Here is a 61,940-nt window from a genome sequence, read left to right on the forward strand (position 1 = left end):
TCAACTGGCATTTGAATTTAGTGGGTTGGAGGGGGGCAGTCTTGTAGGACAGAATCTTTAACCCGTGGAATCTGATGCTAACTCTGGATAGATAGTCAGAATTGAGTCACATTGAAGGACACCTAGCTAGTGTCTGAAGCATTGTTTGTTGTCTGTATGGGGACCCCCACAATTGGAAATTGGTAGCAGAATTCTATTAACTATACAGCCGTAGTAATCAAGATAGTGTTATATTGGCACAAAGACAGGCATATAAAGCAATGGAACAGAGTTGAGGATCTAGAAATGCATTCTCATATTTATGGTTAGTTCGTTTTCAAGGTGTTGAAGGAGAGTAAGTCTCTTCAACTAATAGTGCTTGGACATTTCGATATCTGCATGCATTGTATAAATTTTGACCCTTACCACACATCAAACACAAAAATTAACTCGAAATGGATCATAGACCTAAATGTAAGGTCCAAATGTAAGGAAAATAAAAAAACAAGCCACTAACTGGAATAAATTATTTACAGGCCATACATCTGGTAAAGAACTAGTATCCAGAATATATAAAGAACTATTAGTCAATAATAATATAAATAAGCTGATTAAAAATTGAACACCCAAAGAATACAAAAACACTAATTCAAAGGAATACATGCATCCCTATGCATAAACATTATACAACAGTGTTATTTACAATAGCCAAGATACAGAGGCAGCCCAAAGGTCCATCCATTGATGAATGGGTAATGAAGATGTGAGATACACATACATATTAGTGGATATATATATGTATATATAATGGGATATTATTAAGTCATGAAAAAGAATGAAATCTTGGCATTTGTAACAATATGGATGGAGCCAGAAAATATGCTAAATGAAATAAGTCAGTCAGAGAAAGAGAGATAGCATATGATTTCACTCATAGGTGAAATTTAAGAACAAAAAAAATGAGCATAGGAGGAAAAAACAGAGACAAGTCAATAAACAGACTCTTAATTATAGAGAACAAGCCGATATTTACCAGAGGAGAGGATAGGTGATAGATTAAGAAGTGCACTTGTGATGAGCACCAGGTGATGTATGTAAGTGTTGAATCACTATATTGTACACTGAAACTAATATTACACTGTATGTTAACCAACTGGAATTAAAATAAAAAATGGACAAAAGATTTGAATCACCATTTTACCAAAGAAGATATATGAATGCCTATTATGCTTATGAAAAGATTAGTATTTCAACAATTTAGTCATCAGGTGGAAAACTACAACCAAATGAGATTCCACACTGAGATACAATTATAGCATGGCTACTATAAGAAAAAACATTGTATAAAGAGAAGAGCATTGTCAAGGAGAAACTAGAACCCTCATACATACTTTGGAAGACAATTTGACACTCTCTTATAAATCATTAAACATAAATTTAAAATAGAGTTTAGCCATCCCACTCCTGTGAATCTACCCAAGATGAAGAAAAACACAAGTTCACACAAAGACATATAAATGACTGTTCATGGCTTCAATATTTATAATAGCCTCCAAACTGGAAAGAACATAAATGTCTACCAACTGATGGTGGGAAAAACAAACTTTGGTAATCTATACTATGGAGTACTTACTATTCAGCAATTACAAGGAACAAACAACTGATACATGCTATCACATGGATGAACACCAAAGGCATTATGCTAAGTTAATGAAATCAGACACAAAAGACCGTGTAATGTACAATTTCATTTATATGATACACCTAGGGGTGCCTGGGTGGCTCAGTCGGTTGGGCGTCCGACTTCGGCTCAGGTCGTGATCTCGCGGTCTGTGAGTTTGAGCCCTGGTTGGTCTCTGTGCTGATGGATCAGGGCCTGGAGCCTGTTTCAGATTCTGTGTCTCCCTCTCTCTCTGACCCTCCCCTGTTCGTGCTCTGTCTCTCTCTGTCTCAAAAATAAATAAACATTAAAAAAAATTTTTATATGATACATCTAAAAAGGGCTAAAAATAACTGATCAGTGGATGGCTAGAACTAGGGCTGGGAGTGGAGATTAGAACAAGGAAAATTTTGGAATAATGGAAATGTCCTAAAACTTAATTTTGGTGATAGTTGCACAACTCCATAATCTTACTAAAATCGTTGAACTATTGAATTGTATATGTAATAAAGTGGGTGAGGAATGGTGAAGGTAAAGATTTAGGTTGTCAAAATGTTCCTTCTGAGAAAGCAGTTGCATTACCACCATTCTCTTATGCTTCCTATCATTAAAAACAGTAGGTTTTTTGAGGGTGGTGGTGGTGGTGGTTAAAGTAATTCTGGGCACAGAAATGAGTAGATAGAATCCTTGAGGATATATAATTTCCTCAGAGTACTAATGGTACCTCACAACCTCCTTTGTCTCCAACAGGAGCCCTCCTGCTCCCTGCTGCATTTTCCAGGATCCTATAACTAGTTTGACATGGGACTTTTCAAGACTATGTCCAATTTTTCAGATCTTGTCTTCTCTATTTAGAAGGGGATGGGCAGCATACTACAGACCTAATTCATTCTTGGTCATCAGATAGGGGATTTAGAGATTGTACACCCTTATACTTGTCAAGAACATTGAGATGACTCAGTCTGAGTCCTTCACTTTTTGGAGGCGTGAACTAGGGTCTGAAACTGATGACTGCTTTAACCAAAGCCTGGTAGAGAATTAGAGGCAGTGTTAGAACCCAGAACTCCTGAATATGAGGCCAGGGTGCTGTGTGCTGCAGAGCACTTGAGTTTGTAGCAGCCAATAGAGAAATGAGGCTCAGAGTCTTTGCCACAATGAGCAAGTGATTCTGAGGCTGATGGTTCTGGTGAAATTTGTAGACCTTCAGGATCCAGAGCCCAGCTCCATTACTGCATTACCGGGGAATGAGAATGAAGGTGGGGTAGGAGTGTGGTTAAGAGGATGTGTGTGTGTGTGTGTGTGTGTGTGTGTGTGTGTGTGTAATCACAAGATCTAGCCTTGCTTTGTGGTAGTAAGATCCATCCACTCTCATCTGTTCAAACTTTGCAGATGCAGGGTCTCAATAGAGATGAGGAAACTGAGGATAGGAAGGTTTAGGTATTCAGTGGGGTCATGGAGCTAGTACTTGGTTGTATTTGCAAAGGCAAGTACTAGGTCTCACTGTGTTTTGTATGACACCTCCTCTTTTTTTTTTTCTTGAAAGGGTTTGATCTCTTGTTCTTTTCTTTTTTAATATTATGAGATATAAAATATATGCAGAAAAGTACTGAAACCACATGTAGAGTTAACTAGTGATTATGATCATGTAAGCAACATGCAGGCCAAGAAGCAGTTGGGGTCAGAACCCCACAACTGTGCACTTCTCACATTATTATACCCTTTCTCAGCGCCCCTAGTAATTACTCATCTGACTTGTGATAATAATCTCTTCCTCATCTGTGTTTGCAACTGCTGTGATAAAAGGATTGCTTCTCAATTCTGGTCTCATCTTCCCTCTTGAGGCCATGTTTCTGAGACCCTCTCTGCCAGTGCAGGCCACAGACCTTGGTGGCTTCTGGTCCCTGTGGGAGTTCTTGGAGCTGATTCTGTCTGGCTGTACCAATGAGCTCTTCTTGTTTGCTCACACATTTGCTCTATGAACATTCATGCACACTTGTGTGTGTGTGTGTGTGTGTGTGTGTGTGTAAATTTAAGATTACATTTCTCTGGGATAAATGTCTAAATAGTGAATTGCATGTTAATTAAACAAACAAAAAAGACTGCCATACTTGTTTTCCAAAGTAGCTATACTATTTTACATTCCCACCAGCAATGATTGAATTCAGTTTCTCTGCATCCTCACCAGCATTTGGTGTTAATCACTATTACTTATTTTATCCATTCTGATTTTGGTTTTAATATGCATTTTCCTAGCGGCCAAAGCTGTTAATCATCCTTTCATGTCTTTATTTGCCATCTGCATGTTCTCTTTAAGGAAATGTCTGTTCATGTCTTTTGTTCATCTTCCTATTGTATTGGTTGTTTTTTTAACTGTTGAATTTTTAGATTTTTAAAAAATGTATTCAAGATATAAGTCCTTGGTTGGACATGTGGTTTGCAGTGGTAAACTTCTGAGGTCATGCATATGGGATTTTCTTCCTCTTTTTCAGGGGCAGATTCTGGAGTCAAGGCTAGCTGTGGCTGGGAAAGCTGAGTCTTGGCAGTCGCAGGGTGCCCAGGCTCAGGGGACCTATTCCCCCCTTTCTCGCACCTCCTCCCCAGCCCAAAGGGTGCAGGGGAAAGTTAGTGCCATTTCTATCCCTATTTCTGAAAACAAGATGCAGAATATAATGTCCTGGACTGGGGTCTCTGACTCTTGGGGGTCTTGGGAGATGGCCTCCATCACAGAGAAGCCTGGATTCTAGTCTACCTGAGGGGTTCTGTGTTCTGGCCAGCCTCTCCGCCTGCACCTCACTTTCCTTCCCCAGGCACAGGGTGATCAGACAGCCTGCCTGTCATAGCTGAGGAGAGGAAATCTCTTGGGAAAGTATTCTGTAACCAGAGAGCATGCTGTCAATGGTAATGCCTGAGAGGGCAGCTCCTAGGATCTCTCCAAAACCCTAACTGGAACGCCTGATGCCACCCTCGTTTCACTCCCTGAATTCTCTGAGGGGAAGGATGGTTGAGGGGTTGCAGCCTGAGGGGCAGGAGGAGGGGGGAGAAGCTGGCAGCGTTGGAAGAAATAAGAGAGATGAACAGGGCGGGAAGGAGCGGTGACTTGCAAGCGCTGGGCCAAGACCCCCTTGCGGAGCCCACACATGGTGGGTCTCATCCCAGCGCCCTGGGTCCCGCTGCTGCGTTGTATGAAACAGGATAAAACGTACCCCACACAGCTGGTTCCCAGCCTGGTGCCCCTAACCCCGCCTCTCTTTGATCCGTTTGTGCTTCGCTGTACCCCACCCCCATCCCTCATTCTCATCCTACTCGGACTGGGCAGCCAGTTCCTCAGCTCGGTTCTTGGCTTCTAAAGCCACGAGTCACTAAATCACTTGTGGCGTTTTCACAAGGAGGTCTGAGGTTCCCAAGTCACCATTCCTTGGCTCCTGCCTGGAGGGCCTTTCACTGGCAGAATCCACGGCCTCAATAAGCTCCCTAAAGGGCTCTGCTGTCCTGGTGCGACACCGGGAAGGCCTTTTCTGCTCTAGGACAGGCTTTGGGGGACTGGCAGGACGGTCAGCACGCCAGCCCCCCTGCTGAGCTTCACTAGTCTCCAATGTGTCACCTACTGTGGGCACTTTGGCCCCCTTGGAGACGGTTGTCTTGGCGTCCGGTGGTCGGCCTCAGGGAGGGGATAGTCTGCAGGGTCTCAGTTATCCGGAGAGCGGAGGGGACACCAGGCCTGAGGGACAAGCTGCACAAAAGCCAGGAGGCCCATCGTCCTCCACTAACTCGTTTCCTGGCACCGGTTTATTGGCATGCTGACCTCGGTAGGGGCCAGCAGGAGAACGTGTCTTTTTCTTGGTATACTTCTCTCCAAAAACAGCATCAGCCCTCAGCTTCCTGGGCCTCAAGGGAGGCCTCTCCTTTGGGGAAGCTAAAAAGCCTCTTGGGCTCTGTCCTCAGCTGAAGCTGCTGAGACCCCTGTCTGGTGGAGCTGTGGTTACCTGGAGGTCAGAAATGGGGGGCGGAGTTAGGGGTGGGGGCAGAAAAAGAAAGGAAAACAAACACCCCCCAAACAAACAAAACCCTCAATTCCCCAAATCCCTGCTCCTCCAATTCCATTTATATAACCCATCTTTTAGCAATTGATAAAACAACTAAACAAAATATCAATAAAGACAGAGAACCTGAAAAAAACCCAATAACAAACTATCAACCACCTTGATCTAATTGTCATTTATAGACCATTACCTCACAGCAATTGAAGAATAAAACTTTTCAAGTGCATGCAGTAGATAGGTAATATACTGTGCTAGAAAACAAGTCTCAATAAATTAAAAAGGATAGAGATCATACAGAATGTATTCTCTGAATATAATGTAATTAAATTAGAAATTAATACCAATCGAATATATAGGAAGGCCCAAATATCTGGAAATCAACACACCTCTATATAGTTCATAGGTTGAAGACAAAATTACAAGGGAAATATAAAAATATTTAGAATTAAAAATTTCAACAATACAACTTATTAACATTTGTAGAATGCAGTTAAAAGAGTCACTTGAGGAAAACTTAAAGCTTTGGATGTTTAGATTAGAAAAGAAGAAAGACCTCGGGGCACCTGGGTGGCTCAGTCAGTTGAGTATCTGACTTCGGTTCAGGTCATGGTCTCACGGTTCATAGCTTGGAGCCCCAAGTAGGGCTTTGTACTAACAGTGTGGAGCCTGCTTCAGATTCTCTGTGACCCCCTCTCCCTGGCCCTTCCCTGTGGGTGTTCTCTCTCTCTCTCTCTCAAAAATAAATAAACATTAAAAAATACTAAAAAAAAAAAAAGAAAACCCTAAAAGCAGTAACATGAATTTCACCTTAAGAAACTAGAAAGAGTAAAATTAATCCAAAGGATGAAAGGAAGGAAATAACAAAAAAAAATCAACTAAATAAAAAACAGACAGCAACAGTGACAATTAACAAAGGCAAAACTTTGTTCTTTGTTGACTTGACAAACCTTTAGGTAGACTAATCAAGAAAAAAAAGTGGGGTTCTGGGTGGCTCAGTCGGTTAAGCTTTTGACTCTTGATTTCCCCCCAGGTCATGGATTCTGAGTCCGTCTCCCTGGGCTGGCTCTGTGCTAACAGCACAGAGCCTGCTTGGGATTTTCTCTCTTGCTCTCTCTCTGCCTCTTCCAGCCTCTCAAAATAAATAAATAAACATATAAAAAAGACTCAACATTGTAAAGATGACAGTTCTCCCCAAATTGATCTATAGATTGAACAAAATCCCAAAACAAAATTTGAGGATAACTTTTGGTAAACATTGGTTAGCTGATTTTAAAATTTATATGAAAACATTAAAGACCCAGAACAACTAAAGCAATTCTTAAAAAGGCAAATAAAGTTAGAGAACTTATTTTCAGCTAAAAAAGCTGAGATGATTTGTTGTGTTTATGACCACTTCTATACAGTTATACATACTATCTACTTGTACAATTTCTGTTGATTTTCTTCCTGTTATCCATCAAAGAAATGCATATGTAACCACTTTGGGAAAGGACAGGAGAATGGGTGAGGGAAACTAGAAAATCAACTAGCCTCTGCAAGGCACAGAAGGAAATGCTATTTTAGAGCAGATTCTAGGCTAAAGCTGAGACCACACAGAGATGGAGGCCTCAGGCCAGCAGAAGAGGAACTGTGGCTCCATCGGAGATAAATGTAGAATCAGACTGAGCAGCAGGCCTTGGAAAGTGGTTTAGGGCAAAGTCTAAGGGAAAGAAATCCAAGCAAAGCTGGGTCTCCAAGATCAGTTTCAAAGAGAAATTGCCTTTCAATTATTTCTGGAGGTCTTTCTCCCTACCTTCATTCCCCAAAACCTCTTATTCCAAAATGATCCAGAAAGCAGTGGCCCTGGATGAGGGTAAACTGTCCTAGAGACCCAGACAAATTCAACCTCTCCATCAGAACCCCTTAAACTGTATGAAAGGTTCTCTGATCCCTGCCTTGTTCCCATTCTTAGGGACAGCGCTACAGACACTGTCCCAGTCAAAAAGGAGGTCCAGGGAGGCTGCTCCGTGGTCCCCAGGTACCTAGGTGAAGAAGCATGCCCTCCTGGTTCTCCAGGGATCTATGTGGGGGATCCAGGCAGTACCCTTCAGGTAGGTCTAGAAGCGCACCACCGAGCAGGCTGCCTTCCCTTTCGAGTAGTCCAGCCTCTACTCCAGAGCTCAGGTCCCTGTTGAGGAAGATGCAATGTGCATAGGGGTAGGAGGCAGCTCACAACTGCGCAAAGGCTTCGGTTGGGGCATGCACAGGACGGTATGAGACCCTGGCCCCAGCCCCGCAGCATCCCCTTTCCAAGACAGTAGTTAGCCAGATCAGGGGTCATTCACAGTTCTCTTCTATGTGGGGCCAGTGGTGTCCCAGGAATACAACTGTGTGCATTATCCATGCCTTTGAAGTACCCAGGCTTTGCGAATCTGGGCTGGGGATAGGGTGGTGTCGAAGTACCTCAAGAAGTGGGACCCTCTGAGGTAGGCAGGTCTCGTGTGTGTGTGTGTGTGTGTGTGTGTGTGTGTGTGTTGGGGTGGTAGGGAAGGTGACGAGGATCAGAGAAGGCAGGTGAGCAAGGGGGCAGGAAGGAGAAGAGATCCAAAGGGATATACCTTTTTTCCTTCCTCCTCAAAGGCAGTTTCACTCCAGATCCCACACTCACTCTCCTGGGTCTCTGTCGGAATTAGCATCCCTGAGAGGAACAGGTGGAGATTTTGGACCACAGTGATCTGGTGCCTCAGGACTTCGGAGTCGGGGAACTCTGGCTACCTGTCTGCTCCTCTGTAAAAATAAACTCCATCTAGTTGGCTTCTCTAGAACAGGATACCCAGTGGAAACAGATATTGACAAGTGTCATGGGTCTCCAGGCATGAAAGAGGTTGTGAAATTGAAAAGTGAAACTTCTGAAAAAAACAAACATAAAACTAACCCTTGTGTGAATGGGGATTCCCAGATGCCTCCTTCCACATTTGGCCACACTACACCACCACAGTTATTTTCTGCATCCCAGAGGTTACCCTCAGTGCTGGACCCCTGAGATCAAAGTTGCAGACATTGGTACCTTTCTCTGAGCCCTCTTCTCTGCGACATAGGGAACCCTTGCCCATTGTCTCAAGACCAAGTCCTGCCCCGAAACACTCAGAAGGAGGAAGAAAGAAGACATAGTGATATTAGCTTGACTCTCAGCTTACTTTTCTTCTTCATTTTCTAGAATCTCTGCCCTGAACTGGGCAGGGAAAAGGACTCAGAGACTCTTGACTCAAGATTCTCCTCAGTCTTTCCTATTCCCTTCTGGAAAAATATCTTTCTTCAAAGAGCTCAAGGACAGATAATAAGCACCTCTGGACAATGGAAGGTGGCAGGATGGAGGCTCTCTCTTTAGTTCAGGAGACAACCGATGGCTGCATCGGGTCAGATAGTGATTCTCTTACAGTTTTTGTTGTTGTTTGTTAACTTCTGTTTTGAGAACTATACCCCGCAAAGAGCCAGGAGCCCAAGGTAGTTTCCATGAGGATTTTGGCCACTTCTCATATGCCAAAGTGTCCTGCAAGCTTCGCATAATGCACCTGAGTTCACTCCATCAAGGAATATATTTGTGTGACTTTGGGATTGAAGTGGATTACAATTGTTTGTATATCATATCCAGGGATAATAGCACAATGTGGATCATATGTGTATCAGTCAATGTAGACAGTCCCTCAGGAAGCAGAATTTATTTACAAAGTTTAACAAGCAGTGTGTGGGGCGCCTGGGTGGCTCGGTCGGTTAAGCGTCCGACTTCGGCTCAGGTCATGATCTCATGGTCCGTGAGTTTGAGCTCCGCGTTGGGCTCTGTGCTGACTGCTCAGAGCCTGGAGCCTGTTTCAGATTCTGTGTCTCCCTCTCTCTCTGCCCCTCCCCTGTTCATGCTCTGTCTCTGTCTGTCTCAAAAATAAATAAACGTTTAAAAAAAATTAAAAAAAAAACAAGCAGTGTGTACAAATATTAATCAATACATGTTTTAATCTATGTTACAAATGTTTAAAAATGCCTTAACTAGTTTCAATGTATCGTCTTTACAGATATGTGTTTTTATAATATATTTATTGATATATAACTCACATACCATACAATTTTTCCACCTAAATCATACAATTAAATCGTTTTTAGTACATTCATAACATTTTAATATTTATTTATTTGTTTAAAAGTTTATTTTTGAGACAGAGAGAGAGCATGAGCGGGGGGGGCTGCTGCAGAGAGAGAGGGAGAGAGAGAATCCTAAGATTCTCTGACAGAATAGAGCCCAGTGCAGTGTTCCATCACATGAACTGTGAGTTCATGACCTGTGCTGAAACCAAGAGTTGGACGCTTAACCAATTGAGCCATCCAGGCACCCCAATATTTATTATTTTAAGACAAGCTCTATGCTGAATGTGGGGCTTGAACTCATGACCCTGAGATCAAAAGTCACACGCTCTACTGCCTGAGTCAGCCAGGGACCCCTGTTCATTGCGTTTTGCAATCATCGCTACCATCAATTTAGAACATTTTCATCAGCCCCAAAGAAACCCCTGTATACATTAGCAGTCACTTCTCTCTCCCATTTAGCCCCAAATCTCCCAGCCCTAAGTAACCAATAGTCTATTTTCTGTCTCTATGTATTTAACTATTTTGGATATTTCACATAAATGGAATCATGCAATGATTTGTTTATTTTATTCATTTGATGGACAACTGGGTTATTTCTACCATTTGTCTATTAAGGAATAATGCTGTTGTGAATATTTGTGCACAAGTTTTTGTGTGGATGTATGTGTTTACTTCTCTCAGATATATACCTGTGAATGGAATTGCTTGGTCATATTACTCTGTTTAAAGTTTTTTAAAAAAAATATTTTTTCTGGGGCACCTGGGTGGCTCAGTCGGTTAAATGACTTCAGCTCAGGTCATTATCTCGCAGTTCACGAGTTTGAGCTCCACGTTGGGCTCTGTGCTGACAGCTCAGAGCCTGGAGCCTGCTTCGGATTCTGTGTTTCTCTCTCTCTGCCCCTTCCCTGCTTGTGCTCTGTCTCTGTCTCTTTCTCTCTCAGAAATAAGTAAATATTGAAAAACATTTTTTTTCTGATTTAAAATATGTGGTAAGATACAGATGACATAAATTTACCATTTTAAGTGAAAATTCAGTAGTATTAAATACATTCATAATGTGCAACCATCACCATCATTGATCTCCATAACTCATTTTATTATGTAAAACTGAAACTCTTTACTCATCAAACAGTAATTCCCCATTCCCCCATCCCCTGGCAACCACCATTCTACTTTCTATGATTTTGACTACTTTATGTACCTCATATTAAGTGGAATCATAGAATATTTGTCCTTTTGTGGGTTGCCTTATTTCACTTAGCATAATATGCTCAATGTTCATTTATGTTACAGCACATGTCATAATTTCCTTCCTTTCTAAGGCTGAATATCCTTTTGTATGTAGATTGCATTTTGCCTATCCATTCATCTGTCAATGGATACTAGGATTGCTTCCATGTTTTAGCTGTAATGCTGAATAATGCTGCTGTGAACATTGGTGTACAAATATCTGTCTTTGAGACTCTGGTTTTAGTTCTTTTGGTATATACCCAGAAGTGGAATTACTGTATCATATTCTACCTTTAATTTTTCAAGGAAACACCATACCACTGTTTCCCACAGTGGCTGTTCCATTTTACATTCTCACCAGTAGTGATCAAGGGTTCTAATTTCTCCACATCCTGGCCAGAACTCTTTTTTTGTTTGTTTTGTGTGTTTTTTTTTTTTTTTTTTACAATAAATATTATTTATTTATTTTTTTGTTTTTTGTTTTTTTTTTTGGTTTTATTTTTTTTTTTATATGAAGTTTATTGACAAATTGGTTTCCATACAACACCCAGTGCTCATCCCAAAAGGTGCCAACTCATCTTTGACAAAGCAGGAAAGAACATCCAATGGAAAAAAGACAGCCTCTTTAACAAATGGTGCTGGGAGAACTGGACAGCAACATGCAGAAGGTTGAAACTAGACCACTTTCTCACACCATTTACAAAAATAAACTCAAAATGGATAAAGGACCTAAATGTGAGACAGGAAACCATCAGAACCTTAGAGGAGAAAGCAGGAAAAGACCTCTCTGACCTCAGCCGTAGCAATCTCTTACTCGACACATCCCCAAAGGCAAGGGAATTAAAAGCAAAAGTGAATTACTGGGACCTTATGAAGATAAAAAGCTTCTGCACAGCAAAGGAAACAACCAACAAAACTAAAAGGCAACCAACGGAATGGGAAAAGATATTTGCAAATGACATATCGGACAAAGGGCTAGTATCTAAAATCTATAAAGAGCTCACCAAACTCCACACCCGAAAAACAAATAACCCAGTGAAGAAATGGGCAGAAAACATGTTTTGTGTTTTTTAATAGCAACCACCCTAATAGGTGTGAAGTGAGATCTCATTGTAGTTTTTTTTTTTTTTTTAATTTTTTTTTCAACGTTTATTTATTTTTGGGACAGAGAGAGACGGAGCATGAACGGGGGAGGGGCAGAGAGAGAGGGAGACACAGAATCCGAAACAGGCTCCAGGCTCTGAGCCGTCAGCACAGAGCCCGACGCGGGGCTCGAACTCCCGGACCGCGAGATCGTGACCTGGCTGAAGTCGGACGCTTAACCGACTGCGCCACCCAGGCGCCCCTCATTGTAGTTTTGATTTGCACTGCCCTAGTGAATAGTGACATTGAACATCTTTTCATGTGCTTGTTGGTTATTTGTATATCTTTTCCAGAGAAATGTCTTTTCAAGTACTTTGACCATTTTTGAATTGGGTTTTTGTTTTTCTTGTGGTTGTTGTTGTTGTTGATGTTGAGTTTTAGGAGTTCTTTATATATTCTGGATATATCCTGGATATCTGTTATCAGATATATTATTTGCAAATATTTTCTCCCCTCTCTGTGGGTTCCCTTTTTACTCTGTTGCTACTGTCTTTCAATGTACAAAATTATCATGAAGTATGATTTAACTATTTTTTTCTTTTGTTGCCTATGCATTTGGTGTCAAATATAAGATGTCATTGCCAAATCCAATGTTGTGAAGCTTTTGCCCTGGGTTTCTTTTAGGAGTTTTATAGTTTTAAGTCTCTGACCTATTTTGAGTTATTTTTTCTGTTTGATGTTAGATGTAAGGGTACAATTTCATTCTTTTGTATGTGGATATCAAGTTTTTTCCAGCACCATGTAGTTGGAAAAGTTCCTTTCCCCATTGAATGGTCTTTGCACCTCTGTCAAAAATCACTTGACCAAACATTTGAGGATTTTTTTTTGGGGGGGGGTATCTATTCTACTCCATTAGTCTATATGTCTGTCCTTGTGCCAGTACCACAGTGTTTTTATCACTGAAGATTTGTAATATGTTTTGAAATCGGGAAATGCATGATCTCCAACTCTGTTCTTATTTCAAGATTGTTTTGGCTCTGGGTTCCCTTGTGATTCCATATGAATTTTGGGATGTTTCTGCAAAAAATGCCATTGTCATTTTGAATTAAATTGCATTAAATCTGTAGATCTCTTGGGTAGTATTGATATGTTAACAATATTAAGCCTTTCAAAACATGAACATGAGATGTGTTTCCATTTACTAGTTCTTTCAGCAACATTTTGTAATCTTTCATTCATTGGCTAAGTTTATTTCTAATTATTTTATTCTTCTTGATGCTATTGTAATTGGAATTGTTTTCTTAATTTCCTTTTCTGATAGTTCATTGTTACTGTATAGAAATGCAACTGATATGTATGTGTTGATTTTTATCCTATAGTTTTGCTGATTTCATTTATTGGTTCTAATAGTTTGTGTGTGTGTATAATCTTTAAGTTTTTTTTTTTATTAAACTATTGCTTTAGTGGGTCTCAAATTCTGTGACAGATTTTTGGTTAAGTTTTTTCCATTAAAAAGTACTGATTTTAGGGCTTGCTTTGGAAGTATATATGAAAGTTGGAGCGATGCAGAGAAGATCAGCATGGCCCCATGTGCAAGGATGATATGCCAAAAGTACTGATTTTAAAAACTAGTAACTTAAAGATAACACACACACACACACACACACACACACACACAAACACAACCCAAGTGGTCCACAAAACATTCTCCTATCCATCTGAAGGTTTTACAGTGCATTGTTATCATTAACCAGTCCTTTACTATTATTATTATTTTTTATATGACCTGACTTGAGTTTTTATTTATTTATTTTTCAATATATGAAATTTATTGTCAAATTGGTTTCCATACAACACCCAGTGCTCATCCCAAAAGGTGCCCTCCTCAATACCCATCACCCACCCTCCCCTCCCTCCCACCCCCCATCAACCCTCAGTTTGTTCTCAGTTTTTAAGAGTCTCTTATGCTTTGGCTCTCTCCCACTCTAACCTCTTTTTTTTTTTCTTCCCCTCCCCCATGGGTTTCTGTTAAGTTTCTCAGGATCCACATAAGAGTGAAAACATATGGTATCTTTCTCTGTATGGCTTATTTCACTTAGCATCACACTCTCCAGTTCCATCCACGTTGCTACAAAGGGCCATATTTCATTCTTTCTCATTGCCATGTAGTACTCCATTGTGTATATAAACCACAATTTCTTTATCCATTCATCAGTTGATGGACATTTAGGCTCTTTCCATAATTTGGCTATTGATGAGAGTGCTGCTATGAACATTGGGGTACAAGTGCCCCTATGCATCAATACTCCTGTATCCCTTGGGTAAATTCCTAGCAGTGCTACTGCTGGGTCATAGGGTAGGTCTATTTTTAATTTTCTGAGGAAGCTCCACACTGTTTTCCAGAGTGGCTGCACCAGTTTGCATTCCCACCAACAGTGCAAAAGGGTTCCCGTTTCTCCACATCCTCGCCAGCATCTATAGTCTCCTGATTTGTTCATTTTGGCCACTCTGACTGGCGTGAGGTGATATCTGAGTGTGGTTTTGATTTGTATTTCCCTGATAAGGAGCGACGTTGAGCATCTTTTCATGTGCCTGTTGGCCATCCAGGTGTCTTCTTTAGAGAAGTGTCTATTCATGTTTTCTGCCCATTTCTTCACTGGGCTATTTGATTTTCGGGTGTGGAGTTTGGTGAGCTCTTTATAGATTTTGGATACTAGCCATTTATCCGATATGTCATTTGCAAATATCTTTTCCCATTCTGTTGGTTGCCTTTTAGTTTTGTTGGTTTCCTTTGCTGTGCAGAAGTTATCTTCATAAGGTCCCAGTAATTCATTTTTGCTTTTAATTCCCTTGTCTTTGGGGATGTGTCGAGTAAGAGATTGCTATGGCTGAGGTCAGAGAGGTCTTTTCCTGCTTTCTCCTCTAGGGTTTTGATGGTTTCCTGTCTCACATTCAGGTCCTTTATCCATTTTGAGTTTATTTTTATGAATGGTGTGAGAAAGTGGTCTAGTTTCAACCTTCTGCATGTTGCTGTCCAGTTCTCCCAGCACCATTTGTTAAAGAGACTGTCTTTTTTCCATTGAATGTTCTTTCCTGCTTTGTCAAAGATTAGTTGGCCATACATTTGTGGGTCTAGTTCTGGGGTTTCTATTCTATTCCATTGGTCTGTGTGTCTGTTTTTGTGCCACAGTCCTTTACTATTAAACTGAAATTGCCAATTGATGCAAACTGTTCTGAGACCATTCTTCCACCACTAATTAAGACTGGGGTGGCAGGTATTGGGGATAATATTCATTTAGCCTTCTGAGCTTCCTGGACATACCTGGTGACCTTGCCAGCTCCAGCTATCTTATTGTCCACTGCTTTGATGACACCTACAGCAATCGTCTGTCTCATGTCACAAACAGCAAAATGGCCCAGAAGAGGGTAGTCAGAGATGCTCTCAACACACATAGGCTTGCCAGGAACCATACAAACAATGGCAGCGTCATCAGATTTCAGTAACCTGGGGCCATCTTCCAGCTTTTTTCCAGAATGATGATCAATCTTCTCCAGCTCAGCAACTTACAAGTAGTGTAAGCTGTGTGAAAATCCAGCACAGTTGTATATCCAGCACTGATTTGGCCTGGATGGTTCAGGTGATTATCCTGGAAGCTAGCTGCTTCCATTGATGGGTCATTTTTGCTATCATCAGCCACATTGCCATGATGAACATATTTGACAGATATGTTCTTCACATTGAAGTCTATATTTTCCCCAGGAAGAGTCTCACTCAAAGTCTCATGGTGCATGTCAACAAACTTTACCTCAGTTCTAACATTCAGTAGAGCAGAAGTGACCACCATAGCAGGTTTAAGAACACTAGTCTCCACTTGGCCCACAGGGACAGTACCAATACAATCAATTTTGTAGATGTCCTGGTGGGACAGACACAAGGGCTTGTTAGTGGGACAAGTTGGTGGCAGAATGCAATCCAGAGCTTCAAGCAGCATGGTTCCACTGGAATTGCCATCTTTATAGGTGAGTTTCCATCCTTTGAAAGAAGGCATGTTAGCACTTTGCTGGAGCATGTTGTCACCATTCCAACCAAAAATTGGCACAAATGCTACTGGGATGGTAGCCAATTTTCTTAATGTAGGTGATGACTTTCTTAACCATTTCCTCATATCTCTTCCAGCTGTAGGGTGGCTCAGTGGAATCCATTTTGTTAACACCAACAAATGGTTGTTTCACACCCAGTGTGTAAGCCAGAAGGGCATGCTCATGGGTCTGCCATTCATGATACCAGCTTCAAATTCACCAACAGCAGCAACAATTAGGACAGTACAGTTGGCTTGAGATTTTTTTTAATAAAGTCTGTGCCCTGTGGCATCGATGATGGTCACATAACACTTGCTGGTCTTGAATTTCCACAGGGAGATATTAATGGTGATACCACATTCACCATTGCTTTCAGTTTACTCAAGACCCAGGCATACTTAAAGAAGCCCATTCTCATCTTGAATGCCCCCTTATCAAATTTTTCAATAGTTCTTTTGTTGATTCTACCACGTTTAGATCAGATGACCAGGAGTGGTAGACTTGCCTGAATCTACATATTCAATAACTATGATGTTGATATTAGTCTTCCTTTCCCATTTTGGCTTAGGTTTAGTGGTGGTTTTCATGACACCTGTGTTCTGGTGACAAATCTGTTGTAAAAAAGTTTAAGTTTTTCTACATATGAAATTGGGCCATGTGTGACAAATAATTTTATTTAAAAAATATTTTTAAAATTTATTTTTAAGTTTACATCTAAGTTAGTTAACATATAGTGCTATAATGATTTCAGGAGTCGATTCCAGTGATTCATCCCATAGTATAACACCCAGTGCTCATCCCAACAAGTGTCTTCCCTAATGCCCCTTACCCATTTAGCCCATCCCCCCCACAACTCCTCCAGCAACCCTCAGTTTGTTCCCTGTATTTAAGAGTCTTTTATGTTTTGTTCCCCTCCTTGTTTTTATATTATTTTTGCTTCCCTTCCCTTATGTTCATCTGTTTTGTATCTTAAATTCCTCATATGAGTGAAGTCACATGATATTTGTCTTTCTCTGACTGACTAATTTTGCTTAGGATTGTTTGTTCTAGCTCTGTAAAGAATGCTGGCATAATTTTGATAGGGATTGCACTGAATGTGTAGATTGCTTTGGGTAGTATTGACATTTTAACAATATTTGTTTTTCCAATCCATGAGCATGGGATGTTTTTCCATTTCTTTATATCTTCAGTTTCTTTCATAAGCTTTCTATGGTTTTTAGTGTACAGATCTTTTACTTCCTTGATTAGGTTTATTCCTGAATATCTTATAGTTTTTGGTGCTATTGTCAATGGGATTGGTTCCTTGATTTTTCTTTATTGCTGCCTTATTATTGGTGTATAGAAATGTAACTTATTTATGTACGTTGATTTTACATCCTGTGACTTTGCTGAATTCACGTATTAGTTCTAATGTTTTTTTGGTGGACTCTTTTCTATGTAGAGTTTTCTATGTAGAGTATCATGTCATCTGTGAACAGTGAAAGTTTGACTTCTTTACCAGTTTGTATACCTTTTATTTCTTTTTTTTGTCTGATTGCTGAGGCTAGGACTTCCAGTACTATGTTCAATGACAGGGTGAGAGTGGACATGCCTGTCATGTTCCTGACCCTAGGGAGAAAGCTCTCAGTTTTTACCCATTGAGGATGATATTAGCTGTAGGCCTTTCATATATGGCTTTTATGATGTTGAGGCATGTTCCTTCTACCCCTACTTTCTTAAGGGTTTTTATCAAGAAAGGATAATGTATTTTGTCAAATGCCTTTTCTGCATCTATTGAAAAAATCATATGGTTCTTATGCTTTCTTTTAATAATGTGGTATATCACATTGATTTGTGAATATTGAACCAGCTCTGCAACCCAGGAATAAATGCCACTTGATCATGGTGGAAGACTTTTGATGACCAACTCAATTTCTTTGCTGCTTATGGGCCTGTTCAAGTTTCTATTTCTTCCTGTTTGAATTTTGGTAGTGTGTGGGTATCTAGGAATTTGTCCATTTCTTCCAGATTGTCCAGTTTTTTGGCATATAATTTTTCATAGTATTTTCTTATAATTGTTTGTATTTCTGTGGTGTTGGTTGTGATCTTTCCTCTTGCATTCATGATTTTATCTATTTGGGTCCCCTCTCTCTTCTTTTTGAGAAGTCTGGCTGAGGGTTTATAAATTTTATTTATTCTTTTGAAAAACCAACTCTTAGATTTATTGATCTGTTCTACCGTGTTTTTGTTCTTGTTGTTGTTGTTGTTGTTTTGGATTCTATATTGTTAATTTCTGCTCTAATCTTTATTATTTATCTTCTTCTTCTGGCTTTGGGTTTCTTTGCTGCTCTGTTTCTAGTTCCTTTAGGTGTGAGGTTAGATTCTGTATTTGGGATTTTTCTTGCTTCATAGGCCTAGATTGCAATGTATTTTCCTGTTAGGACTGCCTTTGCTGCATCCCAAATGGTTTGGACTGTCGTGTTTTCGTTTTCATTTTCTTCCAAATATTTTTTAAGTTCTTCTTTAATTTCCTGGTTGGCTTATTCATTCTTTAGTAGGATGTTCCTTAACCTTCATGAACTTGGAGGCTTTCTAAATTTTTTCTTGTGGTTGATTTCAAGTTTCAAAGCATTGTGATCTGAAGATATGCTTGGTATGATCTCAATCCTTTTATATTTGTTGAGGGCTATTTTGTGGTCAGTATGTGATATATTTTGGAGAATGTTCCATGTGCACTTGAGAAGAATGTGTATTCTGTTGCTCTTGGATGAAAAGATCTGAATATATCTGTTAAGTCCATCTGGTCCAATGCGTAATTCAGAGCCATTGTTTCCTTACTGATTTTCTGCCTAGATTATCTGTCCATTGTTGTAAGTGGACTATTAAAGTCCCCTACAATCACAGTATTGTTGTCTACACATTTATTTATGTTTGCCACTAATTGATTCATATATTTTGATATTTTCACGTTGGGGGCATAAACATTTACAATTGTTAGCTGTTCTTGATGGATACACCCTCTAATTATAATATAATGCCCTTCTTCATCTCTTATTACAGTCATTGTTTTAAAACTAGTTTGTCTGATATAAGTATGGCTACTCTGGCTTTCTTTTGACATTCAATAGCATAATAGATGGTTCTCCATCCCTTCACTTCCAATCTGCAGGTGTCCTCAGGTCTAAAATGAGTCTCTTGTAGGCAGCATATAGATGGATCTTGTTTTTTTATACATTCTGATATCCAATGTCTTTTAAATGGGGCATTTAGGGGCGCCTGGGTGGCGCAGTCGGTTAAGCGTCCGACTTCAGCCAGGTCACGATCTTGCGGTCCGTGAGTTCGAGCCCCGCGTCGGGCTCTGTGCTGACGGCTCGGAGCCTGGAGCCTGTTTCCGATTCTGTGTCTCCCTCTCTCTCTGCCCCTCCCCCGTTCATGCTCTGTCTCTCTCTGTCCCAAAAATAAATAAACGTTGAAAAAAAAATAATAAATGGGGCATTTAGTCCATTTACATACAGAGTGATTATTGAAAGATGTGGCTTTAGTGTCATTATGTTATCTGCAGGTTTTGTGCTTGTGGTGTTGTCTCTGGTCCTTTGTAGATTTTGCTGCTTTCCACATGCAGAGTCCCCCTTAGGATCTCCTGCAGGGCTCATTTAGTGGTTATGAACTCTTTTAGTTTTTGTCTGGGAAAGCCTTTATCTCTCCTTCTATTCTAAATGACAACCTTGCTGGATAGAGGACTCTTGGCTGCATATTTTTCCTATTCAGCACATTGAATATTTCCTGCCACTCTTTTCTGGCCTGTCAATTTTCAGTGGACAGGTCTGCTACTTCTCTTATATGTCTACGCTTGTAGATTAAGGCCCGATTTGCCCCTAGCTGCTTTCAGAATTCTCTCTTTATCTTTGTATTTTGCCAGTTTCACTATGATATGGCATGGTGTGGACCTGTTTTTGTTGATTCTGAAGGGAGTTCTCTGTGCTTCCTGGACTTGGATGCCTGTTTCTTTCCCCAGGTTGGGAAAGTTCTCAGCTATAATTTGTTCAAATAAACCTTCTGCCTCTTTCTCTTTCTCTTCCTCTTCTGAAACTCCTATGATACAAATATAATTAATTTTATTGAATCACTTAGGTCTCTAATTCTCCCTCGTGGTCTAGTAATTTCCTTTTTTTCCTTTTCTCAGCTTCATCATTTTCCATAATTTTATCTTCTATTTCACCTATTCTTTTCTCTGCTTCTTCCATCCTTGCTGTCGCTGCATCTAGTTTATTTTAACCTATTTACAACATTTCTTAATTCATCGTGACTATTTCTTATTTCCTTGATCTGTGCAGCAATAGATTCTTGCTGTCTTCTATGCTTTTTTTCAAGCCCAGTTGGGGTGCCTGGGTGGCTCAGTTGGTTAAGCATCTGAGTTTGGCTCAGGTCATGATCTCACCATTCATGCTGACAGCTCAGAGCTTGGAGCCTACTTTGGATTCTGTGTCTCCCACTCTCTCTGCCCCTCCCCTGCTCATGCTCTGTCTCTCAAAAATAAATACATATTAAAAAAAAGAGGGAGGAAAATAAAGAAGGAGTACAGAAAAGGTATAAAAAGAACATAGCAATAAATGCCTGATTAAACAAACAACCAGAAAAGAGGGAAGAAAAAGAGAAAAAATATATAATAAGAATCAACCAAAAATCAAATCAGAAACTATAAGGTTCTCCAGGGAGAGAAAAAAAATAGGAGAGTAGAAAGATAAGGCAGGGAAAAAAGAAGAGAAGGAAATAAAAGAAAAACAACAAAAACATCAGACTAACATACAAAACCACAAGACAATTGTCCATTGGTGCCTTGGAACCAGTGACCGTGCTGGTCTGGAGGAGGAGCCAAGTAGTTCAGTGAGTGTCAATCTCACTTCGGTAGATAAGTAGTTACCAGGCTCTTAGGGGCGAGGTTTGGTATTAAGTGGTCCTGCCTCCACTGGGTGCCACTGTCCTGCTCCCTGAAGCCCCACCGTGTTGGTAATGGGGAGGAAAATGGCAACACCCCAATCTCTCCTCCCCAGACTGGGTGTCTCAAACCACACTGTTCAGGCAGCCCTCACAGAGTAGTGGAGGAGGTGGGGGGCAACTTGCTTTGCTCCTTCCCCTGTGCCTCCCAGGCGCTCAACTGGGACTCAAAACCCGATGTCTTAAAGGATCCGCTCCATGTGGATGGGTTCTGGAATAGTGTCACTCTGTCCTACTGACAAAGGGCCTCTGGCTTGTGCCTGCAGGGTCTTTTGTCCTGGGGGTGCAATATACCCTCTTCTCACAGTACTCGAGTGAGGGCACTGTTTTCTCCCAGTGCGCTCCTGAGATCATTACTTAGCCTGGGGTTAGCTTTCCTTCCCTCCAGGCATGCACACTGGCAGCTCTGGTCCAGAGAAAGTCCTGCAACCCCGAAAACTCCAACCTTTACTCCTAAGACTGTTTGCAAAGTAGAGCCTGGCTCTCTTCAAATTTTTCATTCCCCGACCATGATATGGAGAGTTTTTTCCTTATCCAGATGTAACACCACACTTCCACAGTCTCTCTTTCTCTTCCTTTTGTTTATCCACCAAAAGGGTTCCCCCCCTCTTCTGTGCCTACGCTGCCACCTGTTTTATCTCTCCCAATTCACAAACATGCACCTCTGAACGCCAAGCTGTCTCCATACTCCCCTGGAGAGGTTTATGTCAGACTGTAGTCGGGATTCCTGGAATTCCAAGTGTTCTGACCTCAATACTGCTGTGTTTGAGGGATAAGGGAAATTCTGGTATCACTAATTCTCAGCCATGTTGATTTCTCCCTCTGATCATGGTGAATAATTTCTTTAATATACTGTTGGATTCAAATTGCTAGTATCTTGTTGAGAATTTTTGCATTCAGTTTCATCAGGGACATTGGCCTGTAATTCTTCATTTAGTGGGGTCTTTGTCTGGTTTTGGAATCAAGATAATGCTGGCATCATACAATGAGTTTGGAAGCTTTCCTTCCATTTCTATTTTTTTTTTTTTTGAAAAGTTTGAGAAAAATAACCCCTCTTTAAATGTCTGGTAGAATTCCCCTGGGAAACCATCTGGCCCAGGACTCTCATTTTTTGGGAGATTTTTTTTTTAAATTTTTTTTTCAACGTTTTTTATTTATTTTTGGGACAGAGAGAGACAGAGCATGAACGGGGGAGGGGCAGAGAGAGAGGGAGACACAGAATCGGAAACAGGCTCCAGGCTCTGAGCCATCAGCCCAGAGCCCGACGCGGGGCTCGAACTCACGGACCGCGAGATCGTGACCTGGCTGAAGTCGGACGCGTAACCGACTGCGCCACCCAGGCGCCCCATTTTTTGGGAGATTTTTGATAACTGATTTAATTTCTTTACTGGTTATAGGCCTGTTTGTCCTATTTCTTCCCATTTGAGTTTTGGTAGTGTGTGGGTGTCTAGGAATTTGTCCATTTCTTCCAGATTGTCCAGTTTGTTGACATATAATTTTTCATAGTATTCTCTTGTGATTTTTTTGTATTTCTGTGTTGTTGTGAATCCTCCTCTTTCACTGGTGATTTTATCTATTTGGGCCCTTTCTTCTTTTTGAGAAATCTGGCTAGGGGTTTATCAATTTTGTTTATTCTTTCAAAAAACAAACTTTTGATATCATTGATCTATACTACTTTTTTCCCCCCCGTATCATGTATTTCTGCTCTAATCTTTATTATTTCCCTTCTTTTGCTGGCTTTTGGCTTTATTTGCTGCTTCTTTACTATCTCTTTTAGTGTATGGTTAGGTTGTATATTTGGGATATTTCTTGCTTCTTGAGATAAGCCTGAATTGCAATGTATTTTCCTCTTAGGACTGCCATTGCTGCATCCCAAAAGGTTTGGACTGTCATGTTTTCATTTTCATTTGTTTCCATGTATTTTTTTTATTTATTCTTGAATTTCCTGGCTAACCCATTCCTTCTTAGTAGGATGTTCTCTAACCTCCATGGCTTTCCAAATTTTTTCTCATGGTTGATTTCAAATTTCAAATTTCATAGCGTTGTGATCTGAAAATATGCATGCTATGATCTCCATCTTTTTAAATTTGTTGAGGACTGATTTGTGACTCAGTATGTGATCTATTCTGAAGGATGTTCCTTGTGCACTCAAGAAAAATGTGTATTCTACTGCTTTAGGGTGAAATGTTCTGAGTCTATCTGTTAAGTCATCTAGCCCATTTTGACATTCCAAGCTGATGTTTCCTTATTGATTTTCTGCTTAGTTGATCTGCCCATTGTTGTAGGTGGCGTATTAAGTCTCCTACTATAAATGGTATTATTAGCAAGGAGTTTGTTTATGTTTGTGTTTAATTTATTTATACATTTGTGTTCCTCCAAGTTAGGGACACAAATATTTACAATGGATAGATCCTAATGGATAGACCCCTTAACTGTGATAGAATGCTTTTCTTCATCTCTTGTTATAGTCTTTGTTTTAAAATCTAGTTTGTCTGATATAAGTATGGCTACTCTTGCTTTCATTTGACATTCAGTAGCATGATAGATGGTTCTCCATCCCTTCACTTTCAATCTGCAGGTGTCCTCAGATCTAAAATGAATCTCTTGTAGGCAGCATATAGATGGATCTTGTTTTTTTAATCCATTCTGTGACCCTATGTCTTTTGATTGGGGCTTTTAGTCCATTTACATTCAGAGTGTTTACTGAATGTTATGAATTTAGTGCCATTTTGTTATCTGTAGATTTGGTGTATCTAGTGATGTTCTCTGGTCCTTTATAGTCTCTACTGCTTTCCATTCAGAGCGTCCTCTTCAAAATTTCTTGCAGGGCTGGTTTAGTGGTCATGGACTCCTTTAGTTTTTGTTTATCTGGGAAAGTCTATCTCTCTTTCTTTTTTATTTTAATGTTTATTTATTTTTGGGAGACAGAGAGACAGAGTGGGGAGGGGCATAGAGACACAGAATGTGAAGCAGGCTCCAGGCTCTGAGCTGTCAGCACAGAGCCTGACATGGGACTCGAACCCACAAAGTGCAGGATCATGACCTGGGCCAAAGTCAGACACTCAACCGAGCCACCCAGGCGCCCCTCTATCTCTCCTTCTATTCTGAAAGACAGCCTTTCTGGATACAGGATTCTTGGCTGCATATTTTTCCTATTCATCACATTGGATATTTCCTGCCACTCCCATCTGGCCTGAGAAGTTTCAGTGGACAGGTCTGCTACTAACATTATGTGTCTATCCTTGTAGGCTAATGGCCTCTTATCCATAGCTGCTTTCAGAATTCTCTTTATCTTTGTATTTTGCCAGTTTCACTATGATATGTCATGGTGTTGACCTGTTTTATTGAGTTTGAAGGGAGTTCTCTGTGCCTCTTGGGCTTGGATGCTTGTTTCTTTCCCCAGATTAGGGATGTTCTCAGCTATAATTTCTTCAAATAAATTTTGTGCCCCTTTTTCTTGCTCTTCTTCTTCTGGGACTCATATGATGTGGGTATTGTTTCATTTTATTGGAATCACTTAGTTCTGTAAGTCTCACCTCATGATCTAGTAATTTCCTTTCTCTCTCTTTTTTAATCTTCATTATTTTTATAATTTTATCCTCTATTTCACCTATTCTCTCCTCTGCTTCTTCAATCCTTGCTGTCACTATATCTAGCTTATTTTGCATCTTCAGTTTTGGCATTTTGACATTCACCCCAACTAGTTCTTAACTCTTTGATCTCTGCAGCAAGGGTTTCTTTGGTGTCTTCTATGTTGTTTTCAAACCCAGCTATTAGTCTTATGGCTGTTATTCTAAATTCTTATTCAGATGTATTGTTTATATCTGTTTTAAGCAAGTCCCTTGCTGTGATTTCTTCTTGACCTTTCTTTTGGGGAGAATTCCTCCATCATTTTGGCTAAATTTCTGTCTTTTGCGTGTTTTATTTATTTTTTTCAACGTTTATTTATTTTTGGGACAGAGAGACAGAGCATGAACGGGGGAGGGGCAGAGAGAGAGGGAGACACAGAATCGGAAACAAGCTCCAGGCCCTGAGCCATCAGCCCAGAGCCTGACACGGGGCTCGAACTCAGGGACCGTGAGATCGTGACCCGGCTGAAGTCGGACGCTTAACCGACTGCACCACCCAGGCGCCCCCTTTTGCGTGTTTTAAAAGCTTGTTATGTTTCCTGCACCTGAGTGTACTACTATATTAAAAAGGGGTCATACACTGTCCAGGGCCTGGCATTTCAGAAAGTATTTTTGATGTACAATGTATGCACTCTGCTGTTGCATTTTGGCTGCTCTATCTCATGGGTCAGTTCTCTGCAGAGTTCCTCCTTGCTGGCAGTGGTGGAGTGTTTGGATCTTTAACTAGGTGTGCTTTGATTTTTTTGTTGAAGTAACCCTGGAAAAAAGGAAAAGGGGGAGGGAGCCTGATTGCATACAAAGAAAGATGGAAAGAGAACAAAAGAAAAACAAACAGAAAATCATTAAATTATAAGGCTTATTCCAAAGAAAAAGAAAGGAGAAAACAGAAAAAAAAGCAGAAGAAAAGAGATAAGAAGGAAAAAGAACATAAGAAAGCCTGATAAAAAAAGAAAAAAGATAAAACGAAATGAGAAAAAACAAATCAGAAATGAACATGATTCTACAAGAAAAAAAGAAAGAGGGAAAGAGGTTAAAAAGAAGAAAAAAGAGTTATCTGTTGGTGCCTGGGGTGGTAGATATACTGGTCTGGAAAAGAGGCTGGCTGCATATGCTCAGAGTCAATCTTGCCCCAGTAAATAAACATACCAAGCATGGAGGAACGGGGTTTGGTGTAGCAAGTCCAAGGTTCACTGGAGGCTGCTGTATTGCTCTCTGAAGTCCCACTGTGTTGGTGTTGGGCGGGGGGGGGGAAGAGTGTTACCCCAATCTCCTGTCCCTGGACCTGGGATCTCAACCCCAGTTGTTCAGGCAGCCTTCACAGAATACTGAGGGCCCTCAGCTTACACTAGGCCATAACTTTTCTGTGCCTTTTCCTTGGTGCACACAGCTAGGATTCAACATCCAAGGTCTTAAAGAACCCAGCACTTGGCATGCAGCTGGTATGACCCAGTATGGTGCTTATCTGCTCCTCTCTTCTGGAGTAGAGATTCTCCACCCTCCTGATAAAAGGCTTTTGGCTTATTTTCCTTGGAGAGGCAATAAACACTCTTCCAAAAGTATTCCAGGAAGGGGAATGTTCTCTTCCAATGTGCCCCAGAAATCATTATGCCATGCTATGCACTCCCTCCTTCTCCCCAAGAGTGTGCTCTGCAGCTTTGCTCCGGAGAAAGTCATGCACTTCCAGAACCTCTGAGTTTGAGCTCCACATGCTGTTTGCAAGAACTCAGACACTCAGTACTTCTTGCTCCCCACGTTACAGGTGGGTGGGAGAGACACTGGTCCTTATCTCATGGAGTCAAAGAATGAATCTCGAAGACAGCAGAGAGTGAACAAAGCAATAAAGTTTATTGAGCAAAAGTACAAAGCTCTCAAGAGTGAGGGGGTCCCAACTGGATTGGCACCAAGGATTTTATTGAGACATTATCAGAAAGTTTGTGAGACTTCATTCATGGCACCTTGCCCAGGCAGGTTTGGAATGCATTTATTCCCGCTCCCCCTTTTTTTCCAAACCCCACAGCAGCTTCAGCCTCCCACTTGCAGCTGAAGCCTACCTCCCTGAGGGTCCTTTATCTATCCCTGCTTAATATTAACCCTTTCCCTACTCATTCCTCCCCCCTGGAATAGGGCCCCTAACTGCTGTTAGGGAACAGGGATGATGACTGTTTTGGCTTTTTCAAGTTGACAAGGGATGGTGTGGGGTATGGCAGTCAGTCTACCCAAGGGTCAGTCAAGTGGTCCACAGTATGGTTCCACAGGAAAGCTGGCAGGCATGAGGTGGCACTAACATTGGCAGACACAAAGAGAAAAACACAAACTAAAGATTATGCTGACGAACAAGATGGCATCTCTAAGATAATGTCTCTAGTTTCTATACTGAACAATCTAGGAGAGATCCTGAGTTTGTCCAATTGTGCCTGAATGTCATCGATTTGTCGTGAGACTTTATGAGAATTATTGGTTATATTGAACAACACATGTGAGGGAATCTCTCACAACCCAGGTGATGGAGGAGCAGTAAGTAACCAGTGGTGGCTCAATTTTCCAACAGCCCAGCCCTAACTTCCCTTAATTCTTTATTTAAAGCATCTAATGTTTATCAGGTGTTATTTAGAGTTACTCTGCTGAGTAAGACAGTTTGCTTTATTTCACAATGCAAAACTTTTCCAAGGACGAGTCCTACCAGAGAAAGAGCCACAACAGCCATTTACCATTATTACTTTACAAATTTTTGGGTAAGTTGAACCTGGGTATTATTTTATAAAGCAGAGCTTTTATTACTTCTTGTGTCTTTTCCATTTTGCAGGGGAAGGCCTCTACCCAATTAGTAAAAGTACCAACCTATACCAACAGATGTTGGAATCCCTTTGACATTGGCATATGAGGGAAATCTAATTGCCAGTCTTCCCCTGCATAGCTTCCAGTACTTTGCCTTGGAGAGCAATTTTGTGGTTGAGAGGATTGTTTGTAAGGTAAATTTTACAGGCTGATACTACTTGCTGAACTGTCCTTGACAATTTTTTTCTGATAAATATCTTTTGGACCATTTGATAAGTTTTATCCCTCCCTAAATGAAAGGCCTCAAGGCAGTGCTTTAATGATCTCCCAACTCTGTGAGCTAGATAATAGAAATTGCCCCTGCTCTGTTTGTAACCATCCTGAGCACTGGAGACAGTGTCTATGAATCAGACCCCAGTTCATTTCCTTGGGAGAGTAGGTGGATCTAAATTGAGCAAGGGAGTTATCCCAAATAAGAGAAGCCTCAATAACTTTTATTAAGGGAAGGCATAAACATTTCCCTGGGGCTAGCAATGCAGTAGTCTTCATCTGGGCTAATATATCTCTTCCCAACAAGGGAGTGGGACTTGTAGGCATGATTGATAAAGAACGAGAAAAAATTAGGTTTCTCCATATACATCCCAGGGGCTGAGAGAAAAATTTAGTCATAAGTTTTCCAGAGATGCCTCTAATCATTACACTGCATTTGGATAGTTGGCCAGGAGTAGAAAGGAGGACAGAAAATGTGGATCCAGCAAGAAGAAAATAAACTGGCTTTTCAGTTACCTGAGTTTTCCAAAGTTGCCCAAGGCTCTGGACTTCCAATAGATAATTGGTGCTGGGGAACCCCTGTGAAGAGCCCCAGGGCCCATCAGTCCCTTTCAGGGACACTGGTTATCTGAGTCCTCACAGATAGAGGTCTCTGAGGGCATTCAGACTTCTAGTGATCGTCTCCACATAAGGGGCATGGCTTGCAGGGCTTTGACTTCTTTTGTCCCTTCTAAGGATTGTCTTCTCTGTGCTGGCAGCTCGGAGTCTGGAGCCTGCTTCAGATTCTGTGTGTGTGTGTGTGTGTGTGTGTCTCTCTCTCTGCCCCTTCTCCGCTCACACTCTCACACTCTGTCTCTCTCTCTCTCTCTTTCAAAAATAAACATAAAAAAAAATTTAAGGGCAGTCTTATTTCCAGTGCTCTGAACAGCCACACAAGTGGCCTCTGGAAGGCTGGTCTGAGTATGTTAGGCCACAACTAAGGCCTCAGATTTTTTCTAAAGTCTCCATTTCTGTTCCTTAGTTTCCTCTTGATCTCAGTTGTAATACACCCGATTGGCAGCTCCTAAGAGCTCCAATTCCTTCCCGGCTAACAGCCAATTTTTGCAGCTTCCTTTGAATATCTGGGGCTGACTGAGTGACAAATTTGTCCTTTAAAATAGTCTCAGCCATGGGGCACCTGGATGGCTCAGTTGGTTGAGCATCTGACTTCGGCTCAGGTCATGATCTCCTGACTCGTGGGTTCGAGCCCCATATCGGGCTCTGTGCTGACAGCTTAGGGCCTGGAGCCTGCTTCAGATTCTGTGTCTCCCTCTATCTGTCCCTCCCCTGCTCATGCTCTGTCTCTCTTTCTCTCAAAAATGAATAAACATTAAAAAAAACTTAAAATAGTCTCAGCCTCAGGAGTATCAGGGGAGATAGCTATATTTTTAAAGTTTATATATTTTTGAGAGAGAGAGAGAGAGCACAAGTCCGAGAGGGGCAAAGAGAGAGAGAGAGAGGAGACAAAGAATCCCAAGCAGGCTTCATGCTGTCAGTTCAGAGCCTGATGCAGAGCTCAGAACTCATGAATCTGAGCCAAAATCAAGAGTTGGACACTTAGCTGACTGAGCAACCCAGGTGTCCCAAGATAACCATATATTTAATGAGAGCCTCCTTCAACCTCTCCAGGAAGGCCACTGGGCTCTTACTCTGTGTTTGTAAAATAGTGGCTAATTTTGTATAATTTAAGGGCTTAATCCTTTTAAAATACAGGCTTGTAATAATCTTTTAAAATACAGGCTTGGAAATGGTGGTGATACACTAGGCTAACCTCATTCAGACTTGGGACTGAGCCCCATTAGGAAACTGGAAGTCGCCTATAGGACCTTTAGTCCCATGATAATTAAGAAGTTGTTCATCCCCATATCTCTCAGCTACTGCCAGAACTCCATGTTTTTCTGTTTTATTAAGAGTCTGATTTAACAAAAGCATTATATTATTCCAACTAAAATTTTTCTTAAAGCTTTCCCTTTACAAGCCTTCTACAACTTTCTTTTGCTTTTGTTATTTATTTATTTATTAAAAAAATTTTAATGTTTATTTATTTATTTTTTTTATATATATATATATTTTTTCAACGTTTATTTATTTTTGGGACAGAGAGAGACAGAGCATGAACGGGGGAGGGGCAGAGAGAGAGGGAGACACAGAATCGGAAACGGGCTCCAGGCTCTGAGCCATCAGCCCAGAGCCCGACGCGGGGCTTGAACTCACGGTCCGCGAGATCGTGACCTGGCTGAAGTCGGACGCTTAACCGACTGCACCACCCAGGCGCCCCTTAATGTTTATTTTTGAGAGGGAGAGACACACAGAATGTGAGTGGGGGAGGGGCAGAGAGACACAGAATCTAAAGCAAGCTCCAAGCTCTAAGCTGTCAGCATAGAGCTTGACCTGGGGTTTAAACTCACAAACTGCGAGATCATGCCCTGAGCCAAAGTCAGACACTTAACTGACTGAGCCACCCAAGTGCCCCTATTTATTTATTTATTTATTTATTTTTAAACATGAAAGAGTATCAGTGGCTATACTTTATAACCAAATATTTGCAATCGAATGGACAACTTTATTGCCAGTCTTCATTTTATGAAAAACAATCCTTATTTATTGGTTCCATGTGAAGTCATGACTATTGCTTTGACTGAGAATGAATCCCTACTGCAACTAAGTATAAAAAATATCTTCCATAATTAGAGTGTTGCCTGTATTATTTATTTATTTTTAATATTTATTTTTGACAGGCAGTGCACTCATGCATGTGGGGGAGGGGCATGGGGGGCAGAGGATCTGAAGCAGGCTCTGTGCTGACAGCAGAAAGCTCCATGCAGGGCTCGAATCCACAAATGAACGAGATCATGACCTGAGCTGAAGTCCGATGCTTAACTGAGCCACTCAGGCGCCCCTCTTTTGCTTTAGATTTTGACCTAAGCCCTTTTTCTCCAACCAGTCTCATTTAGGACAAAATTACTTTCTTTTACCCTCAACAAAAATGTATTCTCATTTCTTAGATACTTCTTATATATCTCCTGCTTTACTGTGTATAGAATTGCTTTCGTTAAAAAATTTTTTAAATGTTTTATTTATATTTGAGAGAGAGCATGAATGGGGAAGGGGCAGAGAGAGACAGAGACAGAATCTGAAGCAGGCTCCAAGCTCTGAGCTGTCAGCACAAATCCCAGTGTGGGGCTTGAACTCGTGAACCACGAGATCATGACCTGAGGTGAAGTCAGGCACTTAACTGAGCCACCCAGGCGCCCCTAGAGTTGCTTTCCTTATTTCCACCAGTCTTAATTACATTCGGCAGAATTTTAACTCTTAGAAACCTTAGTCTCCAGTGAAAACTAGTAATCAATTGTGAACTGTTACACCAGAATTTTTTAGATGGCAAACTTATGAATCAATTAAGCACAAACCATCTTTTTAAAACAGATTTAAATATCTTAGTTTTTCTGCAATAAGCCAAAAGCACAAGGTTATGTTTAGTAAGCACTGCTTCAGCATTTCACCCAATTTGGAAAAGGCTTAAATATGTAATGAATTCAATCCAGTTTATCATCTAAGCAAAACCTTCAAGTTTCAGGTTTCCAAAGACCCTGAAAGGTATCTTAACAATTACCCATGAAAACTTTAAGACAGACAAAATTAACCATCATTTTAAGCATCTTTTGCTGACAAACTGCAACAAAGATATTTATGAGCTTATCTGACCTTCAGTAAACCTAGGTAGAAAAAGTTTCATGTATTTAATGTTGATAACTCTAAAGATGTGTCTATCTTAATCAAACCAACAAACTTAAATTAGTTTAAATACAGAGTGTATATATATATAATTTATTATCAAATTGGCTCACATACAGTGTGTAAAGTGTGCTCTTGGTTTTTGGGGTAGATTTTCATGCTTCATCGCTTACATACAACCCCCAGTGCTCATCGTAACAAGTGCCCTCCTCAATGCCCATCACCCATTTTCCCCTCTCCCGTACTCCCCCATCAACCCTCAGTTTGTTCTCTGTATTTAAGAGTCTCTTATGGTTTGCCTCCCTCCCTCTCTGTTTGTAACTACTTTTTCCCCTTCCCTTCCCCCATGGTCTTCTGTTAAGTTTCTCAAGATCCACATGAGTGAAAACATATGATATCTTTCTCTGACTTATTTCACTCAGCATACCTTCCAGTTCCATCCACGTTGCTGCAAATGGCATGATTTCATTCTTTCTCATTTCCAAGTAGTATTCCATTCTATATATAAACCACATCTTCTTTATCCATTCATCGGTTGATGGATATTTTAGCTCTTCCTATAATTTGGCTACTGTTGAAAGTGGTCCTATATACACTGGGGTACGTGTGCCCCTATGAATCAGCACTCCTGTTTCCTTTGGATAAATTTCTAGTAGTGCTATTGCTGGGTCATAGGGTAGTTCTATTTTTAATTTTTTGAGGAATCTCCACATTGTTTTCCAGAGTGGCTGCACGAGTTTGCATTCCCACCAACAGTGCAAGAGAGTTCCCGTTTCTCCACCTCCTCACCAGTGTCTTTTGCTTCCTGAGTTGTTAATTTTAGCCACTCTGACCAGTGTGAGGTGGTATCTCAGTGTGGTTTTGATTTGTATTTCCCTGATGATGAGTAATGTTGAGCATCTTTTCATGTGGAGCACTTCTATATATTGATTAGGGGTGTCTGCAAATTTGCCCAGATCCTTTTTTATTTGTCTAAAATCTTGCAAGGAAAATAGAATATGGACCTTCAAAGGGCGAAATTCACCATGAGGTACTTCAGTCAATGAATGTGCCTTCCTTTCAGGGGGAAAATTTCTCATCCCTTGGAATCCTGGATAAGAAGGACATGAAAGTCTAGTAGGTGGCTTTTCCTGAGAAGAGGCCTCAGGGGGTGAGTCTGCAAGTACTGGCCCTTCTGGATCTCTTGAAGGGGCTGGGAGGCTGACACCTCACTTACAGGTCTTACATAAGTCTGCCTGGGCCTGTAAAACAAAGAAGACTTGCACATAAGGAACTTCTGACCATTTATCCTCTCTTTTACAATATAGATATAATTGTAAGATAGTATTGTACTGACTACTTCCCTCAGGAGGCCAGGATTCTCCCTCCTCCAGGCGATACTGAAGCCAAGCCTGGGAGCAAAAAAACTTCATGCACTTTTTTTTTTTTTTTGAGGATTTGTGGATCAAATCTTTCCCAGATTTTTAGGACACATTCCAGAGGAGTCCCCGTGGAGAAAGGTTTGTTTCCCATCTCATGATTCCTGTAGGAGTCTGTACCTATTAGAGAGGTGACTATGAAGGCATCCCTACCTATCAGCTCTCCCTTTTAGAATCAAGGTGTCCCTTGATCTGCCTTCCCCAAAGTGAGAGAATAGCCTAACACCTTGGGTTGAAGAAGGATTGGGCCAGCAGAAGTAGCCATTGTGACCCACTGCTTTAGCCCCAACCCAACCCTTCTTTCCCTCCTCTGGATCTTTCTAAATATTTTAAACCTTGAGTTTGGCGAGGTTAGTGATTCAAGACTTGTTATTTGTAAAGGTGCAAGCAAACAACTGGGGTGATTATGGGGAGGGATATTCTGCTTATAGAGGAAGCTTCCCTGGGCTATGACCCTCCAGGGCTGGTCTCTATCCTTTTACATGTCTTGGGTGCCCAATGGAGACCATAGGGCACAGTCAGAATGCTGAATTTCCAGTCCTTGTGTGAACCCCCCCTCCATGAACCTTTTATGTAGCAGAGAAAGTCACTCATGACCTCATTCTTTGGAGATCCCTTTGTTGAGCCCTCATTTCTTGGTTGTGCTAATTTGCTTACACCCTCAGGTCATGGAATCTAGTTCATTCAGTCAATTATTTCCTTGCCTCACCCCCAAACACCCTTCCATCCTATATATCTGATGTCCTATCAGCAGATGGGCCCCAATTGAAGGGTGTAATCCTCAAGACTTAGCAGCACTATAGTTCCTGACTTTTTCTTGTTGAAACAAGAAAGCCTCAGCAGGTGGTAGATCTGTGCTCCCATTATTAATGTTTAAAACCCAGGGGAGGGGCGCCTGGATGGCTCAGTCAGTTAAGTATCTGATTTTTTGTCCACCGCTTTCTCTCCCTCAACTCCGCGCACCTCCCTCCTGCCAAGCTGTCTCCCTCCAACTGTGGAAATCCTTCTGCTGCTCAGATAAATTTTCTGAGTGTTCCAAGTAATCTGACCTCAATACAGCTGTGTTTGAGGGACATGGGAAGCCCAGGGTCCCTCTACTTCTCTGCCATCTTAACTCCTTCCCAGGAGAGCTATTTAAAATGCATGCTCAAGGGCACCTGGGTGGCTCAGTCGGTTGAGCGTCCAACTTCAGACTTCACTTTAGGTCACGATCTCACAGTTTGTGGGTTCGAGCCCCGCGTCGGGATCTGTGCTGACAGCTCAGGGTCTGGAGCCTGCTTTAGATTCTGTGTCTCCCTCTGTCTCTGTTCCTCCCCTACTCCTGCTCTGTCTCTCAAAATGAAAAAAATTAAAATAAAATGCATGCTCTTTAGTAGCATAGAAGTAATAAGAGAATCAGGTAAAAAGTAATGTAGGTTGCCTCTGAGGTTCAGAAAATGGGGGGACATGGAAGGTTGGGGACACCTATCTTGATAAGAAGCCTTGTAAAAGTATTTGATTTTTTAAAATATGTATCCATTTGGCAAAAATAAAAAAACAGCTGGGTAGGTGAGAGACTGGACTCAGGAATTGTTCTATGAGTGCCAATGAGATTGGACAATGGTTGGAAGGAGAGGTGGGATAGAGTGCTGGATTTTTATGGGAGGGTTTTGTTTTGATTTATGTAGTTTCATTTAACTTTTTTAAAAGGGAAGAATTACAGCATGTTTGTATGAAGGGTGGATGAGCCAGTAGAGAGGGGGAAATGGATGATGCAGGTAAGTGAGGGGTCAATGTGTGCCCAAACTGAGGGGCAGCCTTAGACAGGAGGGGACCCTCCACCAACACTGTTGGGAAGGTGAGGGCACACATGCAGATGTGAGGGGGTATTTCTGGGGGGAGATGGTACCGTTATTTTTTAATTCTTTTTTTAAAAGTTTATTTATTTAAGTAATCTCTACACCAATGTGGGGCCCCAGCTCACAACTCAACTTGGAGTTCAAGAGTCACATGAGCTGAGCCAGCCAGGCACCCCATTCTGAGTCCTTTTCTGACTGAAAAAAAAAATGCTCATCACCTCAGGGTGGGTGGGAGCAGGAAGGGGGTGGAGGAGACTGAGAAGGAAGGAGAAAGTGAGAAGCAGCCCTCTCAGGAGGGATGACAGTGAGCTGACTGGGGAAATGGCATCTGGAGAGAGCAGAGCTGGGGCCCCTGAGCTGTGTGCTCACCACCTTAGAGAGAGTTCAAGTAGCAGGAGGATCTATAATAGAAGAAAATGCAACGAGATCTTTCTGGTGAGAAGATTTCAATCATTTTTACTTTGTCATTTATACTTTTAACGTTTTATAATTTATATTCAGTGAATATGTATTATAATCAGAAAAAAATCTATATTTAAAATTTTCAGAAGGAAAGGAGATGAATAGAAAAATACATTTAGAAATTTGAGAGAGGACAGAAAATGACTGAAGGGAATAAAAGTAATACCATATCCACTGCACACATCAGCTGTGATCTAAGAGGGACTCAAAAGCCTGTTTTACTCCAAACACGCTCCCACAGAGTGGCAGGGTGCTTTGGGGTCAGGCATGTACTCCAGAAACCTCCATTAGAGGAGATGATGTAGAGAAGAAAGTCATCATTGTGGTCAGCAGCACACAGTAGCAGAAGCAGCAGCATATTACCACTGACTGTAGTACCAGAAATTGTGTTAAATACATTACAAACACTATTGCTCATCTGTTAAATTCTCAGATTATTTACAGACAGGGAACTGAGCCCTACAGAGCTTTAAGTAGCTCTGCCCTATGTCATGGCTTGTCAGAGCAGCCCTAGGATATGAGTCCAAGTCTATCTGATTCCGAGACTCAGGCTCTTTATGTCTGGAGTACAGTTGACTCTTCAACAACATGGGTTTGACCTATACAGGTCTACTTATACGTAGATTTTTTTGGATAAATACAGTACAGTACTATAAATGTATTTTCTCTTCCTTATGATTTTCTTAGTAACATTTTATTTTCTCTAGATTATTTTATTTTAAGAATATACTATGATACATATAGGGGCACCCAGGTGGCTCAGTCGGTCAAGCAACCGACTTCGGCTTAGGTGATGATCTTGCTGTTCATCAGTTTGAGCCCCACATTGGGCTCACTGCTGTCAGTCAGCACAGAGCCTACTTGGGATGCTCTGTCCCCCTCTCTCTGCCCGTTCCCTGCTTGCGCTCTCCCCCAAATAAAAAAGAAAAAGAAAAAAAGAATATACTATGATACATAGAATATACAAAATATGTGTTACTTCACCATTTATGTATATATAAGACTTTCAGACAACAGTAGGCTATTAGTAGCTATGTTTTGGGGGAGTCAGAAGTTACAGGCAGATTTTTGACTGAGCAGAGGTTGGGGCCCCTCACCCCACCTTGTTCAGGGGTCAACTGTATTTTATTTTTATAGAGAATGGCCACAGTTATTGCTCATTTTCACATTCCAAGGCCTGCACTAAGTGTTTCATGTTCATGATCCCATATCACTCTTATATATAAGCCCAGCCTATGCCCTATGAGGCTAGATGGACTTAGAGCATCAGTGCATTCCCATTTTATTTTATTTTTTAAAAACATTTATTTATTTTTGAGAGACAGAGAGGCAGTACGAGTCGGGGAGGGGAAGAGAGAGAGAGGGAAACAGAATTTGAAGCAGGCTCTAGGCTCTGAGCTGTCAGCACAGAGCCCAACATGGGGCTTGAATCCATGAACCATGAGATCATAAACTGAGTTGAAGTCGTCCACTTAACTGAGTCACCCAGGTGCCCCAGTGCATTCCCATTTTATTATTATTATTAATTTTATGTATCTTTAAAAATACTTTTGTTTTTAAATTTACATCCAAGTTAGCATATAGTGCTGTAATGGTTTCAGAAGTTGATTCCAGTGATTCATCCCCTATCTATAACACCCAGTGCTCATCCCAACAAGTATCTTCCTTAATGCTTCTTACCCATTTCGCCCATTCTCCCACCCACAAGCCCTCCAGCAACCCTCAGTTTGTTCTCTATATTTGAGTCTCTTATGCTTTGTCCCCCTCCCTGTTTTTATATTATTTTGCTTCCCTTCCATTATGTTCATCTATTTTGTATCTTAAATTCCTCATATGAGTGAAGTCATATATTTGTCTTTGACTAATTTTGCTTAGCATAATACCCTCTAGTTCCATTCCACATTGTTGCAAATGGCAAGATTTCATTCTTTTTGGTTGCCAAGTAATACTCCATTGTATATATATACACCACATCTCCTTTATCCATTCATTCATCTGTCTATGGACATTTGGGCTTTTTCCATACATTGGCTATTGTCGATAGCATTGCTATAAACATTGGGGTGCATGTGCCCCTTCGAAACAGCATACCTGTATCCCTTGGATAAATACCTAGTAGTGTACTGCTGGGTTGTAAGGTAGTTCTAGAGTAGCTACACCAGTTTGTACTCCCACCAGCTGTGCAAGAGAATTCCCCTATCTCTGCATCCTCTCCAACATCTGTCATTTCCTGAGTTGTTAATTTTTGCCTTTTTGATGGGTGTGAGGCTGTAATGGTTTCACCCATTACCACAAAACCCATTGTGGTTTTGACTTGTATTTCCCTGATGATGAGTGATGTTGAGCATGTTTTCATGTGTCTGTTAGCCATCTGGATGTCTTCTTTGGAGAAGTGTCTGTTCGTGTCTTCTTTCCATTTCTTCACTAGGTTATTTGTTTTTTTGGGTGTTGAGTTTGATAAATTTTCAATACTAAATTTATAAATTTTGGATACTAACAATTTTTCTGATATGTCATTTGCAAATATCTTCTCCCATTCTGTTGGTTGCCTTTTAGTTTTGCTGATCATTTCCTTCACCATGCAGAAGCTTTTTATCTTGATGAGGTCCCAATAGTTCGTTTTTGCTTTTGTTTCCCTTGCCTTACGTGTTAAGAAGCTGGTGTGGCCAAGGTCAAAGAGGTTTTTGCCTACTTTCTCCTCTAGGATTTTCTTCCTGTATTGCAGTTAGGTCTTTCATCCATTTTGAGTTTATTTTTGTGTGTGACATAAGAAAGTGGTCCAGGTTCATTCTGCATGCCCTGTACAGTTTTTCCAACACCACTTGCTGAAGAGACTGTCTTTATTCCATTGGGTATTCTTTCCTGCTTTGTCAAAGATTAGTTTGCCATACATTTGTGGGTACATTTCTGGGTTCTCCATTCTGTTCCATTGACCTATGTGTCTGTTTTTGTGCCAGTACCATACTGTCTTGATGATTACAGCTTTGTAATAAACCTTGAAGTCCAGGATTGTTGTGCCTCCAGCTTAGGGTTTGTTTGTTTTTTTTTTTATTTTTTTAGGGTTGCTTTGGCTTTTTGGGATCTTCTGTGGTTCCATGCAAATTTTAGGATTGTTTGTTCTAGCTCTGTGAAGAATGCTGGTGTTATTTTGATAGAGATTGCATTGAATGTATAGATTGCTTTGGGTAGTATTGACATTTTAACAATATTTATTCTTTCAATCCAGGTGCATGGAATATTTTTCTATTTTTGTGTGTGTGTCTTCTTCAATTTTTTTTTTATATGAAGTTTATTGACAAATTGGTTTCCATACAACACCCAGTGCTCATCCCAAAAAGTGCCCTCCTCAATAACCATCACCCACCCGCCCCTCCCTCCCACCCCCCATCAACCCTCAGTTTGTTCTCAGTTTTTAACAGTCTCTTATGCTTTGGCTCTCTCCCACTCTAACGTCCTTTTTTTTTTTTTTTTTTTTCCTTCCCCTCCCCCATGGGTTCCTGTTAAGTTTCTCAGGATCCACATAAGAGTGAAACCATATGGTATCTGTCTTTCTCTGTATGGCTTATTTCACTTAGCATCACACTCTCCAGTTCCATCCACGTTGCTACAAAAGGCCATATTTCATTTTTTCTCATTGCCACGTAGTATTCCATTGTGTATATAAACCACAATTTCTTTATCCATTCATCAGTTGATGGACATTTAGGCTCTTTCCATAATTTGGCTATTGTTGACAGTGCTGCTATGAACATTGGGGTACAAGTGCCCCTATGCATCAGTACTCCTGTATCCCTTGGGTAGATTCCTAGCAGTGCTATTGCTGGGTCATAGGGTAGGTCTATTTTTAATTTTCTGAGGAAGCTCCACACTGCTTTCCAGAGCGGCTGCACCAATTTGCATTCCCACCAACAGTGCAAGAGGGTTCCCGTTTCTCCACATCCTCTCCAGCATCTATAGTCTCCTGATTTGTTCATTTTGGCCACTCTGACTGGCGTGAGGTGATACCTGAGTGTGGTTTTGATTTGTATTTCCCTGATAAGGAGCGACGCTGCACATCTTTTCATGTGCCTGTTGGCCATCTGGATGTCTTCTTTAGAGAAGTGTCTATTCATGTTTTCTGCCCATTTCTTCACTGGGTTATTTGTTTTTCGGGTGTGGAGTTTGGTGAGCTCTTTATAGATTTTAGATACTAGCCCTTTGTCCGATATGTCATTTGCAAATATCTTTTCCCATTCCGTTGGTTGCCTTTTAGTTTTGTTGGTTGTTTCCTTTGCTGTGCAGAAGCTTTTTATCTTCATAAGGTCCCAGTAATTCACTTTTGCTTTTAATTCCCTTGCCTTTGGGGATGTGTCGAGTAAGAGATTGCTACGGCTGAGGTCAGTTCTTCAATTTTTTTCATAAACTTTCTATAGTTTTCCGTGTATAGATTTTTCACCTTTTTGGTTATTGGGTTTTGGTGCTATTGTAAAAGGGATTGATTCCTTGATTTCTCTTTCTTTTTCTTTATTGTTGGTATATAGAAATGCAACCGGTTTCTGCACATTGATTTTAAATCCTGTGATTTTGCTGAATTCATGGATCAGTTCTAGCAGTTTTTTGGTGTAATCTTTTGGGTTTTCCATATGGAGTATCATGTCATATGCGAAGGGTGAAAGTTTGACTTCTTCCTTGCCAATTTGGATACATTTTATTCCTTTGTGTTTTCTGACTGCTGAGGCTAGGACTTTCACTACTATGTTGAATAACAGTGGTGAGAGTGGACATTCCTGTCATGTTCCTGACTTTAGGGGGAAAGCTCTCAGTTTTCCCCCACTGATGATGATATTAGTGGTAGGCCTTTCATATATGGCTTTTATGATCTTGAGATATGATCCTTCTATTCCTACTTTCTTGAGGGTTTTTATCAAGAAAGGGTGCTGTATTTCATCAAATGCTTTTTCTGCATCTATTGAGATTTCTTTACTGGTTATGGGTCTGTTCAAGTTTTCTATTCTTGTTTCGGTTTTGGTAGTTTATATGTTTCTTGGAATTTTTCCATTTCTTCCAGATCGCCCAATTTATTGGCATATAATTGCTAATAGTCTCTCGTTATTGTTTGTAGTTCTGCAATGTTGGTTGTGATCTCTCCTCTTTCATTCTTGATTTTATTTTTTGGGGTCCTTTTCTTTTTCTTTTTGATCAAACTGGCTAGGGGTTTATCAATTTTGTTAATTCTTTCAAAGAACCAACTCTTGGTTTTATTGATCTGTTCTACTGTTTTGTTTTGTTTTTTTGTTTGATAGCATTGATTTTTGTTGTAATCTTTATTATTTCCTGCATTCTGCTGGTTTTAGGTTTTATTTACTGTTCTTTTTCCAGCTCTTTAAGGTGTAAGTTAAGGTTGTGTATCTGAGACCTTTCTTTCTTCTTTAGAAAGGCCTGGATTCTATATACTTACCTCTCATGGCCACCTTTGCTGCGTCCCATAGGTTTTTGGCTGTGGTGTTATTTTCATTGGCTTCCCTGTACTTTTTAATTTCCTCTTTAACTTCTTGATTAGCCCATTTATTCTTTAGTAGGATATTCTTTAGTCTCCAAGTATTTGTTGTATTTCCAATTTTTTTTTATCTGGTTGATTTCAACTCTCATAGCGTTGTGGTCTGAAAATACATGCAAGATATGATCTTGATATTTTTGTACTTGTTGAGGGCTGAATTGTGACCCAGTATGTGATCTATTCTGGAGAATATTCCATGTGCACTCTAGAAGAATGTGTATTCTGCTGCTTTAGGATGAAATATTTTGAATATATCTGTTAAGTCTATCTAGTCCAGTGTGTCATTCAAAGCCTTTGTTTCCTTGTTGATTTTCTGCCTAGATGATCTGTCCATTGTTGTAAGTAGGATGTTGAAGTCCCCTACTATTATGGTATTATCAATGAGTTTCTTTATATTTGTGATTCATTGATTTATATATTTGGGTTTTCTACGTTGGGGGCATAAATGTTTACAATTGTTAGGTCTTCTTGGTGGAAAGCCCCTTAATTAGGATATAATGCCCTTCTTCATCTCTTGTTACAGTCTTTATTTTAAATTCTAGATTGTATGATATAAGTATGGTTACTTTGGCTTTCTTTTGGCAACCATTAGCATGATAGATGGTTCTCCATCCCCTTACTTTCTATCTGAAGGTGTCTTTAGGTCTAAAATGGGTCTCTTGTAAACAGCATATAGATGGATCTTATTTTCTTATCCATTCTGTTACCCTACGTCTTTTGATTGAAGTGTTTAGTCCATTGACATTTAGAGTGAGTACCGAAAGATATGAATTTATTGCCATTGTGTTGCCTATAGAGTTGGAGTTTCTGGTGGTGTTCTCTGGTCCTTTCTAGTCTGTTACTTTTTTTGTTTTGTTTTGTTTTGTTTTGTCTTTTCTCCCCTCAGAGACTCCCCCTTAAAATTTCTTTAATGGTCACAAACTCCTCTAGTTTTTGTTTGTCTGGGAGACTCTATCTCTCCTTACATTTTGAATGACATCCTTCCTGGATAAAGAATTCTGACTGCATATTTTCCCCATTCAGCACTTTGAATATATCCTGCCACTCCTTTCTTGCCTGCCATGTTTCTGCAGATAGGTTTGCTGCAAACCTAATCTGTCTTCCCTTGTAAGTTAAGGACTTCTTTTTCCCTTGCTGCTTTCATGATTCTTTCCTTGTCTGTGTATTTTGTGAACTTGACTATGACATGCCATGTTGATGGGCAGTTTTTGTTGAAACTAATGGGAGTTCTCTGAGTTTCCTGGATTTTGCTGTCTGTTTCTCCAGGTTAGGAAAGTTTTCCACTCTGATTTGTTCACATAAACTTTCTACCCCTTTTTCTCTCTCTTCATCTTCTGGGACCTCTATGTTTCATGTTATTCATTTTTAATGAGTCACTGAGTTATCTAATTCTTATATCATGCTCTTTTGCCTTAATTTTCTTCTTTTTTCTGCTTCATTATTCTCCATAAGTTTGTCCTCTATATCGTTGATTCGCTTCTCTGCTTCATCCATCCTTGCTGCCATAGCATCCATTTGAGATTGCATGTCAGTTATAACATTTTTAATTTCATCCTGACTAGATTTTACTTCCTTTATCTCTGCAGAAAGGGATCCTATGCTTTTTTTCAACCCCAGCTAGTATTCTTATTATCATGAGTCTAAATTCTGGTTCAGACATCTTGCTTTTATGTGTGTTGATTAAGTCCCTGGCTGTCATTTATTTCTGTTCTTTTTTGGGGGTAAATTCCTTCATTTCATCATTTTGGAGGAAGAAAAAGAATTAATAAAATTAAAATTAAAATTAAAAACAACTAACTGATGCTAGATCCTAGATGTGTTCTGCTCTGGTTGTTGAAAGAACTTGGTATAACAGAGAAAAACAGGAAAGAAAAAAAAAGGAAAAAAGTAAAAAAAAGGTAAGAAAACGTTTGAAAACTTAAAAAATGAATACAATAAAATAGGATAAAATGAAATGATGAAAGTAAAATAGAATAAAGAAATTTACAAGAAATTAAAAATATAGTAGAAAAATATTAAAGAGAAATATTTTTTATAAAAGCAGAAAATAAAAATAATTTTTTTCTCTTTCTGTATTTAAGAATAAGAAAAGGAAAAAAATACCAGTGAACAGAATTAATAAGATTGAAATTACATCCAGTTTCCCCCAGAAGTCAAACTCTGAAGCACTTTATAGTCTGTAAACTAAGCAGGCAGAGAGACTTATGTTCCTTTAGAGCATGGGTGGTGCAGTTGGATGGGGCTTGGTGTAATGGCCCTATACTCCACTAGATGGAGCTTCTTAGCTTAGTGGGGTGGATTGTTGTGGCATCTGTATGTGTGTATGTGCCTGCCCAGAAAAGCTGAAAATGGTGTCTCCCAGCTACCCAGTCTTTAGCATCAGAACTCTGTCTTCTCATTGACTGGCAGTCAAGCACCCCTCCTTTGTCTCTGGCTTCCATCCACTCCCCAGTTTTACACTGTCCACAACCAGGCCATCAGCCTGCCAGGTGGCATCTCCCTCCTGAATTTTATCTCAGATGGGGCTGTGTCTCCAAACCCCTCACTTCTGATGGCCCTGCAGCTTTGACCTGCTCCAACCCTCTGGAGGAGGGTCTCAGCAAGCAATGGCTGGGTGCCAACCCACCCCCGAGGAATGTTCCCATGATTATGTAGCAGCATTTCAGGGATTATGGTAAATCACAACACACATCTGGCATGAGGCTTCACCACCCTCTAATGTCCTTGTTCCAACACCAGCAAATGTGACTGTTCTCTGGGGTCCACTGGGGCCTTTGCCTATAGGGAGGCCACATAGCCTCTACCAAATGTCCTCTCAGCAGGGGAACTGTCTCTCCCAGTGTGGCCTGAGGACCCCTCAGACCTTGCTATCTGCTCTTGGGGGTTTGTCTTTCCCACCAGAGCTCCACCAGGAATCAAGCTATGGCGTTTCAGACTCTGCACTCCCCTGTTTATAGAGTCCTAGTGCTATTTAAACCCTTTCCTTTCTCCTTTCTCCTTTCTCCATTTCTTGGTCAGTCCCTTATGGGTGTTTCCACTACTTTCTCTTTCTCTTCAGCTGCTTTCAGAGGGAGTGCTTTTCCTGTACTCTGCCCCCTGTCTCTGTCCTCTCTCTGCAAGAAAAAGCAGCTCCCTACCCTTCCCAGCTTCTCTCTCCCTTAGTTTACCTTTTGTGCTGTGTATCTACTGAGTTCTGTGGCTCAAGTTATGCAGATTGTTGTGTTAATCCTCAGATCAATTTTCTAAGTGTGCAAGATGGTTTGGTATCGATTTGGCTGCATTTCAGGGATGAGAGAAGTAGAAAACTTCCATGCTGCTCCACCATCTTGGTCCATCTCTCTCAGTGCATTCCCATTTTAGATCACACAAGTGATATGAATTCCATTGAGAATCCCCACGAGAGCATTTTCTTCATTAATCTGTATCTAGAGAGAGAGTGTGTGTATGTGTATGTGTATGTGTGTGTGTGTTGGGGGGGTTGTATAATATAATGTGTGTTTCCAACTAGAGTCCCCATTTAGAGTTAGGGGCATTTGGCTTATCAGGAAAACAGTGCAGATGACAGACTATATATTTCTGTACTCTTCTCTCCCATTAACTATCAGAGAGCACTGGATACATCTCAAATGGGCACCCAGGTGTCCTCTCTCCCTGACTCTCCACCCTTCGTTCCTTGTTTACTCACATCTTCAACTTTCCAGCTTTATTCTGCTGCTTCATTTAATGCTTGCTCACAAGCAGCAATTTCCATTTTCCTAGGTCTCCATGTTCCTCACAGTAGACACCTTCAAGAAAAATTATCCTCTTTCAAGCTGGTGTGGATTGTCACTCACAACACAGCACTGATTGCAGAGAAAGCCTCACCCCCAGTGAGTGAGGGGAGGTGTATAAGGGGTGAAAAGGGCAAGGAATTCCAACCTTCCACATCCCAACAACCTTATAAATTGGGGGAATATTACTCTCAGTTTATAGATCAAGTAAGCTTAGTAATGATAAGTGATTTGCCTAAATCTTACAGAAGTATTAAAGGCCACATTCAAATTCAGACCAGTCTTACCCCAAAATCCATTTCCCCCTCATTCCTCATCCCTCGTGAGCCAATCTTATTGGCAGCAACCAGGGAAGAAACTTCCTGTGTATGTGTGGGTGTTCCTAGAATTTCTATATAAGAAGGGCTTTGGAGCAGCAATCTGGCTGGAACAGAGTGTGGCTAAGAGAGTTGTCTTGAAGTTGCATTTGCTGAGAAAGCTTGTGCTATTTACTTAGAAAGTTTTGCTTACTTGGGGTAGCATAGGGGAAAGCTGATAGAGATCATGGTGGTGGAGGCAATAAACCCTCTCAAGATACCCCCTGGCTTCTCCATTGTGCTTTTGAATTCTTTTATTAAATGTGTACATCCTATTTCCAATGATATTGAAGAATCTAGTCGACAGGAGACAGAGTGGGCTCACTAATTGGAGGACTGTGATTCCCAGTAGGTCCTCATCACCTGAGTCCATTAGGAGTGACAATGAAGAGCTGGAAGTGCTGGGCCCCCATGCCTGGGTTCCAGGAAAAGGAACTTAGTTTTTCCTTCATCTCCTGTGACCCAGTTCCTTACAGAGATCAAGTAGCATCTTTCTCTTCTTTTGGGGGCTTGGTCATTTGCTGCTTTCTTGCCACTACTGTGATGATTTTAAGAAGATGGTTTTTGTGTTTTGCATTGCATTTTTAGCTGTTTTCAGTGGGCAATTTTTCCATATGATAGTCCACCTTTTTCATAAATGAAAAATCAAAGGCAAGATGGTTCAGGATAAAGATCACTGGTCCTAGAGTACAAAATCAGAACCTGTGTTTTAACACATAATTTGTTAAGTGTTTTACAAGTGCATGGGATTTTAATGTTTATTTTTTGAAAAAATTCTTGCACACACACAAGGAAATTACAAAAGATATGTAAGAAATACATATGTCACACTGTTCATACATCGCATGACATTCTCCAGCCACCCAGGTCATCTACCCAGAAACTACCACAGTTAGCAATTTCTTACTTCTCTTCCCAGAAAACTAAATCTATGTGCTAATGTATATTCTTAAACAAATAAAAGAGCTGAAGCCACATAGCTTTGGAGAACATATCTGCAAATCACATAAGTGAAAAAGTACTTGTATCCAGAATATATAAACAACCCCTAAAGCTCAACAATAAGAAAACAACCTAATTAAAAAATGGGCAAAAGATCTGAAGACACCTCACAAAGAAGTATACAGATGGTGAATAAGTACATGAAATGATGTTCAACAATAATGCGATACCACACACACCTATTAAAGTGACAAAACTAGGGGAACCTGGATGGCTCAGTCAGTTAAACCTCAGACACTGGGGAGCCTTCTTGGAATTCTCTTCCTCGTTCTCTTTCTCTCTCTCTGCCCCTCCTCCATTCATGCATGTGCATGCATGTATGCCCTCTCTCTCAAAATGAATAAATAAACTTAAAAAAATTAAAATGGCAAAACTAAAAAAAAACAAAACAAAACTGGTGGTACCTATTGCTGGAAAGCATGTGGAGCAGTATGAATGCTCATTCATTACTGGTAGTAATGTAAAACATGGTACAAACATTTTGGAAGACAGTTTGGAATTTTTTTTAAGTTTATTTATTTTCAGAGAGAGCAAGCATGAGCAGGGGAGGGGCAGAGAGAAGGAGAGACAGAATCCTAAGCAGGGTTGTTGATATCTGCACAGAGCCCAATTTGGGGCTGGAACTCACAAACCTGTGAGATCATAACCTGAGCTGAGATCAAGAGTCAGATGCTAAATGGACTGAGTAACCAAGGCGCCCCTGGAAGTTTTTTTGTTTTGTTTTGTTTTGCTTTGTTTTGTTTATAAACAGCAATGTAGGGGTGCCTGGATGATTCAGTCAGTTGAGCATCTGACTCTTGGTTTCAGCTCAGGTCATGATCTCATAGTTCGTGAGTTTGAGCCCCACGGCGGGCTCTGCATTGGCAGTATTGGAGCCTGCCTGGAATTCTCCATTTCCCTCTCTCTCTGCCCCTCCCCTGCTTGTGCTCTCTCAAAAATAAACATTAAATAAAAAGCAACATAGACTTTCCACATGACCCAGCAATTCTACTCCTAGTCTGAAAGTTTATATTTACAAAAAATCTGCAGGTGGATGTTTATAGCAGCTTTATTCATGATCACCAAAAACTAGAAACAGTAGATGAATGGACAAAACAAACTGTGGTATATATCTGTACCATGAAAAACTATTAAGTGATCAAAAGGGATAAGCTATCAATCCATGTCACAACATGGATGAATCTTAAGTGCATTTTGCTAAGTGAAAGTAGTATGAGAAGGTTATATGTTGTAGGATTCCATTTATGTGATATTCTAGATAAAGCAAAACTGGGAGGGGGGGGCGGGGAAGATCAGTGACTACCTAGGGTTTGCAAAGGGTAGGGTTGACTAGTTGGAGCACAGAGATTTTAGGACCATGAAGCTATCCAGTATGGTTCTGTAGGGATGGATACACAAACCTATTCATGTATCAAAACCATAAAACAGGGGCACCTGGATGGTTTAGTCTATTGAGCTTCTGACTTTAGCTCAAGTCATGATCTCAGGGTTTGAGTTCAAGCCCTTCATCAGGCTCACTGCTGTCAGCACAGAGGCTGCTTAGGATTCTCTGTCTCCCCTTTCTCTGCCCCTCTCCTCATTCTCTCTCTCTTTTATATATATATATGTGTGTGTGTGTATGTGTGTATATATATTACATGGACATATATATATTACATGAAACTGTATGACTGAAGACGAAAGGAACTGTGCATAAATAAGCACAGGTTAACAATTCTGAAATGATTGTAAACGTATGCTGGGATTGACACTAAGTAAAAGAATTGGTGGACTGTGCGAGCCAAGTTTCTTGTTGTTATGGGAGGATACAGATAAACAAAGGGTGAGGCTATACGGATAGAAACATATATGTATAGGCCGAGTGGGCAGGCAAGACTGTGCCCAGGTTTCATGGCGCCCTTTGACATCAGCCGCGCCTTAGGCGGGCGGGTGTAAGGAGAGCGGTGGCTCAAATGGCTGCCTCTCTCCATCCCAGCGGCACCCGCGGCTTTCGGGCCAAGCAACCTGAAATAAAAACAGAAAAAGAAAACGCTTTAAAATCTTAGAAAAGGAGAGAGAGGGAAAAGTCAATCTCCTCCGAAAACCCGCGGGAAGTCATTTTGCCTCTTCCCGCCTGTCCCAGCCCGCTGCAGCCACACCTTGGCGTCTGTCGGTCCCGGTCGGTGGGTCCGAGTGGTGAGCAGCCACCCTACCCACGCCCACGCGCCTCTGCTCAGGCAGTCCGGTCACGCCTCGTGGCTGCCCCTCCGGCGCTCCAAATGTCTGCCCTGCCTTTTTCTGCTGGGACCCCAGTGGGAGGCGGCTGCGTGCTCTCCAGTTAGCTCCAACCAATATTTGGTTTCCCCCTCTTCCCCTGGCTGCTGTAATCTTAAACTGCCAAAGCTTAGAGAAACGCATGCCCTCCCCCAGCCCCCGCCCCGGCCACCGTGAGAACCATTTGGTGGCCTAAGAATTTTTATAATTTGGAGAAGAGTCTCTGTTTTAATACGTTATTTTTTCTGTTTTTGAAATTGGAGCTTTATTATTATTAATGTTTATTTATTTTTGAGAGAGAGACAGAGTGTGAGCCGGGTAGAGACAGAGAGAGAGGGAAACAGAATTGGAAGTAGGCTCCAGGCTCTAAGATGTCAACACAGAGCCTGATGCTGGGCTCAAACTCACTAACCACAGGATCATGATCTGAGCTGAAGTCCCACGCTTAACTGACAGCCACCCAGGCACCCCTAAAATTTGGAACTTTAGACCAGGACAGCCTGCAAATTACAAACTCCCAGAGAGGGCCATATTGTTTTTCAGAGCCTTTTGTCTTGGCTTGTCACTCTCCAATGAGCTATCTCTGAACTCCTCTTTCCAGTCCTCTGTCTCCCTGAGCCTAACCCAGTGTCTCTTAGATTCACTTTGCCATCTGTCACTGGGTAGCCACATCTCTGAGAAGAGCCCTCCTTGTCCAGTGTGGTCCCTCAAAGTTTTCCCCATGGGGCTTCGGGTGGTGGGGGTGGGGGAGATGAACACTGAGGCTAGCAGGTAGGTACCCCACAGCCTTCCTGTTCCGTGGGTGACCTGCATTTGGACATCACTGAGGCCATGCTCTATGAAGAGTTCAGTCTTGCGGGGCCTGAGCTGTCCATCCAGGTCTTTGGATACATGACTACCAGCCGCTCTCTGGGTTATGCCTATGTCAACTTCCAGTGGCCTGCTGATGCCAAGGCAGACACCCTGAACTTTGATGTGATTAAGGGAAAGCCAATTCACATCATGTGGTCTCAGAGGGATTCTTCTCTGAAGAAACCTGGGGTGGGAAACATCTTCATTAAGTACCTGGACAAATCTATACATAAAAAGGCATTTTATGATACTTTTTCTGCTTTCGGAAACATTCTGTTTTGAAAGATGGTGTGTGAGGAGAACAGCTTTAAGGGTTATGACTTTGCCCATTTCAAGACCCAAGAGGTTGCTGACAAAGCCATCGAGAAGATGAACGGCATGTTCTTCAATGACAGCAAAGTGTTTGTGGGCAGATTCAAGTTGTGAAAAAATCGGGAAGCCGAGCTTGGAGCCAAAGCCAAGGAATTCACCAATGTTTATATCAAAAACTTTGGGGAAGAGGTTGATAATGATAGCCTGAAAGAGTAGTTAGGCAGTTTGGTAAGATCCTACGTATCAAGATGATGAGTGATCCTAGTGAGAAATGCAGAGTTTGGCCTTGTGAGTTACAAAAAAGACGAGGATGCCAATAAGGCTATCAAAAAAATGAATGGATAATAAATCAGTGGGAAAATCATTTTTGTAAGCTGTGCACAGAAGAAAGTGGAATGGCAGGCTGAGTTAAAACAGACATTTGAAAAGCTCAAATGAGAGAATTAGTCGATATCAAGGGGTAAATCTCTACATTAATAACTTGGATGACACCACTGATTACGAGAAATTAAGAAGAGTTTTCTCCTTTTTTTAAAGTTTATTTTTATTATATAAAAACAGGGAGGGGGACAAAACATAAGAGACTCTTAAATATGGAGAACAGAGGATTACTGGAAGGGTTGTGGGAGGTGGGATGGGCTAAATGGGTAAGGGGCGTTAAGGAATCTACTCCTGAAATTATTGTTGCACTATATGCTAACTTGGATGTAAATTTAAAAATTAATTAATTATTAATTTAAAAAAGAATAAAAATGCTATTATCTTGTTAGGATTTGGGGACAAGGATATAATAAAACATAATAACAGTAAAAAAAAAGTTTATTTTTATTTATTTTGAGAGAGAGAGCAAGCAGAGGAAGGGCAGAGAGAGGAAGACAGAATCCCAAGCAGGCTCTGTGCTGTCAGCATAAAGCTCAACAGGAGGAAGGGAGGGGGTTGAACTCACCAACCGTGACATCATGACCTAAGTCAAAGTCAAGAGTCAGATGCTTAACCAACTGAGCCACCCAGGTGCCCCAAGAGTTTTCTCCTTTTGGATCAATCACCAGTGCTAAGGTAATGCTGGAGGGTTTGGCTTTGCTTATTTCCTAAAGAGGCAACCAAAGTAGTCAGTGAGATGAATGGATGCACCCTGGGCTCCAAGCCACTGTTATGTGGCTTCCCAGCGGAAGTCAGAGGGAAGAGGCTCACCTGACCAACCTGTATATGCAGCAGGTGGTTGGAATGAGAGCACTTCCTGCCAATGCCATCTTAAATCAGTTTCAGCCTGCAGCTCATGGTTACTTTGTGCCAGCATTTCCAACAGGTTCAGAGAAGACCTCCGTACTATACACCCCATATTAGCACAGATGAGGTTTAATTCATGCTGGCAACAAGGTGGGAGACCTCAAGGCTTCTAAGGAATGCCAAGTGCTATCTGCCAGGCTGGACCTTGTCCAGCTCTTCACCATTTGGCTACAACTGGTAATGCTCTGGCCTTTTGTGACCCCTGGGGTCTGAGTGCCCAGACCCCTTGGTGGGGCTGGTGCCACCCAGTAAGGGCTGACTGCTGCCAGTCTGAAGGTGTTCCTGTAACTGTGCAGATCTCAGCACCTTGTACTGCTGTTGCTGCTGCTCCTTGGGCTGCTGCACCTTACAAATACACCTCCAGTGTCTGTAGCCCTAATCCTGCCATCCAGCCTCTGCAGGGACCCCAGCCTATGGCCCATGTGCAGGAGTAGGAACCCCTGACTGCCTCCATGCTGACTGCACACTCCCCCTCCTCCCTGCTCCCCGGGAACAGAAGCACATGTTGAGATAATGTTTGTTCCCACTCATCCAAACAGTGCATTCAAACTTGGCTGGAAAGATTGTAGGAATGCTGCTGAAGGTTGACAGCTTTGAGCTGCTGCACAAGCGGGAGTCCCCCAAGTCTCTCTGCTTCAAGGTGGATGAAGCCGTGGTGGTTCTACAACCTTATGCCAAGAAACAAGCTGCCCAGAAGGTGGGTGCTGTTGCTGGTTCTACCTCTTAGACAAGGAAAAACTGATTCAAAAGCCAAATAATCCTTCATGAAAGGTTTGAAGGCTCAAGGTTTGAAGATTTCCTAGTTTGTTCTACGGACCTCAACAGTAAAAACAGAAAATTGGAAATTCAATAGGTCATTTTATATCAAAAGGTCAATTATGAAGTACCTAGAAATTTTCACTTAAAGGAAGATATTCTCTGGGTTCTGCTACGGCCCAGACTTTCTGCCCTGCCCCCCCATTGTGGGTTTTATTTTTTTCCCCCAGGAATTGGTTTTATTTGATGTACCCAAATTTCTCAATAAAGAAAAACTCTCCATATAGATGTAATGCCAGAATGTAATAAGTGCTCAAAAAATAAAATCATGGTGGGGTGGGGCACCTGGCTCAGTTGGTGGAGCATGCAACTCTTGGTCTTGGTATTGTGAGGTCAAACCCCACACTGTGTGCAGAGATTGCTTAAAAAAAAAAAATCTTAAAAAAAAAAAAAAAACACATGGGGACTCAGGAGACAGCAGGAAGAACTCCCAATGGTCAAAGCCAGAACAATTTTACAAACAAAATAAAGAAATATTAAATTATAGGCCAAAGTATAAAATAAATATCCATGAGTCCACAGTGATATAAATGACCCAATGGAAAGGATAGATAAATCTCCCATACAGAAGAATTCAAAATAATTTATGTGGATACTCTGCCCTGAAGAAAATGGACCATAATTCCTTGCCCATAATGACTTATTTCCAGGGTATGGTATGGAAAGAGACAAGTAAAAAGTAACTTTATAGCATAGAAACCTGGGAAACACTGGCCTGGTAAAGTGAGATGAAGAGTGAACCCCAAAAGACACGTCTATGCCTTAATCCCCAGAATCTGTGAATGGCAAATTCTTTGGAAAAATGGTCTTTGCCATTTTTAAGTTATTTTGCCATATTTAAGTTAAAGATCTTGAGATGAGGAGATCGTCCTGGATTCTTCAGGTGGACCTTATATTCAAAGACAAACGGCCTTATAACAGACACAGAAGAAACATAAGGAAGGTGATATGAAGAAGGAGGCAGAGATCTGAGTAGTGCAGTCTCAAGCCAAAGAATGCCCAGGAGTGCTGGGCAGCTGCCAGAAGCTAGAAGACACAAGGAATGGAGCATCCAGAGCATCCAGAGAGAGGACAGTCTTGTTGACACTTTGATCTAATTCAGGCTTCCAAAACTGTGATAGAATAATTTTCTGTTGTTTTAAGCCAATGAATGTGTGGTACTTTGTTTCAGTTGCCACAGGAAACAGTGATAAATCAAGTTGGTATTATGTGTCTTTGATATGTTGTGAGAATGGCACTTCACCTGTCCCCAAACCCATATACCCTGTGATCAAAACTTCAACTGAACTCGAGAGAGATTCTACTGTATACCTCACCAGTACTCCTTAAAAATGTCAAGGTTAGGGGCGCCTGGGTGGCTCAGTCGGTTAAGCGGCCGACTTCAGCTCAGGTCATGATCTCTCGGTCTGTGAGTTCGAGCCCCGCGTCGGGCTCTGTGCTGACAGCTCAGAGCCTGGAGCCTGTTTCGGATTCTGTGTCTCCCTCTCTCTGACCCTCCCCCATTCATGCTCTGTCTCTCTCTGTCTCAAAAATAAATAAATGTTAAAAAAAATTAAAAAAAAATGTCAAGGTTATAAAACAAAACAAAACAACAAACCAGGAAAATCTGAGAAACTGTCATAGTCAGAGGAAGCTAAGGAGACATGAAAGGGACCAAATGATAGAATCCAGGAAAGGAGGGGTGCCTGGCTGGCTCAGTCAGAAGAACATGGAACTCTTGATCTCTGGGTTGAGTTCCAGCTCCAAGTTAGGTGTAGAGATTACTAAAAACAAACAACAAACAAACTTAAAGGAGAAAAAAAAAAAAAAAAAAAAAGAATCCAGGAAAGGAAAAAGGACATTAGGGAAAAGCTAATGAAATCCAAATAAAGAATGCCGTTTAGTTAATAATAATGTATCAGTATTGCTTCGTTAGGTATGAAAAATGTACCATGGTAATAGGTTAATAATAGGGGAAATGTGGGATGTATGGAAATTCTTTATTATCTTTGCAACTTCTCTGTAAATCTAAAACTATTCTAAAATAAAAGGTTTATTTTAAAAAAGGACACCCAGGAAAAGGATAGGGAGTAGAAGAAAACATCTATTTTTCCATTTACCTGTGTGTTGCTACTGCAGGGCAGTAGAGGAGGGTTGTGGGAGAATATATGGAAACTTCAGAGGCAGGGCAAGGCTGCAGAGCGCTCCTCTACGATCCCTGTCCCACCCCCAGCCAGAGCCCTGTGGAGTCCAGGGGTGCCCAGGAGGGTTCTTCTTCATCGAGCTTCCCGCCCCCGCCGCGCATTTGTTGCCCAGGCTCCAGGTTAGCCCCCTCAGCCGGACTCGACAAACACCAGTCCTTCCCCGCGGCAATGCAGAATCGGAGAGCGGCAGCGCCCCCGTGTGGCACAGAGCTGAGGACAGAGGCCCTGGGCTCCCCCTTGACCTGCTCAGCCAGGACTTCCCCAGAGCCACCCTAGGCTTCCAACAAGTGCACAGAGCTTTGTAAGCATGGAGGAGCCCCATCCTGTGCCAAGTTCAGGGTGTGAAGTGTTTCCCAAATTCCACAATCACATAGATGTTTCCTCCTTGCTGAACGACTGTGAACAGCCTTCAGGGCAGAAGAAGGTCTGTAGGCTGTATTAGCTGGGTCCCAGGTCCATGGTGGATCCCACATAGAAGGTACCCCAGTCCTCAATTCCTCAGACTCCTGGAATGAGACTTTGGACTCTCTAGTCCCTGATACTTGTTTGGCTGATACTTCCAGAAATGAAGGCATTGCTAGGAATCAACCAGGTGATTTTCTCCATGCCTAGTACGGCAGGGCTGAGGGCAGGACATGGCATAGGAGCTGCAGACTAAATTCAGTTACAAAGAGATCCACAATGAGACTGAGTGGGACATTCACCCAATATCCACCCCAAGATCCCAGGGAAGTCCCTCTGTGACTGTTCAGAACTTTAGGGCCCAGGCATCCCACTACCATTCCCCTGGACACCAAGGGACACCCACCTCCCATGTCAGACCACCCACTCCCATAGTCTGGACGGCAGCCCTTCTCCAACAGGAGAGTTCAGGATCTGCCTCTTTTCCTTTTCATGGACCTAAGCAGACATGAATCTACTGTCTCTACCACCTCAGGCTTTCCTCCCTGCCACAACCAATTTCTGAAATTGAAGGTCTTGCAGTTCTAAATCCAAATCTAATGTCTGTTTCTGCAAACTAACCAGTGATTTGGGGGTCATGGCTAGGGGAGGGCCCACAGGGCCCCACATACTGCAGCTAAGCATAGAGGCGCCAATGGTCTTATGGCTTTGATTTTGTTTTTTAAGAACCCCTGGACCTGGCCCAAGAGGCTGGTAAGAACTTCATCTGGGACCCATGCATGTGTAGCTGTATCTAGGGTAGAGAGGGGTAATGAGTTCTGGGAGGGTAGTAAGTAGCCTCATCTCCCTACCCACCCTCCATCCCCCAGATGACTTCAAAATCACATACTAGGAAAATACTCCTCCTGCGACAGACTTAGTTTTTTTTTTAATATGAAATTTGTTGTCAAATTGGTTTCCATACAACACCCAGTGTTCATCCCAACAGGTGCCCCCCTCAATGCCCATCAGTCACTTTTCCCTCTCTCCAACCCCCCATCAACCCTCAGTTTATTATCAGTTTTTAACAGTCTCTTATGATTTGGCTTCCTCCCTCTCTTTTTGTTTCCCCTTCTCCTGCCCCATGGTCTTCTGTTAAGTGTCTCAGGATCCACATAAAAGTGAAAATATATGGTATCTGTCTTTCTCTGTGTAACTTATCTCACTTAGCATAACACTCTCCAGTTCCATCTGTGTTGCTACAAAATGCCATATTTCATTCTTTCTCATTGCCAAGTAGTATTCCATTGTATATATAAACCACAATTTCTTTATCCATTCATGACAGACTCAGTTTTAAGGAGTTGCAGTTTCTAGATTTATTCGGTCATTATTTAACATCTACCATGTGTTAGCCACTATTCTAGGAAGTTGGGATACATCAACAAAAATAGGAACAATTCCTTCTGTCATGGAGCTTACATTCAGATGGAATATATGGTCAATAAATAAAGTAACTGATGTCAATTATAGAGGTGTCAGTAAGTAAAGATTGATTTAGAGATAAAGAACAAGTTAGGTTATATGAGGAAGCTGGTTGCAATTTTAAATATCTTCAAGGTAGGCTTTTCTGAGAAGTGACATTTGAGCTAAGTCCTGGGGGGCCTAGGGAGTGATCCCTCTGTTTATTGGAAAGAAGAGTATTCTAGATCACCTCTGCACAGACCTGGGACTCTACTGAGGAAAGCATTGAGGCTGAAGCAGGAATGGGAGTGAATGGATTTCAGGAAGAACTTCCTGTAGAGGAATTGTGGGGATCTGGGTTTGCATATCTCATGACCTCATGATCTGTTCCTGCCTACCCCTTACTGGTGATTCATGAAACCCTTGAGCCTGGAGGGGAATTCAGGGCCTGTGAGTGGAGGAAAGATGGGAGACGAGGGAAAAAGCTGAAGTAGATCCTACCCTCAGCTCTGTCTCTGCACTCATTTTCTCCTGCATCCAGTTTGATGTGTAAGCAATTCTGATAGGTTCAGCAAATCCTAGAATCTCTGGATCTGGAGGAAAGTAGGATGTAACACTAAAGAATTTCTTTTTTTTTTTTTAATTTTGACATTTTTTTTATTTTTTTTTTATATATGAAGTTTATTGACAAATTGGTTTCCATACAACACCCAGTGCTCATCCCAAAAGGTGCCCTCCTCAATACCCATCACCCACCCGCCCCTCCCTCCCACCCCCTATCAACCCTCAGTTTGTTCTCAGTTTTTAACAGTCTCTTATGCTTTGGCTCTCTCCCACTCTAACGTCCTTTTTTTTTTTTTTTACTTCCCCTCCCCCATGGGTTCCTGTTAAGTTTCTCAGGATCCACATAAGAGTGAAACCATATGGTATCTGTCTTTCTCTGTATGGCTTATTTCACTTAGCATCACACTCTCCAGTTCCATCCACGTTGCTACAAAAGGCCATATTTCATTTTTTCTCATTGCCACGTAGTATTCCATTGTGTATATAAACCACAATTTCTTTATCCATTCATCAGTTGATGGACATTTAGGCTCTTTCCATAATTTGGCTATTGTTGAGAGTGCTGCTATGAACATTGGGGTACAAGTGCCCCTATGCATCAGTACTCCTGTATCCCTTGGGTAGATTCCTAGCAGTGCTATTGCTGGGTCATAGGGTAGGTCTATTTTTAATTTTCTGAGGAACCTCCACACTGCTTTCCAGAGTGGCTGCACCAATTTGCATTCCCACCAACAGTGCAAGAGGGTTCCCGTTTCTCCACATCCTCTCCAGCATCTATAGTCTCCTGATTGGTTCATTTTGGCCACTCTGACTGGCGTGAGGTGATACCTGAGTGTGGTTTTGATTTGTATTTCCCTGATAAGGAGCGACGCTGAACATCTTTTCATGTGCCTGTTGGCCATCTGGATGTCTTCTTTAGAGAAGTGTCTATTCATGTTTTCTGCCCATTTCTTCACTGGGTTATTTGTTTTTCGGGTGTGGAGTTTGGTGAGCTCTTTATAGATTTTAGATACTAGCCCTTTGTCCGATATGTCATTTGCAAATATCTTTTCCCATTCCGTTGGTTGCCTTTTAGTTTTGTTGGTTGTTTCCTTTGCTGTGCAGAAGCTTTTTATCTTCATAAGGTCCCAGTAATTCACTTTTGCTTTTAATTCCCTTGCCTTTGGGGATGTGTCGAGTAAGAGATTGCTACGGCTGAGGTCAGAGAGGTCTTTTCCTGCTTTCTCCTCTAACGTTTTGATGGTTTCCTGTCTCACATTTAGGTCCTTTATCCATTTTGAGTTTATTTTTGTAAATGGTGTGAGAAAGTGGTCTAGTTTCAACCTTCTGCATGTTGCTGTCCAGTTCTCCCAGCACCATTTGTTAAAGAGGCTGTCTTTTTTCCATTGGATGTTCTTTCCTGCTTTGTCAAAGATGAGTTGGCCATACGTTTGTGGGTCTAGTTCTGGGGTTTCTATTCTATTCCATTGGTCTGTGTGTCTGTTTTTGTGCCAATACCATGCTGTCTTGATGATGACAGCTTTGTAGTAGAGGCTAAAGTCTGGGATTGGGATGCCTCCTGCTTTGGTCTTCTTCTTCAAAATTCCTTTGGCTATTCGGGGCCTTTTGTGGTTCCATATGAATTTTAGGATTGCTTGTTCTAGTTTCGAGAAGAATGCTGGTGCAATTTTGATTGGGATTGCATTGAATGTGTAGATAGCTTTGGGTAGTATTGACATTTTGACAATATTTATTTTTCCAATCCATGAGCAGGGAATGTCTTTCCATTTCTTTAAATCTTCTTCAATTTCCTTCATAAGCTTTCTATAGTTTTCAGCATACAGATCCTTTACATCTTTGGTTAGATTTATTCCTAGGTATTTTATGCTTCTTGGTGCAATTGTGAATGGGATCAGTTTCTTTATTTGTCTTTCTGTTGCTTCATTGTTAGTGTATAAGAATGCAACTGATTTCTGTACATTGATTTTGTATCCTGCAACTTTGCTGAATTCATGTATCAGTTCTAGCAGACTTTTGGTGGAGTCTATCGGATTTTCCATGTATAATATCATGTCATCTGCAAAAAGCGAAAGCTTGACTTCATCTTTGCCAATTTTGATGCCTTTGATTTCCCTTTGTTGTCTGATTGCTGATGCTAGAACTTCCAGCACTATGTTAAACAACAACGGTGAGAGTGGGCATCCCTGTCGTGTTCCTGATCTCAGGGAAAAAGCTCTCAGTTTTTCCCCGTTGAGGATGATGTTAGCTGTGGGCTTTTCATAAATGGCTTTTATGATCTTTAAGTATGTTCCTTCTATCCCGACTTTCTCAAGGGTTTTTATTAAGAAAGGGTGCTGGATTTTGTCAAAGGCCTTTTCTGCATCGATTGACAGGATCATATGGTTCTTCTCTTTTTTTTTGTTAATGTGATGTATCACGTTGATTGATTTGCGAATGTTGAACCAGCCCTGCATCCCAGGAATGAATCCCACTTGATCATGGTGAATAATTCTTTTTATATGCTGTTGAATTCGATTTGCTAGTATCTTATTGAGAATTTTTGCATCCATATTCATCAGGGATATTGGCCTGTAGTTCTCTTTTTTTACTGGGTCTCTGTCTGGTTTAGGAATCAAAGTAATACTGGCTTCATAGAATGAGTCTGGAAGTTTTCCTTCCCTTTCTATTTCTTGGAATAGCTTGAGAAGGATAGGTATTATCTCTGCTTTAAACGTCTGGTAGAACTCCCCTGGGAATCCATCTGGTCCTGGACTCTTATTTGTTGGGAGATTTTTGATAACCGATTCAATTTCTTCGCTGGTTATGGGTCTGTTCAAGCTTTCTATTTCCTCCTGCTTGAGTTTTGGAAGAGTGTGGGTGTTCAGGAATTTGTCCATTTCTTCCACGTTGTCCAATTTGTTGGCATATAATTTTTCATAGTATTCCCTGATAATTGTTTGTATCTCTGAGGGATTGGTTGTAATAATTCCATTTTCATTCATGATTTTATCTATTTGGGTCATCTCCCTTTTCTTTTTGAGAAGCCTGGCTAGAGGTTTGTCAATTTTGTTTATTTTTTCAAAAAACCAACTCTTGGTTTCGTTGATCTGCTCTACAGTTTTTTTAGATTCTATATTGTTTATTTCTGCTCTGATCTTTATTATTTCTCTTCTTCTGCTGGGTTTAGGCTGCCTTTGCTGTTCTGCTTCTATTTCCTTTAGGTGTGCTGTTAGATTTTGTATTTGGGATTTTTCTTGTTTCTTGAGATAGGCCTGGATTGCAATGTATTTTCCTCTCAGGACTGCCTTCGCTGCGTCCCAAAGCATTTGGATTGTTGTATTTTCATTTTCGTTTGTTTCCATATATTTTTTGATTTCTTCTCTAATTGCCTGGTTGACCCACTCATTCGTTAGTAGGGTGTTCTTTAACCTCCATGCTTTTGGAGGTTTTCCAGACTTTTTCCTGTGGTTGATTTCAAGCTTCATAGCATTGTGGTCTGAAAGTATGCATGGTATAATTTCAATTCTTGTAAACTTATGAAGGGCTGTTTTGTGACCCAGTATATGATCTCTCTTGGAGAATGTTCCATGTGCACTCGAGAAGAAAGTATATTCTGTTGCTTTGGGATGCAGAGTTCTAAATAGATCTGTCAAGTCCATCTGATCCAGTGTCTCATTCAGGGCCCTTGTTTCTTTATTGACCGTGTGTCTAGATGATCTATCCATTTCTGTAAGTGGGGTGTTAAAGTCCCCAGCAATTACCACATTCTTATCAATAAGGTTGCTTCTGTTTATGAGTAATTGTTTTATATATTTGGGGGCTCCGGTATTCGGCGCATAGACATTTATAATTGTTAGCTCTTCCTGATGGATAGACCCTGTAACTATTATATAATGTCCTTCTTCATCTCTTGTTACAGCCTTTAATTTAAAGTCTAGTTTGTCTGATATAAGTATGGCTACTCCAGCTTTCTTCTGGCTTCCAGTAGCATGATAAATAGTTCTCCATCCCCTCACTCTGAATCTAAAGGTGTCCTCAGGTCTAAAATGAGTCTCTTGTAGACAGCAAATAGATGGGTCTTGTTTTTTTATCCATTCTGATACCCTATGTCTTTTGGTTGGCGCATTTAATCCATTTACATTCAGTGTTATTATAGAAAGATACGGGTTTAGAGTCATTGTGATGTCTGTATGTTTTATGCTTGTAGTGATGTCTCTGGTACTTTGTCTCACAGGGTCCCCCTTAGGATCTCTTGTAGGGCTGGTTTAGTGGTGACAAATTCCTTCAGTTTTTGTTTGTTTGGGAGGACCTTTATCTCTCCTTCTATTCTAAATGACAGACTTGCTGGATAAAGGATTCTCGGCTGCATATTTTTGCTGTCTAGCACCCTGAAAATCTCGTGCCAATTCTTTCTGGCCTGCCAAGTTTCAAAAGAGAGATCAGTCACGAGTCTTATAGGTCTCCCTTTATATGTGAGGGCACGTTTACCCCTTGCTGCTTTCAGAATTTTCTCTTTATCCTTGTATTTTGCCAGTTTCACTATGATATGGTGTGCAGAAGATCGATTCAAGTTACGTCTGAAGGGAGTTCTCTGTGCCTCTTGGATTTCAATGCCTTTTTCCTTCCCCAGTTCAGGGAAGTTCTCAGCTATAATTTCTTCAAGTACCCCTTCAGCACCTTTCCCTCTCTCTTCCTCCTCTGGGATACCAATTATGCGTATATTATTTCTTTTTAGTGTATCACTTAGTTCTCTAATTTTCCCCTCATACTCCTGGATTTTTTTATCTCTCTTTTTCTCAGCTTCCTCTTTTTCCTTAACTTTATCTTCTAGTTCACCTATTCTCTCCTCTGCCTCTTCCATCCGAGCCGTGGTGGTTTGCATTTTGTTTTGCATTTCCTTTAAAGCGTTTTTCAGCTCCTCGTGACTGTTCCTTAGTCCCTTGATCTCTGTAGCAAGAGATTCTCTGCTGTCCTGTATGCTGTTTTCCAGCCCAGCGATTAATTTTATGACTATTATTCTAAATTCACTTTCTGTTATATTATTTAAATCCTTTTTGATCAGCTCATTAGCTGTTGTTATTTCGTGGAGATTCTTCTGAGGGGAATTCTTCCGCTTGGTCATTTTGGATAGTCCCTGGTGTGGTGAGGGCCTGCAGGGCACTTCCCCTGTGCTGTGGTGTATAACTGGAGTTGGTGGGCGGGGCCGCAGTCCGACCTGATGTCTGCCCCCAGCCCACCGCTGGGGCCACAGTCAGACTGGTGTGTGCCTTCTCTTCCCCTCTCCTAGGGGCGGGATTCACTGTGGGGTGGCGTGGCCCGTCTGGGCTACTTGCACACTGCCAGGCTTGTGATGCTGGGGATCTGGCGTATTAGCTGGGGTGGGAAGGCAAGGTGCACGGAGGCAGGGGGGGGCAGGCTTAGCTCGCTTCTCCTTAGGTGATCCACTTCAGGAGGGGCCCTGTGGTAGCCGGAGGGAGTCAGATCCGCTGCCCGAGGTTTGGCTCCGCAGAAGCACAGAGTTGGGTGTTCACGCGGAGCGAGCAATTTCCCTGGCCGGAGCCTGTTCCCTTTGGGATTTTGGCTGGGGGATGGGCGGGGGAGATGGCGCTGGCGAGCGCCTTTGTTCCCCGCCAAACTGAGCTCTGTCGTCCGGGGGCTCCGCAGCTCACCCTCCCTTTGTCCTCCAGCCTTCCCGCTTTCCGAGCAGAGCTGTTCACTTATGACCTCCCAGACGCTAAGTCGCACTTGCTGTCGGAACACAGTCCGTCAGGCCCCTCCGCTTTTGCAAGCCGGACTCGGGGGCTCTGCTTGGCCGGCGAGCCGCCCCTCCGCCCCGGCTCCCTCCCGTCAGTCCGTG

At 41.4% G+C, this 61,940-nt stretch overlaps 1 long non-coding RNA gene, 1 other non-coding gene and 2 pseudogenes across 2 annotated transcripts; 2 read left to right on the forward strand and 2 right to left on the reverse strand.

Annotated features, from left to right (window-relative positions):
• The first annotated feature begins 13,637 nt into the window (after positions 1 to 13,637).
• On the forward strand, positions 13,638 to 13,741 carry LOC124529489 (U6 spliceosomal RNA). Its single transcript, XR_006966381.1, has one exon. It is a non-coding gene; the product is annotated as a U6 spliceosomal RNA (small nuclear RNA).
• A 1,658-nt stretch (positions 13,742 to 15,399) lies between these two features.
• LOC124529209 (elongation factor 1-alpha 1-like) lies at positions 15,400 to 16,775 on the reverse strand (annotated as a pseudogene).
• Positions 16,776 to 26,614: 9,839 nt separating this feature from the next.
• On the reverse strand, positions 26,615 to 32,079 carry LOC124528807 (uncharacterized). The gene is made up of 2 exons (XR_006966237.1): positions 32,038 to 32,079; positions 26,615 to 27,071 (listed from the first exon to the last, which is right to left on the reverse strand). It is a non-coding gene; the product is annotated as an uncharacterized LOC124528807 (long non-coding RNA).
• A 16,308-nt stretch (positions 32,080 to 48,387) lies between these two features.
• Positions 48,388 to 51,423, forward strand: LOC124529210 (polyadenylate-binding protein 4-like; annotated as a pseudogene).
• Positions 51,424 to 61,940: the final 10,517 nt, after the last annotated feature.

The sequence above is a fragment of the Lynx rufus genome, unplaced genomic scaffold, assembly GCF_022079265.1.
Source record: "Lynx rufus isolate CCGP_SWC_20201006 ecotype Redwood Valley unplaced genomic scaffold, mLynRuf1.p SCAF_6, whole genome shotgun sequence".
Taxonomy (NCBI): domain Eukaryota; kingdom Metazoa; phylum Chordata; class Mammalia; order Carnivora; family Felidae; genus Lynx; species Lynx rufus.